A 71,556-nucleotide genomic window follows, 5' to 3' on the forward strand; every position below is an offset into this window, starting at 1 on the left:
TGTGACTTGAGGCGATTAAGCTTGCTAGATTTTCACAGCCTCAGAGAAAAGTAGCTGTATGGTAAATGTATTGTTACGCTGCTTTAGGTCCCCTGAGCCAAAGTGACGGCCCCATAGGATGTTTTATTTAACTAGAAGGAAAGGGGGCTTCTATCAGGGAGACCACTGAGAAATCAGCAGCATGAGCACTCCATTTACAACATCAAAGAATATGCAGGATAGTTGAAATTCAAGCAGGGAAATAATGAAATAATGACCACACATGAAGCTGCTTTGTTTGAATGGAGCAACAAAAGCTACTGAGCAAATATCATGTAGGCCTACTCATTAAAGTCCATATCTCTCTTGCTTAGCTAGTTGAACAGGATCATGATACCCAGTTAAAAAAAAAGTTCCCAAAACGTAAAAGTCAAAGTCAACATAATTACTAACTCTTAACCTACTAGTCCTGCTGTCAAACCTTTTACTATACGGACCTCTATAGAGGTGTGTCGGTGATTATGGGATTGAATTTAGTTCTACTTTGTTTGTCCAATGTTTTCCAGAACAGGGTCATTAAAAATGACACAGCTCTTCTGGATCAATACACTGAGAGAAGGCAATTATTTTGAGTACCCTGTTGGAACAGCTTGCAAATCTTTAATTTACCCATTAAATCTAAGAAAAACAGAGCTGTTGAATGACATGTCGGGGCATGTTTCTGTTTCTACTGCATTACTATTGTGTGATCAGTAGGGGCAAAAGTAAATACTGCCACAGTGGCTGGGTTATCACTAAACCACAGAACAACAGTGCCATATCTGGAAAACAAAAACAGATCACCCCTGTTTTGGAAGTTTCATTTGGGTTATTAAAACAAAATTGATTCTATATAAATACTATCAATTTTGTCCCAAGGAGCCTCATGCAGGATACCAGATGTTGATGTGCTTTTTGTGCTGGACTGGCCAGCTGTTTGATCGTCACTTCTGTGTAGCGAGTGTGATAACATTGGTGGAAAAATATGCAACAGCAGCGTCTTTAATTATTACTTTTTCAAAAATCAAAGTATTCATATTTAACTAAGCATTCCTCATTTTACTGGTGATCCCATGGTGACTATCAAGCATTTCTCAAGAGTCAAGAGTACATAGATCTCAGTTTGGACACCACACTAACCAACAACCTGGAAATATTCCTGGAATGCCATAATTATAACTTAAAAAAAGATAAAGCTACAACCTAAAAAAAACAAGCAAATGAAATAGTCATGGCTGAAAAGAACTCAGAGAAGAGTTCTCTGTTTACACTTTACAATTGATACAAGGTGGTGTCAGGTTTAGTTAACGCAGGCTACATCATGATTTAACTGTAAACAAAGGTGGAGCCCAGCTGCCCAAAATTAAAACAAAGGTGTTAACTGTTGTAATAATTCCTGTGAAACCTGACTTATCCATTGGCAGGCTATGAGCTGATATTGGCTTATGTATCAGAATTTATGTTTTAGTTGGCAGATTTGCAATAACTAAATGTCACACATAAAATACTGGAATGAGTTAGAGGTAGTTTCAGTGACAGTGTCGCTGTTACACAGTGTGTCCACCAGAAGGCACTCTGAACAAGATAAGTTTAGCACATCATTTAATTATGCAAATATAAAATGTTTACTCTTTACAGTTGTGTGAGTTGAGGGAGCCTTAGTAAATGTAAGGCTTGTGTGAAAAAATAAAGAAGACCAACACATTTTTTTTTTACCATCATTTGTTCTCCCAATTATGAATATTTGTAACAGCTTTAAAAACTAAATTATCATTGCTGTAAAAAGTTTGTTGACATAAAAATAAAGATAACTATATCACTATATGGCTCTACAAACTGATCTATTTATGATACACTCTGTAAAACCACTTCACAGCTGGAATACATTATAGTATAGTATAAAGTATAAAGTAACTTAGCAGTGACATTTTTGACACTACAAAAATGTTAAAACGAGTTAAAAATATTAGGACTAATAAAATCTACTTTTTGATGTACGCGCGTTTGTAAAGATGCCCATGATCTTTCTGCATTTGCCCAAACAGCACAGCACAGCAGACCAGAACAAAAACTACATTTCCCAGGATGCAGTGCACAGCCTAGTTGAAAGGTCGACGACGTAAAAAAACGCATGCTGCCTGGAGCGGGGACAACAACAAACCACTGAAACAGCCAAACGTTTGCATTGCGTTCACATTTCTGATTGTTCCGCGTCGGCTCCCGTAGCTCGTTGTCTGCAGACATGTCTGGAAAGGCCAAAGACATCCTGAAGCTGGACCTGTATGGACTACTGGGCATTGAGATCACCGCCACACCGAAGGAGGTGTGTAGATGAGCTAGTTAGCTGGCCATAAAGCCGTCCTTTAACAGATGCATTACATGCTGCAGGAGGCTGGTGCAGCAGGCAGTTTACCCGACTGTTTGCTGAGGTAACGTTAAGGGAACAGCCTGTGTGTCTGCACCAGGAGAGGCTGTGTGACAGGTTTGAATGCAAGCAGGGTGCTATGTTAGCTGCTATCAAGGAGCTTGTAGAAGTGTGTGTGTGTGTGTGTGTGTGTGTGTGTGTGTGTGTGTGTGTGTGTGTGTGCGCGCGCGCGTGCGTGCATGTTAACTTGACACGTGAGTCTTTTTTTCTGTGAAGAGAAATATGCCAGATCCATTGAGTGAGACACAGGTAGCAGAAGACATGAACACCGGCTAAAGGCTGCATCACAACGGTGTGATGCAGCCAAAAGGCCACCAGGGGGCGACGCTGCATCAGGTTCATATTTTGTAAGCATGACATGAAAGGCCTTTTGATTACAGTGAATACAAATTCAAGGGCTGCAACCAATTTTGATCATCAAGCACCCTGCTTGTTATTTTTCTGAATAGATAATTTATAGGTTTGGTTTGTGAAATGTTAAATTAAGGAAAAAAATGACGTTCACAATTTTGCTCATTCAAAGAATACGCCATCAAATTGCTTGTTTTGTATGACCCATAGTCCAGAACCCAAAGATATTCAACTTACAATAATGTTAAACAGCAAATGGTCATAATAGAGAAGCCAGAAATATGGAGTGTTTCGGCATTTCTCTTTGACTATCACAATGGTTTCAATTATTAACCCTATTTTTCCGTTGATCAACCAATCATTAATAGACTAATTCTGTCAGCAGTAGTATCAATGCTAAACTCATTTATGGTGTTTAGTCTGCCAACTCAATGTATGTTATAATCTAAAGCTTAACCAACATATCTGATTACAAATATATCTGAATATGCTGTTATACTATGGGCAACCTATCTGAACAAATCAGGTTTGATTACCTCTGCACACTACAAACTGAATTTTGCCTTAATGAGATATTGTGCCCGCATGGATTTTGAATCCACTCCTCTATATTTTTTTATTTACCAATCCAAAGTGGTTTACCATTATGGCCTGAATCCTGCCTTTTCCCCACGACCCACTCTCATCACAGTTGCCAGCATCTAGACTCCACATCCCAATGGGAAATTTAAATAGCGGCCAAAATGAGGGAAGAATTTAATTTCTTAATTGGATTTCAAAGTCCTGTCCTCCCTGGAGGATTATCCTTGAGGAAGTTAGCGGTTGTGGCTTGGGTAGAATCAAGACTCCAAAATGCAGAAAGCTGGTTCTGTGAGGTCTGCTGATGTTCGAGAGCGATAGCGAGTCTTTGTGTGTGTGTGTGTGTGTGTGTGTGTGTGTGTGTGTGTGTGTGTGTGTGTGTGTGTGTGTGTGTGTGTGTGTGTGTGGGTGGTGCACAGAGTCTGGGGGAGTCTGGGGGGGCTCAAAAATCAATCAAGTGTGTGAAGACAGATGTCATCGGGTGGGCTGCTTATCCCGGTTATTTTACCCGCTGCTCCACCACCACTATCAGGCATGTTGTTTTGAGGAAGAAGCGCATCCCAGAGCCTGTTTATGTGGCTCAGCCACAGCTTGTATAACATTGTCCTGACGTAGGCGAGTTGCGTATTGCGTATCTCCTCCTGGTTCTGTTTAGCATCCTTTTCTGTTATCACTGCAGTTGAACTTCTTACAAGCTTGGCTGGCTGATAAATGCTGCAGGAACTGGCGTGTCGGATGCTATGATTTAATGACTGTAGATGACTTGGGGTTTGCTCTATCCTTGTGCTGCAGGAAGCTGATGCTGAAGGCTAGCCACCATTTAAAGAGTCATTCTCATGCATGTCAGCAGGGCTTGGGTAATAATTTGCTAAGTGTGTGTACCTACCCACAGATTGCTTGGTGAGACAATGGTAACAGCCAAGACCACACAAAATGTGTTTGAATCAGCTGCTTACATTGTGTCTGCTCGGTCAGGGCAGGTAGATTAGTGATGCAGCCTCGGGTCATCTGCTGTTTCAAGTCTTTCAACATCAGACAGCAGCGCCAAGCCGCCATATTTTCAATGCATTGATCTGTGTTCCACAGTTAATCAGAAAAACCTTTTCACATATGATGTAAACAAAAGACACAATCATACATTTGTTAGTTTTTTTTTTAGTTATGATTAGTTTGAAATCATTATTATAACGTCTTGAATCAAGATGTGAAAAATAACTTAAAAGTCAATATAGGGTCATACTGAATTAATGCCTAGTTTCACTGGAGGTTTGTTTTCGTCAGGTTCAAACGCACACAAACACACGGAAAGTCCATTACAGTGTCTCACTGTTTCTCTCCATTACATGCAATGTTTTCTTATTACTTGTGGTCACATCATCTTTGCCCCCTCTCTGCTCCTCCTCTTCCCATTTCCCCCGCTGTGCCTATTATTTTTTCCTCCAGCTGATAATGTCCCGTAAATAGCAGAGCGCTGTAATTAAGGAGGATGGGCCCATGGCAGATCAGGCAGGTAATCAGCCACACAGACTAGGGCCTGTGCTGGGGCCGCACTAGGACCAGTTTGTCAACTATAATTGGCAGCAAAGATTGTTGTAATGAGGACAAGATGTGGGCGTGCAGTTAAGGCTGTGGCGGGCAGGGATCGGGGGGGTATAGAGGGGTCTGTTTTTTCACTGGGCACTAACCATTAGGCTACTGTAGGCCTGCTGCTGCGTGATCAGTCTTTCCTTGATTTTTTGGTTCCTCCTGCAAACTGAAGCGTGGGAAATATTTGACATTTCTGCAATTCAGTTTGTCTTGAGAGAGGGAAAAAAATGAATGTGACAATCTTGAATAATTAGAATTGAAAGAGATGGAAGACACGACATAATTAAATACTAACATCTCTGCTCATATTAGGGCACTACGGACATCTTCTTGGTTCAGCCTAGGAGTTCCTATGGCTTTCTCTTTACAGAGCCAACCCCTAAAATGTCACGGTGAACTGCACAAATATAAAAAACGGTAGTAATTGACTAGTCCGGTAATAAGATGCCGCTCAATCTGAGCGCTTTTATCCACACATCTGCTAAACCTCTTCAAAAAGTTGGCCTGCTCTGGCTTCTAGTTTGTAGGACCAAAGGGGTTCATGGTCTTCCAGCATCAATTAGGGCTTGCGTGTTACGGCATTGATGGGAGTAATCATGTATTATTTAACAAAATGGCACTGGAGGCGCCGTAGAGACAAGACATCGTGAAGGATACAAGAGGGAGTGAGACGGAAAAGAGAGGAGGAGGAGGAGGAGGAGGAGATGGAGAGAAGAGGAGGTTAGGTAATTAACTGAAATGTAGAAAAGTGTGTGTTAACTAGAGCTTTCACTGACTGAACTCTGTGACACAGAAGTGATGAAGTGCAACATCGCCGCTCTCCACCAGAACAGCATCAATGATGACAGGCTGTACTTGTCAAACAGCTCAGCTGGCCAGACTTTAGTCCTGACGATGTCAAACATCTGCTGTGGTTCCAGCAGATGTGGCGATGTGTTTATCTTGTCAGCTGGCTTCAGGTGATGATGAACATGAGAAGTAGAGTGAGTGTGAACTGAGGACACAGCATTAGCTCATGAAGGACTACAGCAGGGGTTCTGCATGGTGGAGCGCATTTCTTTATAATCACACAGACTAACTTCACAGCTGCACACTGAAATATTACACAGAAATATTAATACATTTTTCCACCAGTATGATCAACTATTGGTTTGATCCTTTTGGAACTTTCTTTCACGCATTACAGGGAGCACCGATATGCAGGTTTTGTCACATTTTTTTCATTATTGTTGTGAGAAGTCATTACCACGCTGACAATAACATAACGCAGACTTGTACACTGTTACGGAGCGTACAACTCTAGCTAAGTTTTGTGGATATTATGATAATTGATTTTAGTTTCATGGATTTCATTATAATTAAACATATGGACGTTTATGGAAACAAATTGCTGCTTGGAGTGTTCGTGAAAGAACATTCCTGAACTCCATAGCCTGAATTTGGAAATGGTCAGCAAAAATCTTTACACAAAATTGTAGTCGAAGAACTACACCTGTTTAGCACACTGGTATAGACCTTTAGATCAGACTCTGTTTTACTATGTGTTGTAAAAGCACTGATAAGGCAGGGAGTTCTCACAACTGTTATCATTGCCAACCCATTACTCCTAATGCATTCCTTTCATATCGGTCTTTTGTACCTTTTGCTTCCTCTTGGTCCCAGAGAGGAACAGCATTTCTTTGAACTGGAACCTTGTACACTCATGAATGAAGATATATTTGAACTTGAGCTTGAGTTTTCATTTCCTTTCTTGTACTTGCCTCGCTAAAAATCTTTGGGGGAATTTGAACAAAGCCATGAGACTGTGATGGACAGCCCAGAGAAAAGAAACGGGAGAAAGAGACATGGAAGGCTAAAAAGGGGAAGTAAGCTTCGGCCAACAGTAAGAACACTCTACGTGTTTGGCTGCAGTCCCCAGACCCATGTGTCAGTGTCGATCTGTAGGACGGCTCTGTTTGCCAAGCAGCAAGACTGAATATCTCTCAGTGATGTCTAGCCTCTCAAAGCCCTCTCCATGAACCAAGTTCTCATTTACTGGAAAAAAAAAATCCTGATGTTGAAAAAGAGAGAGAAGAATGGACTTGTGACATTTAGGAGCTATCTGAGCCACGAAAACTCCAGAGGTTTCACTGGAGGCTCGTTGCTGTCATGAAATCACATCTTAGATCTTGTACCACGGACAATAGGCATCCGGCCTAATGTGCCTGAGTTGACTGTCTTGGAGACTCACTGGAGTTGCTAAAAATGTCTTGGACACTGATAGATTACACTATTATGCTTTGTTCCCTCAGGGTTGAGTTTTGTCCGTCCCCCCCCCAGTAAAGTCAGTATGTTTTGGCGTGCATTCTAGAGATAAAAATGGTGCAGAACAACACACAGGGAAACACTGCATATGCCAGAGGACCAGGCCTCCAATGCAAACGTTTCCCAGACATGAAAAAAAAGGAGCTCCCAAATTCTCACATTCTGTGGCCCGTAGCATACTGGCAGGAGATTGATCTGTGAGAAGGTGGTGGTGGTGGTGGTGGTGGTGGTGTGGGGCATGTGAAAACATGCAGAATGTTGGCATGGCCGATTAAGACTGGTGAGAAAGCGTATGTCAGTGTGTGTGCTGGTGTTTGAGCTTGGTTTTCAGGGGGGGGTGTATGTGCATGAGTCCTTAGCGTGCAATGCATATGAGCGTGCATATTTGAGGTTGTGTGCAGCGGCGCACTGTACAGCCCCCTCTGGTCTCCACGGAAAGTTTCCCCTGCTTCCGTTCTGCAGAGATCTAATGAAAACCACCTTGTCATTAACTGGTCCCTAGAAGGACCAATGAATGGTTAACATTCCAAGCAGTGACCCGGAGTTAAAAAAATCAGCTATAACTAAAGCCTCATATGACATTACTATACTCAAAAGTATTGTTTGCTTTTTTTCCACTTTGGTTCCCCCCCCCTAAAGGTTTTGGCTACCTGCCTAAGAGATTAATGGCCGCCTTCTCAGATGTGTTATAGACAATGGCACTCTGTTTGTGAATGTTATTGTAACAATTTTTTTTAAGTTTGAATAAAGGTGGACTAAATTCTAGGCTACAACTCCGGACACATTTATCTTGCACTCTGGCAATGGGCCTGAGAATAGTTTGGAGTCCTTGTGCGGGTAATTCACAGTGGAGTTTGTGCCGAGGTGGTTAGCTTCCATTAGCAACACGTCAAAAGGACACAAAGCAGAGGATCAGCTCAGGTGTTGATTTGATCCGCACAATACAATCCGTTTTATGTAACGCAGACCACGTTTCACCCCCAGCGCCTTCGTGTCAGACTGTTACCATTTGTGTCATTATTTCAATGGGAACATTGTTTTTTTTATTCAGAGTTAAGTTTTCTGGGCCAAGGACGACAGGATAAAGAAAATTGGTACTGAGAGTAAGAATTTAACGTTCACATGGCCAAGATCTGTGCTTAAGTAGATGATTCGTTCTCTTTGGATCCTAATCAACATTTCCACTCTACATGACTCTGGGGGTTCTTCTGTTTTTCTCGTAGATCAAGAAAGCTTATCGACAGAAAGCCTTGACATGCCATCCAGACAAGAATCCAGACAACCCAAAAGCAGGTGAGTGAGCCTGTCGGTGTGTTTATCTGCATTTGTCCAGCTTCACCTTCTCTCCATTCGGAGCCACTGACCTCTGTCAGTCTCCCAGTAGAACTGGAACAAGATTTATTATTTGCTTGTGCAATTTCTGCATTGTTTTCTGAAGAATTGGCGTCAATCGTCTGTCTGAGCGGCCATCAAGCTCCAAAACCAAAAAAAATGAATGCTCTAGGGTAGCGCTCTCAGCAAGTGGTACCCTGCCAGACGGCCTAGCCACAGGACTTTGTAGGAAGTGTCAGCAGAGCCTGTCTCTCCTGCTGGCTTTTGTAGCCAGACAGGACCAGCCAAACACCAGCAGCACCACTACCATCAACACCAGCCTTCCCACACTCCTTCTCTCTTTGGCTTGAGTCCTTGTGCTGCCTGTCGCCAACCAGCATGTCGGCATGCAAAAAAAAAGAAAAAAGGCACCTTGGACAAAAGACTGGTCACGAGGCATGATTTTCAAGTGAGGTTAATGTGGTTTCTGGAGACAATTCCTAATTATGTCAAAAAAACCAAAAAAAAAACCTGGGAAATTGGTGGGTTGAGAGGGATAATGCAAAAGCAGGGGGTCGGTTTCCCAGAAATGGAAAATAAGTGGTTTGGAGGGCCTCAACACTTGAACCCGCACATGGCCAGACTCTGTCCCTATCGCACGAAAGCGGAGCAAGTCTTGGGATTTGCCGGAAAGTTGTATGTAAGAGGTGACTTGGAGGTCATGAATCCCCCAAATATTTCCTCACTTTCCTCAAACCCCCCCCCATGTTGTGACACTCTGAGTTGCCTGGTGGGAGTGGCAGGTCTCTCCCTCCAGTTGGATATCATTCCAGCCCCATTATATGCATGTAGGTAACCTGACTGGCTCCACTGGCAGCCTGATCTCCAGAGCCTCCTGTTAGTGTGCACTGCCAGTCCCCACAGGGAGTAACAGTATCGGTCCGTTAGGCCTCCCATCAGTGAATGATTAAGCGTGTCTAGAATAGTGCAGTAGTTTGGCGGAGAGTGAGATTTTGGTCTCCCTCAGACCTTTTGTGTGCGTGCGTGCGTGCGTGCGTGCGTGCGTGCGTGCGTGCGTGCGTGCGTGCGTGCGTGCGTGTGCGTGCGTGCGTGCTAAATGACAGCAAGGAAGGTGGAGTCATGCGCGGTGATTGCGGCAGTGGCCCCTCGAGGTGCACTAATGGAAGATAGACGGAGAGGCCAAGGGTCTGTGTCGGAATGCACGTCTGTGTCATTGGAGAAAACAGTTTTCGTGATACTTACAGCTCCATTTTAAAATGTCTTCGGGTTGAAGATATCATGTTAAGCCCCAATCTAGATGCAATGTTCTCTTCACTTTCCTCATGGCACATCACCTTCTTTTGTATGTCTTGTGTGTAACAATTGACAGTTTATTGTAAAATGTGTAAAAACATTGGTTTCCTGAAGCTAAAAGCAAGTGTTTCTACGTGCATCCAGTAGCAAAATGTTCATTGTTTTCTCTTTATCTCGTCCCTTTTCTTTTCTAGTGGAGCTCTTCCACCAGTTGTCCCAGGCTCTCGAGGTGTTAACTGATGCTGCTGCCAAGGTTAGTGCCACTCGTGCCTCTCAACAAGTCGGAGCTGCTGATACACGCTCACACAGGGACATGTTTCACCATGGTGTCTAATACTGTTTTCAGGCTGCCTATGACAAGATCTGCGCTGCCAAGAAACAAGCAGAAGAAAGAAACAGGAAGTTAGATGATAAGAGAAAGAAAATTAAGCTTGGTGAGTCCCTTTCCTACAGCATCTCTAGGCTCTTGATTTACTGTTTTTATGCACGCTAGTTTTTTTTATTGGGATTGTAGAAGGTTATATTCAATATTTTTTTTGTCATACATATTCCAGGTTTAACAAAACACTGGCTAATACATTTGGACATATTTTGAAAGCATGGATTGTCCAGCAGGAAATTAAACAAGAGCAGCTTTTCGGAAACAATCAATTTATTTAGCACAGTTTTGTCTGTTTTCACACTTGTGTGTGTGTGTGTGTTTTTTGACAGACTTGGAGACCAGAGAGCAAAGAGCAGAAGCTGAGAGCCAGGACGAGGTGCAAATCACTAGAACACTTGAAGAAGAGGTAAGAGAATTTATAGAAACCATATGGGAGATGATAATGCACCAAACATCGCCTGGAGAAGATGGCAAAAACTCAAAATAAAGAATTTCACAGTAGTACAGGCCTGCAGCAATGTACTAGGAACAAGGTATTCCAGAGCATCCAGGAAACTCTGAAGCACACCCAGGTGTTTTTATTCTGTTTTTCGTCAAATCCGTTCTGATTTGGTTGAAATCTTCCAAAGACTTGGGTCAGGAACAAAGGCTGAGAGAGGCTTTTTTTTTTTTTTTACTGCCGTATCACAATTTTCAGTAAACCCATTAGGTGATATTGCATGACTTGGTGCACTTTGTTCAGAGAGCCAATGATAAATAAAAATGGTGTGAATGCTTCCAAGGTGAGTCATGGCCTGTGCTCAATGTGCTAAATGCATATAAATCCGTGGCCATGTGCCTTGGGGGAGTAACCAGTAGGTGGCACTGTTCCATTTTCTTTCTCATCTCAAAGTGTTATTGCCTCAACTTAGAAATAAGATTGTCTGCACTTTCCTGGAAACACAGAATAGTAGACAGGGTGTCTTGGAATGGGAGAGTCATATCGGGGATGAATTACATCAGTGGTTGACGAAGAATAAAGATTAATCATTTGCTGTCACTCAAAACTAGTATATCTGTTTGAGCACATTGTTTATTGCATGCGTCTGTTTCTACCAGATAACCCGTTTGAGAGAGGAGGGATCCCGGCAGCTTGAGGAGGAACAGAGGCTCATCCGAGAGCAGATCCAGAGAGAGAGAGAAGCTCAGCAGCATCAAACAGGAGACAGACGTACGTCTACTTCCAAGATTTGACCTAGCCCCAGTCTGCTCCAGTCCAGGTTAACGAAAACCAGTTCAGCGCAGTCCTGTTCTGCTTGGATAAATCCAGTCCGATCCAGTGAACTCCTCTTACAATCCTGAGAAGCCTCAGCTGAGTGAAACCTCTATGTTTCCAAAACCATCATACTGTCAGTCAAAACCACAGCAGTCACCAGGTTCCCTGTTGTTCGCCAAATATTATTCACATGAAAAGAAAAAAAAACACATTAAAAATAACTGAATGTATTTTTGAATTCATATTTTGCACTTTGAAGAGGTCTATTTTAGTTTCTTGGCAGTGCGTGGCCTGGTAACTGAGCAATGCACGGCACCACGTACACACATAGTTTTTCCATCAAACTTTTAACCGCCTGATAATGCTTTTGCTCTAAAGCTTCAGTGTCTCCATTTCGACATGAAAAAAAAAGTAGGATTCTTGTAAAATAAGACTATAGAAGTGTGTGTATTTAAGGGAAGTACTGATTCTTGGCCCTGGACTTTGATCCATTTTTGTGGCTGGACAATTACTCATGCATAGTCAGCACGTCTTTTGAATCTCCCCCATTTGCACGCAGTCAGGCCTCCCCACCCCTCCACTGGATCAGTGCTCTGTCTCTTGTCTCAGTGGATCATCAGACTGTACAAAGAGTCTTACATCTACCATATTACAGCAGAAAATTGCCGTCCATCTGCTTCAGTTGACTGCTATCTTAAGTGCTGCATTTCTTTCCTCAACAAAACAATTGTTTCCTTGTCTTTCCACTCCACTATCTTATTCCCCCTCTCTTTTTTTTTTATCAGATTCAGGATTGGAGAGATGTTCCAAGAGCAATGTGACCCCCAAATTGAAGGTAAGGCTTGCGGCTTGCGGCTTCTAATCAGAGGCCTAGACGGAGAGGTCAGGATGAGGGGTTGCGGTTCTTGGAAAGTAACGCAGGGAGATGGAAAAAGAGGAACAGCTCCATCTGAGTGAAAGTGCAAGCAAAAACCTCAACTGGGATTTTGATAGACCCTAGGACCCTTTGTAATTCATTATTTGGAGACCACATACGCTGTCTCACCACTGAGCACACAGGCTGTTCTAACGGCCATTCCTCCAGAGTAGGCCTGACGTCCTCAGGAGACCTGTAACGATGCCAAGAGAGAGCTTATTATATTTCCTCCTGGAAAGTGCCTAGCCTGTGCATATTAACGGACACTGGGGATGTTAGCTAATGTGTTTAGACATTAAATCTGGTTTTAAAAATTTGATAGCCATCTAGTGCAGCAGTGTATTACCCCGACATTTGTGTATTCAGTTGGAAAAACAAACAGGAGTCTTAAGACTGACGTTATCACTGGTCATAGATCTATATCAGACACTGTTGGCTCTTGTCATGTTGACAGTCAAAGATAAAATTACAATTCTGTGTTTTAATTGCATACAATTTTTTCTATAATTGTATTTCTTATGTAGTCTCCAGACTCAGATTGAGAACAATATTTTTCTTGTCCGGTAAAAGTAATATATCTTTAGCCTGACTTATTTGTTCAATATTGCAACTTTTAGAGGTTAAACCTTATTATTTTTAGATTGAACAAATCTCTGGGACTAATAAACAATTGAGGCCCCCCCGAGTAAATAAAATAATTTGATACATGATCTTGTTGTCTTTTGCGGAGTCTGTTTCATTGGAGCCGGCTTTAGCAGACTTTATTTTTTTCATTGTTGTGTCTGGTGTTGTGATTTATTCTGTGGAGCTAGAGGTCATCCTGTATTCTTTGGTGCAGGACTCTGTGTGTTAATTCTTACCATCCTAGCTGTCCGGCCGTCACCATTGGTATGAATGGAAATTGACTGCAGGTCTCACAGGTGGTGCCTGGGTGATGTTCCAAGAGTTTAACAATGTCTCTCTACCGTAGCTCCAGTCTGTCCTGATGGTTATGGTAATCTGTGCGTCACCACAGCCAAGATGTTCTTACCATACTTGGCATACTTTGCTTCCTCAACGGAGTCTAATCAATTGTGCTCTAATGATTGGACATTATCATGCACTTTTGTGATTGTTGAAAGTCCTCATGACTAATATAGACCCTCTCCTTTCTGTCTTCTTTCTCATTCTAGTTAAAGTGGAAGTGTAAAAAAGATGACGAGACGAATGGAGGCTACTCTCAAGACATTCTTTTCACACTTCTACAAAAGGTACACATCCTAAACATCAAATAAGTACTTCCACAATGCTACAGCAAACACTTAACTTACTTGCCTTTTTAGGATTCCTGTTTTTTAACACAACAGAGTATCATTTAGGAAACATTTTGAAATGATTAATATAAGAAATAAACCTCGAGGCTACAAAGGTAACTACCTCTTTATTATATCTGTATAAGGACATCGTAGGCAGTGTTTTAAATTAATGAGCAAGACTGCTTTCCTTGTGATGAAGTATAAATGTGAGGAACTTAATCAACTGGATTAATCAAAAACAGACATTCTCATCAAAGGATTAAATATATACATTTTTCACAATTAAATGTTCTGGAAATTCAATATATAAGGATAAACATTGCTATCAAAATACAAAATTCCATAAATTGTATAACGATAGAATTTGATCTCCTTGTCCCAAAGCAGAGCTCCGCTGTAACACACTTGACATCATGTGGTGTATGTGTATGTGGTGTGTATTGAGGTCTGCATGACATCAGCGCTGTAGATTGTTTTATTCTTCCACTTAAACAAGGCCCATTAAGTTTTGTTGCAGTGAAAGTGCTGAGGGCAATGTTGTAGTGCCCTTTTAAAGCCATGCACGCCATTGTTTGTGCCCCTCTTACCAGGTGATTAAGCAGTGCCGAGGGAGGCATTAGGAAATGTGCTCTTCTCATGCAACCCAGTACCACCTTATGCCATGATTCGTCACAAGGGCTTTTGGTTGGGCATAGGTTGGCCTGAAATGAGGATAGGGCAAGTGTCAGTGACGTAAAGCTGGCCGGAAAAAGCCGTGTGAATTGCTCCTCTGCACGAACGCAATCAATATGGCTCCAGGCAGGAGGGCTGTGACATCATAAACACTGTGGAGAAAAAAAGCGTTGTTCCTTTTTTAAAATTCTTAAGGAAAGGGAGTACATTTAAGGGAAATATTGTGTTTGAGATGGCAAGATCCAGTGAGTGACAAGTTAATGTTATGGTCAAATCAAAATAGCCACCGCTGTGTGGGAAAGTATGTGATGTGTATATTTTTGCATACGTACGTGTGCAGACTTGTGTACTTTGGCCGCTTAAAAATAATTTGTCGCTTAAGGGAGGAAAAAAAACTTGTTAAAACATTTATATTCTATGAAACCGAGGCCTTTTGAGAGTCTCTTTTGTCACTGTTGGCTTGCTCCTGAATGTCTTACGTAGATATTGGCATTCCTGGACTTTCCCGTTCCCAGAAAGCTACATTTTCACAGGATGAGATTCTCTGAGGCCACGTCCATCCTCCTACTGTCTCACAAGCCCCTGCAGAAGGCAGGGAGAGGTTTTGGACAAAAAGCCTAAGTTATAAATGATACAAACCCAGAGGGAATATAAAAGAACCTTTGCTCTGCTAATGGCTGTCTCAGTAGGGATCAGGTTTTTGTCTCCCTCGCTAAGATGGATTTCTAGTCCTCCTCCTCTTCTCTCCATCTCTCGGACAGAGATCTGGGAATGTCTGAGATGCTCTTTGCCCGGCTCCCCTTTTCGGCCAACCTTTCCTCTCTGTTTTGATTTATGGCAGGGAGTTGGATGTGAGACACGTACTAATTTCAGCTTTCATCCAAAAATATTGTTTATCAAATGCAATTGCGCAAGGAATAGCTAAACTTATCCAAAATTGCCTCTTGACTCTGTTGAGAAGCCACAGGGTTCACTTTTGTACATGATGTTCATTGCAGTATTACTAGCTCAGTCCCAAACACACAAACCATATCATTAGAGATTAGGGTTTAATAACCCAACACACATTGAATCCTAACTTTTATTCCAGAAGTCTTTTTATAATCACCCTGTGCTTTCAGTTCTTCAGTCTGCATATGCTTTGGGTTTTCATGCTTATGGGTTGTGCTGTGAAAGGAAATACTAATTTGAATGTTCTGCATCTCTCCTCTTCCTCCATTTGACTTTTCTTTTATTCTCCCATTTCTTACCTCTAGTACGGGGATGTTTCGAATGTGATCGTATCGAGTAAGAAGAGAGGAAGCGCTGTGGTTGAATTTGCAACTGTGAGAGCAGCTGTAAGTACCCAACTCTTCCCCGGTCAGTGTCCTCATTCTCTTTGTTCAATACTAGAAATCTTCTTCAAAACAGACATTTTCATGCAGCCACATTTGTTTACAGCTTACTCTCCTCAAAGTCTCCGGTTACCCGCCAAGTTCTGTTATTCCTAAGAATGACACCTGTCATAGATTTCCCAGCCTTAGGACAGTTTCTGCAACCTAGACTTATGTTTTAGTCATTCTGTAGTGTAGAGTTCTCCGTGCTGATGGGAACCATTGGACGGAAGAACTTGAGCCACTTCATTGTTCCACACTGTCTGGATCCTCAGGCCCATTGTCTTGATGGTGTACTATTTTGTTGTGGTTTCCTCCCCACAACGTGTGGTTTCCCTCCAGAGAATGTCTGCCAGTCTAAAGGGAACTGGGCACAGGTTCTGTGGTCTCTGCCTGCCCATCTCCAGGTCCCAGTCTTGCTCTGGGAGTTGGCCCAGTTACAATCCACCGTTGTCCTTGTCTACATGTGTTTTTCATATGTATATAATACCCAGGTGTAAGAAGGATACAACACAATTTCTTACTGCTTTCAGAACAAGGAGAGTGTTTTTATTTTGTCTTAAAAAAAATACCTTTTAGAGAAATCAAACCGAAGATCCACTCGTATACTTTTTTTGTGTTTTTAGGAGCTGGCAGCTAAAAATGAAAGTGGCCTGAGTAAAAACCCCTTGAAGATTTCGTGGCTCGAAGGACAGCCTGAGGTTATAGCTCCATCATCTCAACCTGGCCAGTTCATATCTTCACAGGTACCAGTATAACCACGCATTCTCTCTCTCCCACTCATAAAGCATGTCGCTCCTATGTTACAAAATCTTCCCATGGACACAGCTTCCAACAAAAATACTATTGCCTAAACTCTGTCCCACGAAGAAAAGTATGTAAACCTTCTGAGGTTATATTTTTGTATCAGTGGTGTGAGTATTACCCCAGTGCTTGCACTCCCCTCGCGTGGTCCAGAACAATGTGTTTGGTTAAAATGGGCCTCAGTTTATTTGATTTGGAGAGGTGAGGCGCTGGCCTGGGACTGGCCCGAAGCCCCTGGTCGGCCACTCATTAACAGGCCTGACCTGGGAGACCCCAGGAATGCTGCTTCCCATGGCAACCCAGAAGAAGCAGTGTGCAATAATGGTAGTCTGGCACGTGAGACCAACCAAATGTCTACATTGGTGCCAAGTGAGCCTTTGACTCTATATTGCTATTGATATAACATAATTAAAAAATATATATTTTTTTAGATTTTAAATTTGCTGCACCAACCGAAAATGCTTCATTGTGAAAAACATGTTCCCTCTGATCTGTAGGTGTTGCCTCTTGTAAGGTGAAAATCACAGTAGTCCGTACTGCGATCTCGACTCTTTTAATTGATTTTGCATGGCTTATATTTTGTCTTCAGCTGCCAGGCCACATTCAGACACCAGAGGCACATTAACTCTTTTCCTGTCGAAGGATAATCTCATTTCAGCTGTATCCACTGAGAATCTACAATGTTTTTCTTCGTTGTCATTAGATTAGTATGAAGTCATGTTTTTTTTACCCACTGTGTCCATTTCACCTCTCCACTGTTGTGATCTTTACCTGTCAGGGATTTCAGCTCAGTAGACTCTCTCTGTCAAGTTATTTGTGTCTCCAGAGCTGCTGCTGAACTGGGTTTCACCCCTCAACTCAGTGCGCAGTCTCAGACCCCCGTGTCAAGGCTAGCATGTGAGACTCAGCCTGCACACTGGGACTTGTCACACTAATCTCTTTAAATGTTATTATGGTAACCCGGGTTGCCTTACAGATATCCAAAGCTGATTGTTTCTTTTTTTTTTTGTCCTGCATTTTTGTCCGAGTGATTTTCGCATTAGCCCTCAGCGAGAATACTTCTTGCTAAAGAGGCCTCAGATGACATAATGGGTGAATCGGTGTAGATATTAGTAATGTTGTTCCACATCTGGCCTGGACATAGGGGGCATTTGAGAAAGAGAGATAGAGGTAATAAGAAGCCAGAGCCTTGGAGGTCCTTCTCCCCGGACTCTGAAATCTGAAAATCGGATTACTCCCCTATTGTCCGTCCCTCCATTGCAACCCCACACCAGACAGCTGCAATCACATAGGAGCAGCTTGGGCAATGACTTGCTTAACCTCATCAGTCCAAACATAGTGCTCAGGGAGTCAGGGTCTCACTACAGGGAGCTCGGAGAGGCAGACGTATGACTTCAGCCTCAGTGTCAGTTCCAGTTTACTGGGGGGGACAAATTCACCTTAAGACCCCATGCAGGGTCCAGAGACCTGACTTTTGATTCACATCTCACCTTCCAGACTGTCTTGGTTAAGGAATCACTATCTAACCATTTGTTCTGTTTTTGCCAGACGTAAGATTTTTGTCTCCGGAGAGATGTATTACGGTCATCAATCACTGTGTCTTAATTTATGGTTTATTGCGCAGTTTAACATACCATGTTATTTAACACGAACCTATCATGAAGGATTTGAATTTGAGCGTTCTACCCCTGCTTCTCCCATCTCGAGCTGTAGATTCATCATAGGCTGGTCACGACACAAACCAGATGCAGCAGATCAGCTATTCTGGGATTGTTTTTCCAGCCCGCTGGTTTGCTAGTGCTGGAAAAGTGCACTCTCATCTAAAATAGCCCCTGAGTCTGGAAGAGATGCATTGTTTGTGGCCATGCTTTTGGCACAGTCAACCCTGGTCAGACCCCTCTCTGATTGGAGATAAGGGACTGTAGTTTAGTGAGACCAGCAGGCTTCTGTATTTTGCTGTGATCAGACCCAAAATGAGGAAATTATATTGCTATTATTATTGGTTCCTGATATTTATATTGTGTACCAGGTTTGAATGGCTATAGAAAATAGTAATGATAATAAATAATAACACATTTTTATTTAATAGTGCCTTTCATGGCAATCAAGGTCACATTATATCACTTAAGATCAGTAATAAAACACATTAAGTAACAAAGTGCAGCAATGAGTTAACCCTCTGAGGCCGACATTACCTTCTTTAAGAGGCTGTAGCGGGATCAGTTTTAAAGCAAGAGACAGGTGGCTGAGTAATGATTCAATACAATGTATCAATATTCTATTGATCTCATGATATGAAACACAAAAGTGTTGTCTTTTTAGTTTGTTTTGCTTTTAAAGACTGCATTACAGTAAAGACATGTCATTTCCTGAGTTTACCAGACTGTCATTTGATTTGCCCTACCATTTATGTCATAATTTCCACATTACTAACAATGACTCATCAAAAAACAATATTGTTGCAATATCGATATTGAGGTATTTGGTCAAAATGATTGTGATATTTGATTTTATCCATATCGCCCAGCCCTATTGTAGTATAATATAAGGTGCAGTTCGTTCATTGAAAGTGAGAAGGCTAGTTTAAAAGGATTGGTTTAAAGAACAGTTTTGAGGTCTGTTATGGAGTCCAGTATGTCAGAAGGAAGTGAGTAGTAAAGTTTGGATGCAGCATAGGAGAAGGCCCTGGCACCCATTGTAATGAGGTTAATGGCTTGTGGTGCAAGAACAGCTGATGAAGACAGCAAGGAGAGGGAGGGGGTGTAAGTCGAGCGAGACAGGCAGTGCACCTCATAATAAATGAGTTTGGAGTCGTTGGTGATAAATCGTTTGTGTAAAATGGGACCCTCAAGGAACAGAAGACCAGACAGTTTATAGAAAAGATACACAAATTAAGAGTAGCTTGAAATGTGTAGACGCGTTTTCCTTTTTTCTCATTTGGCACGGAATGAAATGTCAGCTGTGGTTATGTTGTGGTCAGAACTTCATGATTATTATGTTACGCCCAATTCATCATACATATCATGAGAGGGGATAGCTGTTACGGGTTGGCTTGGCCCTCATCGTCTAGAGCTTGATAATACATCCATTATCGGTATCATAAAATCCCTTTTTTTGTGTGTGAAACACTGCAGTATATTTCAATAGCATCAGGTTGTACTGGGAGACACAATTACAGTAGACAGACACATCTCTTATTTGCCAAAACAATATTTTTAGTTTTTTTAGTTATCACTGACAAAATAAATAACTCACAAGAGCTACTCCTCAGTGAGATGACAGGGTTTCTTGGTATTCTGTATGACAGCAAGTTTAGACTTTTGGAGGGAGAGAAGTGGTACCAGATGTGATTGGGATACTTCACAGCTCGGTCAGTTTGTGCTGCGCAGACGAGATCATTTGTCCTCAATTACGGGCTCTTTCTTCTCACATCAGTCATGTGGCTGAACACTTGTTGAGCGTAAGTTCATGTGATTCTTCACACTGAGAGCTATTGTGTAGACGAGTCATAGCAGCCAATGAGCCTTGTCTACATGAGGTCTCTTATTCAGAAAAAGCACACAGGAAATGTTAATATTTGAAGATTATAATGAATGAGTAAGGAATATCATAAAACGTGTCAGCGGTTTTCTTTATCAATTATGGTTAAAGGAAATGAAATACCTTCTTTTTTTTTTTTTTTTTTTTTTACCCTTACTTATTAGCGCAATCATTCTTTCCACAGTGTCTGTCTGACATTTTCTCTTGCAAATATATGAAGTATTTATTGTTAAGGGTCACTGTAGCAGACAGTAGACCCTTTGTCCGATGTAAACTTTGTGTGACTGATAAGCTCTCTCTCCTGCTTATCTGGAAAAAGTAGCCTGTCAAGAAAAGTCTGACAAATTGCAGACACACCCTGGTTAGCTATTGAATGTCACTGCTTTATGATAGAGGTGTGCCTAACAACTCAGCAGTTGCTTCAAAGTCCAGTTTACTGTAATAAAGAGTTTGTGACTCCACATGAAATCCTGCTTTACATGCCTGTCTAATTTGGGCTTGTGTGTCTCCCCATTTTGAAATAATGTTGTGGTGGATAATCCAAGGCTTAACACTCTCTAGAAACTGTTAGGCAAGGCTAACTGCCTCCGCAGTGGCTTCTGAGTGATGAAAAAGCCAATTGTATGTCTGTCCATCAGGATGTGTAAACAGTCTCATACAAGCTCTATTAAAAAACAGACGAGAGCAGTTCTATCCACAAAACCACCAATCTTGGAATGTGAAAGATATTTTACTTTACTTCCCCAAAATACAAAACAGTATAATTTTTCAATGCAAAAAAAAAAAGCTTTCACAATGTGTTATTGTCGTAACATACACGAGAAAGATGGTCAGTGATATCTGATATATAATTGGAGATGGCGAAAACAGATATACACTGCAGGCGTATCCACAAACATTGCCGTTTCTGTTTGGACATACATAGAATTCTAAATCTATTGCTAGGAGTGGGACACATATTTTGCAGCATGACCCGTGGGGAACGTTGGAATGCGACTGGTTCTGGGTTTGCACCACAGCCTTTCCTGGCAACCCCCCACTAAGGCACAGACTGAGGTTCTGTCCTAGCTCTCTCTCCTCTCTAGACCTGGGCAAAGTGGACCTTGCTTATCTGCACAAATCTCGGTTTGACGATGCGTGCTCTCACGTACATGCAGTGCATGTATGTGTGCCAGTGCATGTGAGATTCAAGGGAGCTTTTTTTCACGTGTCTGGTGTCTGTTTGGTCAGAAGGTAGTGTTTAAACCCTCATCAGGACTTTCGCTGCAGTAATGGATGTCTCTGGTCCTCCTCCCTCGACACCCCCTGCATATGTGGAAGTATCACGTTACCCTTTACCACTTTCCTTCTCGTGCGCCACTCACCAGAGCATCAGACTCTGATTTGCAGCTAAGAAAACAGCCTGCTCCTGCTTTTACCTTTCTTTTTTATTTTTTTGTCTGAGGTCTTGGACCTGTGGCCTGGCTTGATCTGCAGCCCAACCTGCCACCACTGGCTGGCTTTTATTGGAAGCAGAGCTAAGTGTTTGTTTTCACTGCATTGTTGGGAATGAGAGATGGGGGGTACCTTGGTCTACCTTTGAGTGGGGCCTCTGGGATGCGTGCGGAGGATAAATTGCCCTCTGCACACAATAGATTGGCAAGCACGCCAAGAGCCAAGACATCACAGCTCGAGGACCTTGGACTCCAGCCGCAGCTTTTCTTTTCTTAAACACAACACTCCTAAGTCTTAACAGCCGTCTGCAGTGCTCTGTTTCGCTCCGTTGTTTGGGGGATTTCAATACCAAACTAGGGGAAGTGAAAGAAGGTGAAAATGACCATCTTAAATTATTAAATTATTAACTTACAATTTGTACCAACCTTTACCAGGGCTGAATCTAAGGAGAACATTAACTTTGTGTAGGGTTTTATTAAAAGAAAAAAAAAATCCAAGTTACCTTTTTTTTAAAATGAGAATATGCTGACTTTTTAACAAATGCTGTGGACCACAGTGTGCTTTAGACAAAATATCTGGTGCTCTTTTAAAGGTTAAGCTAAGTTTTCTGTGCCATCAGATCTAAAAAGTCACATGTTGACAGAAATAATAAAAAGGCTGAATTTTTCTTCCTTTCAATGTAGTTAACCAACATTGAAACGTAGGTGAGGAAAGATCTCCCCCAAGGGTTCTTTGTCTAAACTTGGTAGCCAGGGATCATAAAATCATATATCTCCTGCACTATTCCAAAAACAAACATAGCTTTAGGATATTAGTTTGTCCATTAAATCAGGCGTATTCCAAACGTGTAGTAAAGCCTTCCTGTAATGCCTGGCTACTGGCATTTGTCCATCACCTGGAGAACATCATCCAGGATTGAGGGTCCCAGATCAAGGCTGAATGCAAAGCCACTGTCCTCCTCCATATGCTCTCCTACAGTTTTGTCACAGGTCTCTCTGGAGTCGTCCTCCTTGTCTGAATTCAGGCTTCCCCGTCCAACGCGGTGAGCCAGATTGGGAGCCACATTATTCCCACTTTGGTACCCATCCGCCTTTTCCATCGCTGCTTCCCCTTCCTCACTGTCCAGCAGCGGCAAAGAGTTGCATTTCATCCTCTTCTTGGACTTGTTGTGCAGGTGCCGCGCAGGCCAGTCGGGGCTCTGGGAGCCCTCGGCCTCATCCAGGTTCAGGCGAGGGGGCTTTGGCGGTGCAGAGCAGGCCAGGAAGAGGTTCTGCTCACTCTGGGAGCTCTGTAGAAGCAGATTGCGGCCCATCTTTAAGAAGGACAGGTCTCCGAAGCTGTCCGTGTGGGCATCGTTGCCAATATGTGAGATGTGGCGGAAATCAGCCAGAGGAAGGCTAATCATGTTGACAGACAACACCTCCCTGCGTTTGGTGGTCCTGCTGAGCCAACGACCAGAGGACGGCTTTCTGTGCAACGATGTTCTAAGTGGCATTTGGCAGATCTGGTTGAGATATACCTAAATGTTTTTATTTTTATCCGTTTTATATATCCTCAGTCTTTGTATCCTTTTGTATTTCCTCCTTTGTTTTGCCAGTGAAACCTCAGGAAGTGGTGAAGCTTATGAACATAATTCCATCTGCATAAAACAAAAGAAATGAGGAATTATAGTTAAGCCAATCCACGTCTCATACCAAGTTCACAATGCTACATCATAAATCCCTTTTTGATAATCATTTCCAAATTCCAGCTTCCCTCACACCATGCTACAATATGGAGCAGGTCTGTGCTTGCACTCGTAATTGAGCAACAGATGCAGATATGGTACTGAATCAGTCAGATGTGAATCGGCAGCAATTGTTAAGAGATTGCACCTGCTCCACTTGATTTTGATTTAATGAAATTCAATATTATTTGGCAACACAGGGACGTTCCAACAATGCTTTGAAGCTTTAATTTTCTAAATATTTACTTTTCAAATCCCATTTATTTTCCCAGGCAGACATGGTGTGCAGTCTATCCTCTAAAGAAAGTATCAGCCTACTTATGATTGCCAGTAACAAAAGCAACAACAATTCCGACTCCCAAATGGTAATTGTTGCTCTGCATGTAAGTGAATTATATCTCGTCACATTTTGTTTTATGAGAACATGAGGTTTTACCGTAACTTCCTTCAGAAATCACGATAACTTGACTTTGTAACATGTGTTTCTGATTTTCTGAAGAATACAAAAAGCTGGGATGAAGTCAGTTTATTTTGCTGTAGTTGTGAGAGTAATGCAGTGAGTCTGGATGTGGAAGAAGAGTAAGATACTTTTATTCCCTAAATAACACTGTAGGCATTACATTTCAAATTAAGTTATCTGTTTTGTAGTTTAGTTACAGGACTTCATATTACGAATTTTTTCATCCACCAGCAAAACTTTAGAGGAAACATTCTTGATCAAAATGAAACGATAAAATAATACTTAAAATCTTACTTAAAAAAAAAAGAAAGAAATTTTGCGTTCCGTGACCTGTAATCATTTTATTGAGTAAAACAGAACTCTGGCATGCCGATTAGATAATCTGGCCAGTGTCTGTGATTTTACGGTCTCCCAAACAGCTTTGCCCACATTAGATCTGTGTTCGTGACTTGAAACACTCACTCTGTAAATTTGTAAGCCACTACAGCAAACAGGTTTTGTTGGCCCGTAAAGGTTTTATCGGCACTTTATTAGCAGCGGGAGATTGGATAGCGTGGACACAACAGCATTCCTTTCCAAACATGTCAGATTGGCCGAGGAGCCGTTTTAGGATTTCAGCCATGAGATTCATGTTCAGGAAACACTTTGTGGCCAAGTATAAATTAAAGAAGCCTATTAAAACAGATTGGCCAAGAAACAATTTTTGAATGATCTTTCTCAGCACTGCCATAAACAATCCATCTTTGAGACCGATGAGGAATACGACTGGTGAAAATTTAACAACTAGTTACAAGAAATTGGTTTCAAGATTTTACCTTTTCATGCAGTTGTCCTATTGTCTATAGGATTAAAAAAAAGGAAATGGGATAGATAAAGACTGATTAGTTCTTACCTGTCTTGCTGAGCAGATACAGGATGTTTGAAGTCCAACCATGCACACACGTCTCTTTCAGGAAACTAGGCAGCGTCTACCTGCACACCCTGACAAACTCCTTCTTGACATGATGGGGCTTGTTCAACTGTTACATTGAACATCCTTGAGAGAGAGAGAGAGACACAGAGTGAGGGACTTTCCATTCTGTCACAACCAAGTCAACTTTTACATCAAATTGTGGCATTTAACCGCCAAATGTCGCTTACCATTGTCCTATGCTGTTGCTTAGGTGAGTGTTTTCAGTCCAGGGACATTGGATCCTTCTTTCTTTTTTTTTGTTGCTAATCCTTCCCAGTATAAACTCTGTTTTGCATTGCAGAGCTCTCAAGGTGTGTCTCTTATGAAAGTCTTCTTTGCCTAAGAGATAAGCCAGGTGAGGTCAGAGTACAAGAGCGTTAAGACAGCCAGGCGGAAGCTTCTCTTCAATCGGTTTTCTCACGTTATGTTTGCAGTCATCCCACCTTAGCCATCAGATGATATCATCCTGGTTGCGGTGTATGTTGGCCATTTAGTCATAAGTGTTAAAATGAGTCCTGCTGGTTGGTTGGCTGCACCCATTACCTGTGGGAGAGTGGGTGCAAAACAGGAGCTGCTGATTTAATTCCTGTGATATTGAAACATGGGTGAAAATAAGGCGCACAACTAATTTCAAGGGATTGAGAGAGAGGTTGGGTTTGAATAGTGAGTGAACAGTTAGTGTACAGCAGGTTGTGTTTGAGTGTGTGTGTCATAGATTGTGCCTAAAAGGAAGTCATAGTCAGTGAGCAAACAGGTCAGCCCCTCAGAGGAGGGGGTTAACTGATCTCTAATCTCCATGTCATTGTCCCTGTGCTCTGCTGATTTCCTGATTTCCTGCCTGCTGTTGGCTTCTCTAAAGCCCCCGGAGTGGAGCCCACTCTACGGGCCCTTCTGCCTGACTGGAGGCCTATAGCTTCTCTATGCAACCAAAGCACACCCTCACAAACAGACATGTATGTACAGGCAGGCCGGGTTACGCAAGAAAGATAACTTTGCGTTTCTACTTCTCACGCCTCCAGCATGTTGTCTTTGCCTTTGGAATGCTATGTCAACACAGGAATGGAAATTGTGTTAGAGCAACAAACCTTTTTTTAACTGTTCTATGGAATTTTGTTTGTGTTTTAAAAATGGCAGGGTTAAAGCATTTTGTTGTGCTCTCACAGGCAGTAATTTATACTTGTGCTGATCATGCCCTTTTGGTTGTCTTATGGTTTGGAGGGATTCTCTTTTGAACTATATACAACCTGTGCCCCTTTTGTTTTAAAGTCTTATAATGAACATTGCGTTCCAGCAGAAACAAAGACACGGCTGTGGATCCCTTTGTTCTGAGTCTCAATGCTCCTCCTTGTTCAATAAACTTGAACATGCAGGATATGAATGAAAAGGACAAATCATATATTTCACTGCTCCTACACTCCTTTCATATTGATCCAATAAACAAAAGGCGTGCCGCCTGATCCTCTCTTGTTCTCCCGCTCTGCACTCCAGGGCCAGAGCAGCCGGCAAGACCAGACACAATTACTCACGCAAATGAAATTATCATAACATTTACTCAAGACTGAAACAGAACACATTTGAACATTTCTCTTCTGAGAAACCCCCTCCTTCTTCCACCTTCAGCCACAGCTACACAACTGCTTTAATGATGACTATCAGGGTGAAGTGCTATAGTTATCTGCTGTATTGGAATGACCTCACAAGACCTTCTGTCTGACCAGAGTTCAGCTCACTCTGTAAGTTTGGTTGTCGTGCTATGTAGCCTCGGGGCTGATGCGTTAAACCCTGGCTGGATTTCTGTATAAGCTTCTTTTCTACGGCCTGACCATAGCGGGCAGTGTGGTTTGATGCAGCTATGTTGGGCCTGAAATCTGGGATGCTGCGTGTTTTTGTTGTTGCAGGATAAAAAGTGTTTCCAGATATTGCTTTGACTGGCGCTAGAAGCCCAAACTGAGGCTTTGGTGGATATTCTTCTTGTCCTTTGTTGTGTGTTCTCCAGCTTCCGCTGTATCGAGGCCCTCAGACTGTCAGCATTTAGACGAGATGTACTGCAAAACCGGATTCTTTTCTATGAATTTTTCATTTTTTCGTTTACGACAAACAGGACATACTGTGCTTTGAAAAAAAATTCTTATTGTAGGACATCCATGAGTCACCAAGAGTATGAAAACAATGAGACTGGACAGTCAACTCCTTGCTTAAAATTGAGCAGGCCTGTTTCTAAAGCAGTTTCCAGGAGCTATTCTTTGTAACATGCTTAAACCAATTCTACTGAGAACATCCAAATTTGCATTTAACGTCATCCTAACCATTGTCATGACTGTTTGTCTGCGAAGTTTACGACACGATGACAGGCCTTTTGAATGCGCTCCAACAGAAACTTGGCAGACTATAAAGACGAAATGCAGTCACTCAGTTACATGACTGCCTCATGACAGAGATCTGACACCATTCAAAGTCCAGGTGTTAAAGCATTGAAAACCAAGTGCAGACTCATTACCACATGACAAAGCCTACAGTAGCCTCTAATCAACAAGGTAAGGTCACGTCAGCACCAACACACTCAGAGTTGAATAGGCTAGATGACTAATGAAGAAACATTTCTGATGAGGTAATGTATGTTGATACCCGATACTATAATAACCTGACACATCTTGATTATTTATGTGTGTTTTAGACATCAAGGTGTTGTGATGCCTGTTTTTGCATTTTAGCACCATCATACGTTATTAACTCTTTACAAATGAGCTCCATTGTTCTACAGTGGACTTAAAGCAAGAAGTCTCAACATATGTTAGTCTATCAGAGGGGAAATCTATTGGGCTATTGATGTAAACTACATAATATATGGAGCAGCCATGTCTTGTGCTCAAACCTGGTCCCCCTGTTTAACAAAGGCAGAATTTCCCTCTCCAGAAAGTTTGCGTTATTAAATAGACAAATCTTGTGCTCATGTTGATCTCTATTTTACGCCCACAGACTAATAAAATGTCTTCTGTGTTTAGAGCTCTCCATTTAGTTTTTGCAGGATTGAGTGAAAAAAAAAAAAAAAAAAAAGTACATATGCATAACTCATAACACACCGTTTCGTTCCAGCTAATGTGGGCGGTCGGTGATGGCTGGGAATGTACTGCTCTGTCTCCTGGCTCTGACTCATTAGTAATTATAAAATCATGGTTGGGATATATAGATTTCTTTGAAGGCTGGAGATGTGATGTAAACAGTATACAGCAGGATACATCCCACTAGCTGTTTGTTCTGCAGCTTAAAGAGTTAAGGACCCATGTTAATATGGACACATTCGTACATACGTTCAGAAAGAACAAACATTTTATGTTTTATATTTGGAACCCTGACTTAATGTTGAGTTAATGCCTGAGTTCTTTTTGACATCTCCAAGGTTCAGACTGCATTCTTACCAGTCCTGTGGCCACATTTGTTTTAACGGGAAATCGGTTGCAATCAGAGGGCTTTTCCCGGAAGGCCAGGATGTGAAAGACATAATTTTGCTTTTACAACGATGTATTGTTGGATATTAAAGAGGCCAAACCCCCACATCCCCCTATTCTAGGATCCCTGAGCTCATCCATCATAAAGAGAAATGCCAGGGCACCAGGAGTTCAGGTCTCTGCTGCCATTTCTCTTTTCACTGTTTGTTTCCTTAACTTTAACAGTTTCCAATGGCGCTCTCCGTCTCCGTCCAACAGGCTTCTTTTCTGTCCAATACCGTGACCACGTACAATCACATGCATACACGTCCACACACACACACACACACACACACACACACACACACACACACACACACACACACACACACACACACACACACCCCATACACCCACTTCCATGGTACCTCACATCCACTTCTGCATTTTTTCCCTTCACATTTACCTTTAAATGCTTTTGGCTGAATCTACAGTCCACACGCAACCATTCAGGCAGTGTACTACATTTTATTCAGGAGAGACACGTGAATGAAGAAAAGATCATTGTAGAAAAAAATAATTGTTTAATATAACAAATGATCTGTGATAACAAGACCTTGACAGTCTGTGGTGCTTAGATTCTTTGGGGAAATTTGTAATTGAGGGCCATCAGCCCTGAGCAGCAGCAAGATAAATCTCGAGTGGAGTCCAGACACTAGTGGTGGTGGTAGCTGCTGATTCTGCTGTGACTGGTAGGCTAATGAGGCTGACAAGTCTGCAAAGACAGAGCGATGATTGGGAGGCGGAGGGGAGTGAGTTACTTAATGGACGTACGTAGGCAGAGAGTGAATTGTTTAAAAAAACAACAAAAAAAAACAGCAGTGAGATGATAGGCTGACCATATAGGTGTGTCGCTGTGCTGCTGGATAGACCAGCTGATGAGAACAGATGATAACACAATGACAGCCAGGACATTATGAGTGAGCACCGATGAGAGGAGTGAATGGCAGGATGTATGAGATATAAACGCGAGAGCTTCCTGTGCACCCGATGATGTGAAAGGTTTAGAAAGCAGCTTTGTCTCTAGGTTTTTGTCCCTGCTGTGGCTCGACTTTGTGATTTAGATTTTTTTAAATAGCTGGATTTAACATACAAATAAACATTTTTCCCATTGTCCTTTTTGAAGGATGTCTGTAAATTCTGCAGCTTGTACACATAATAATTGTCACAGTCCGGGACCTCTAGTTTAATTCATCAAGACTTTCTGTTCAGACAAAATGACTCGCACATTAGTTGGCCTTCATTGTCAAATAAAAGGAGGTCTTGTCTTGGAGTCCCATTCAAAAAGCCAGATGTTTGCAGTTCATGTGCATTTGAAGGGGTTAAATACAGGAAGTAGATTTGGGCCTTAATCTCTATGTAGTGCTTGTCCTTCACTAACAAAAACGGTATAATAGAGCAGACCTTCAGGGTTTTATGTCTGCTGAGTCTTATAATGAATGATGATTAATCCTCCACCATTTACAAAGTCTGAGTTTTCTCTGCAGAGGAATTTCACCTTGGCTCCAGTGTTGCGTGGTGCAGTGCCCCTGGCTGTTTGTTTGAGTTAGCAGGAGGGCTACCCCCCCCACACACACACCCACACACACACACACACACAAATGATTTCTAAATAAGTGTTCGCCTCTCATAAATCACCTACTCCACAGGTCTGTGACACACGCATAGAAACACACACCACGCCACCACACACGCTCCGGATAAATAGTTCCTTGATTAACTTCACCAGAGTGCATTAGAGGCAGAAATGTCAGCCTGGACCACAGAGCAGGCCTGTTAAAGAGACGCCATTTTTTTCCTCTTGGCAGCAAAGTCTCTCCTTGGCTCTGTGACCAATCTAGTTAGAGATATGATGGCTGGTGGTGTTAATGAGTAATCCAATTATCAAATACACATTGGTAACCTATCAGGCTGCAATGTGAAGAGACTATAAGCTTGAAATGGTATAGAATAGAAGTATATCAACTAAAGGTGTTTTAAGAGTCACTAAAGGGTAATTTTTAGTTACTGAAGTAATAAAATCAGCCAAGAGGCATTGTTAAACCAAATGTTCTTAGCGAGTTAACAACTTCAAGCTTAAGTACTTTGATGGATTCCTTGTTTATCGGGTTGCTGCACAAGTGCGTCTCTCTGCCATATGGCCCTCTCTGTGTGCTTCTCCCCTTGTGGTCCTTTACATTCACACTTATATTTTGCACATAGGGCTGATGCTCCTGGCCAGGCTTAGACATAGTATCACTACAATTAACTTACATTTCAAGGTAAATGGTCAACTGCATTGTTACTAACAACACATTCGAAAATATCCCAAGTTTATATTATCCGATTTTGAGAGGAAAAAGTACAGGAAACAAAAATCAGCAGAGAGGCAGAATGAAGTCTTGCTTTTTTTTTGTTCTTGCTTCTTGTGTGTCCTCTTTATGAGTTGCAATGAAGTGGTGTGGTTTTCCATTTAGACGCACTAATGGAACACAGTAAAAAAGGACAGCGACGTCAGCTGTAGTAATCTTTATGTGTATGCAACAAATTAAATAGAACACCGGAATAACTGAGAGGAGAAACATTATGGATGTAGGGCCCGATAACACACTGGATGGTTGGACGAGTAAATTATGTGAAGAATATGCTATGGCCTCAACATACACAACCCAATAGAAATTTTTTTTGGAGAATTTTGGCCTGATCTCCACCACTATTTGTCTGCATATGTGTTTGTGTTCTGACATGCTTTAGAGTTAGAAATGACCTCTTTTGCTTGTGATAGTTTAAAAGAAAAAAGTTATTTTATTTTTTCCATTTTATAGAGATAGTTGCATCTCTAAGTAGAGTCTAAACTCGTCCTTCTCTGTTGCATACACACATACTCGCATATTTCCTCACGTCTTCATTCACTCGTGCTCACACGTGTACATTCTCACACAAACACACATGGAGGAATGGTGTAATGTGCAGCTGATCTGACAACTTTAGCCGGGGGAGCACAGTAGCCACCTGCGCAGCGAGATGCCTCCTGCAGTGTTTGTGTGAGTGTGTGTGTGTGTGAGTGTGTGTGTGTGTGTGTGTGTGTGTGTGTGTGTGTGTGTGTGTGTGTGTGTGTGTGTGTGTGTGTGTGTGTGTGTGTGAGAGACACTGCCTGACTCACAGTGCTGGTGGTATTCATGATGTCATTACTGGCCTGGGGTGTGCTGGTTGGAGGCCTGGCCATGTGCTGATGTCACATAGCTAAAGCTCAGCTTGTGTGTGTCTGTGTGTCTGTCTGTGTGTCTGTCTGTGTGTCTGTCTGTCTGTGTGTTTTACTACCATCCTACCTCTGCGCTGGCTTTGTAGGGAGGCCCATTGTTTGTGTTCTGTGGTTTCCTACTCACCCTGGGCCCCAGAGTTACTGCAACACAAACACACACACACACACACGCATGCATACGTACACAAGCAAGTGTTTAGTTACAGAGTGATGCACTGGCTAAACATGTACATTGTAAGTTAACACTCCAGGCAAGGAAACATCCCTCATGCCGGGAAGGAATGCATCACACTTCCCATAACACACCTGTTAATGCTCAGAGTCCCCCCTGCATCATTAGCTTGGTACAGTCCGTCCTTTGACCACACCGGGCAGAGAAGAGGTCAGGCCAATTCTGACTTGAACTTTCTCCTTGCACTTCAATGTAGTGGCCAGAAGAGGGCAGGGTAGAGTGGAGGAATATTTGCTGAGAAAGAGGGAGCACTTTTTATCCAGCTTGCTTGTGTTTTGTTTAATTTGAAGATGCGAGAGTTGTTTATTTACCTAATGGCATTTGCGTGATATTTCAGAGTTACGTGTCAGACAAGGGCTTGAGCTCACATTACTGGAATGATAATAGCTTTCCTCAATCCAGGGGTTGAGGAGGAGGAGGAGGAGGAGGGAGGTGCGGGGGGGTAACTTCCCCTCACCGACCCTCTCTTCTCTTCTTCCTTCATACTAACCCCTTTTTCTCTTAGCGCATGGATGCTGGAGTCCCCGTGATGTTTTCCAGATGCTCGGTGAGCGCATTGACCAAAATCTACCTCTCCTCCTCAGATCGCTCTCACTCGCCCCTCTCCCCCATACTCACGCTCGCTCGCTTTCTCCTGCAGCTCACTGTCTTGTTAAAGAGACACTTCCTTGGCCCAGCAGACTTCCTGGATACAATCCTATAAAACAATGGCTTAATCTGTGGACACACACCCCCACCAAGCTTCAAAATTGGATGACGGTCACTGAGCGTGCATGATGAGTGTGTTATGGCATCATCCTAGGTGCATATTTTTAAAAACAGCATCCCCACGCTTCTTTAGAGGATGCGTGTGGCATTTGTGACCCGTGTTTGTCCGTGTGTGTAAGACGTCTGGACCGTGTTCCACCCTGCTTGATTAGCCAGTGGCTGCCCTCTCCGATTCCCCCCCCACAGTAAGAGACTGTGGCCGTCGTCCTCTAAGCCGGAGCCCTTCAAAGAAATCACACACTCGCAGTGAGAGGCCACCGACTGCCAAGCTTAATCCCGGCCCTCATTTTGGGGTTTAATGACCTCAGGCAGCGGAATTACCCTGTCACAGTTGCTCTGCGGGCTGCTGTCTCATACATTTTCACTGTGCTGTCGTGCTGATGGTAACTGAGATGAGGGAATCTGTAGGAGTCCCCCTCTCCTCCGCTGTGCGCCCACAGGCCCTGTCGTGAAAGCAAACATTCAGCGGACGGTGACAGTGGTGTCATTTGCTCCGTCTGCCGCCCGAGTCGATGTTGTCATGATGTAAAACACAGGCATGTTTGACTTTTCTGTGATCCCTTTCCAGTGTAATGGCTCACTAGAAATGTTCCTTGAATATTGATTAAAGGGCCACTAATTTCAAACATCTAGTTGATCTGTTGAATATTTTTTTCAGAAAATATTGAAAAATGCTCCTGTAAATGTCTTCAATTGGTTGTCGACCAACAATGCAAAACCCAAAGTTCTTCAGTTGCACAGTAGAACATTTTCTGCTGCTCAATTTGTCTATTAGGGTACCAATTGTTTGTAAATCTTTAAAAGAAAGTCTGAATTCCTGGGCTCAAATACTTACAATAGAGCCTTATTTTGTCCGTATTAACACTTATAATATGTGCGTTCAGATAACAGTGACATCTTCCATGTTATTATAACCTCTCTGTGTCACCTTGTTTGACATTGTATGTTTGTCTATCTCTTTCACTTACAGGGCGCCCTGTCCAATGAACGCGACTATGAGAGTGTGGTGATGATGAAGATGAGGCAGGCCGCTGAGCGTCAAAAGCTCATAGAACAAATGAAGAGAGAAGATGATGACGAGGCTGCCAGCTCATAGCACAGCACCCACCTCGGTACCAGCCTGCACCTATTAAATAAATACCTGTTTAGGCTTTAGTTTCATAAAGCCTCTTATTTGGTTTATTGATTTTTTTTGTATGCAATACAATGTGTGGCAAAATAAATCTTTTTATTAACTAAAAAAAGAATCTGTGGTTTTAATCAGTCTTTCCATTTTATTAAGAATGTAGGATGACTGAGGGAGATACAGAGTAGAGAAGAAGTGAGGTCTCCTGCAGTGCGGACAGAGAGGTATGAGTCCTAATACTAAGGCAGCAGGGATGAATCATTACTGCACACTATCTAGTGTAACCATATTGTGTCAATGTGTGGATTCCAATTATATTTTATTATTCTATTAATAATCTATTAATCAATTTTATATTCTTATTATTGATCAATATTTTATTTCAAGATTGAATTTTTTGTTCGAAATAAATAGTACATGGTTGCATCAAATCTAAAATATGAATTCATTAGATTAAATTTTCACATTGTCTTATTCGTTTTTCTAATACCAACCCAGAGAACTGGTAAATCAGTTGTTGAATGATTCTAGGCCCAGTGAGTATGTAGTCTTTATTTGTCGTGTTGTGAACGAGACAGAGGAGATATGTAATGATCTATGATAATGATGTAATTTGCATCTGTCTGATTGGACATGACATCTCATTACCTCCTTATTGTAGCCAAGTGCAGAGTGTAATCTTTCCTTTCTGTTGTCTGCATACAAGTTCAGTAACTGTTGTTTCAATACAAACTGCAGGCCGTGCGATATGAAAACGTGGATGTTAAACCAGTAATCAGGCTTTATTTCATCGTAGTAGTGTTCAAAATAATGTAGATGAGGGGTCGTCAATCTGGGGTCAAATCTATCCAAGGGTCAAAAGATTATTAATGTGATGGTATGGAACGATAAGGGAAAACTTATTTTTTGTTGAAAATGTGTTCTTCCTTGTGAAATACTAGATACCAAATCTTCAGTTCTCTGAAAACCCCTAAAATGAAACAATGTAACACAGATTCAAACATTCCACAGGAATCGTACACCTGTGATTAGGGGATAGCAGGAAGGAATGGCTTCATTTTAAGGAACCACAAGCCAAAAGCCCCTGATAGAGAAAAGACCATTTTAGTAAGTAAATATTGTCCCTTGAAAAAAAATAAATTAAGTTTTGACTTTATTTATCCCAATGGAAATTGTTGTGCAAAAATGCTTACCTACACATTTTTACTTAAAGGAATGGATCAACATTTTGTGAAATACACTTATTCACTTTCTTGCTGAGAGTTAGATGAGAAGACCAATACCACTCTTTTGTCTGTTTGTTCAGCAGGAAATTAAAGCAATGAGATGGTAAATTAGCTAAGCTTTAAGACAGATGACATGGGTTAACAGCTAGCTTTGTCCACCAATTAAAACGATACATCCACAATCCCAGCACTTTTTAAAGATCGCTAATTAATACATTTGGTTTAGTTTGTTTAATCTGTTGGGAACCACGTTGCGGTTTGACGGAGTAATGTGCTGAACTATTTCTTGGCAGGGAGAAGTGACTTTCTGGAGTCTCGTTGTCACCGTGAGGTTGCCATGCAACTACCGGAGACTCCAGGAAGTTACTGCTCCTGGCCAAGATATCGTCTGGCACATAACCCCTCATACAACCGCATCTTTCTCCGGTTTAAGATTGAACGGACGGACATTAGAGTAGTAGAAATCTTCTCATCTAACTCTGAGCAAAGAAAAAATGCTTTCTGAACGACTTCTACCAAGTGATAAGTGGCACTCTAAGCAGTAATTAAACTTCCATTTTGCTTTTGCACATGATTTTGCAGGAATAGAGCGAGCCAAGACTTTGCAGCAATAGGTGTGCTTGTTTTTGGGGTAACCTACCCCCATCTGTCTTTTCATTTTATACACTTCACTCAAGCCTTGGTCCTGACGGATCATGTCACATGCCTTGGACCATCTTAAATTTAAAAACATGCCTCTTCCTTCAAAAACAACAAACACATTTCTCTAAGTTAGGCTATTATTCTAAGCTGTTTCCCAATAGGCTTATGTAACAGATGCCTAGAAGATACTCTGCATTGTTTATTTACGCTCTCTGAAGTGACACGCTACCGCTCTGTGACCCACATTAAGTCAGACATTACAGTGCCAAACTGTTGCGGTCACTGTTTTTGTTTTGTAGCAAGGTCTTCAGCCTGTGGAACATCTATCCATCCAAATAGTCTCATGTTCCTGTCCCTCGGGGGACTATGGTGTAATGCTGCGTCTGTGTTTGTGGGCCCGTGTTTCTCTTGTCATTGTGTTAGTTAGGAGCCACATGGCAGCTTTGCACCATCCAACCCAGTCATGCATCTCTCCACCACTCCTGCACTGCACTGCCTCGCCGTTTCTCTGTTACACAATGTCCAGCTGTGGAGCAGAGTGGTGTGGTGGGAGACATCTGCTCCTTTCCTCCTGAAAAATCCCCTCATCACATGGTTTTGTTTATGCATAGGCTTTTTCATATCCCGGCAATGTAAAAAGAAAAAGCCCAGGAACACACAAACTCTATCCAAATGACAACAGAGGAAATACAATTACAAGAAACACATTCACCACCAACCCTGCCTTGATCCCACAGTGGCTTGTGCTGAATGCCAACCAGGATGGGAGGATGAGCCTGTTTAATGCTCTGTCCCATCAACAATTACGGTACAGCCTTGGAATCTTCGTAGTATCTTCTTCCGCCCCGTTTTCCTCATTATGTTCGAGTCAAAAACTGTCACTTCTTTAAATGCAAACGCCATGTGGAATCTCTGTGTTCACAGGACTGGGGAAGCACCAGCAACTTTTGATCTTTAGTGCGGAGGTTGAAGCTAAGTCATGTGTGAAGCAGCAGGGCCGGCAAGAGTTTGGCTGTGAGCTGGCTGGCAAAGTTTCTGGTTTGTGGGTTAGTGATCCGGGCTGGCCCCAGACATGTGCTCGCAGACCTGGGGCTGTACTGAAACCACCCAGTGTTTTTTGGCTCTCAAAGGCTGACTGCTGCTCTCTGTGTGCGTGCGGTGCTAGTGCCTCATCTTGGGGCGTGCAGCATCCCTGTAAGGTGCCACAGGGCTCCGGGGCCTCATAAATAAAAGCGTGTTAATCATCTTTTCACATGTAATGTTTGTCCGTTTAGTGAATTATCAAACAGATGTATCCTTTGCAGCAGGATTTCAAACTGTTTTCTCATAAGTACACAATCAATCCACATCATTAGATCATTTAATCATAAGCATATGATACACTTGCAAAAACATCTTTACAAAGTGCTTCAAGTACAAATATTTCTATATGACGTATTGTAGGTGTTTTGCTAAGGAGGCAATTTAGAGACATGCCTTTAAGTTTTACTGGCAAATTATATCTTAACAGGTAAACTGGCTCTAACTCTCAACTCTGTCACTTGGTCAACACTAGTAAATAGCAAACAGTATGGGTAAAGGGTCTTGTAAAAATTCCCTGGAATGTATTTTGGTATTCCCTTGAAATTGGTGACCTATTGAAGGTAATCTGAAACTTTACGTCAGGGATAATCTCAACTCTAGGACTTTATTTTTATTTGACAAAGGGCTGATTCGGTAGTTGTCAAAGGTTGACAAAGTTCTTCAGCATGATTCATTAATCCTTTTAAAGGCTTCTAGAAGCATTTCGATACAGTCAATCCGCGCTCCATCACCCTGTCTCCTTGTGGAGGCACCACACCAGCGTCTGTCCCACCCCCGTCATCGTCAGCACGCGGAAGCCCATCTTCTCCAGCTTGTCCAACACCAGGCGAGGTGGATCGTCCACATGGTACTCGGAACTAAATGAGCATAAACACACAGTCGTTCAACTTTCCACATATGTGGGATTTCTCGGCGTTTCAGTAAACTTTGCTTGGAAAGTAGAATGCTGTTAATTGTTCTGGTGCTTGTTCACTTCCTTCCACACCTTGGTTCATTTCCCAGCAGCATTTGAATCAGATTGCCAATGACAACACTTCCCTGATCTGTATCCCATCAGCTTGAACGGTTTATTCTAAATCTGCAAAGCAGCAGCCTTTCCTGAACCACATTGGGCTGTTGTTTTTTTTCTCCGTCCATGTGACCTGATCTCAGCTCTGTTGTCAATATGTACACGTTAACTGCCAAAATGAAAGAAACACCAGTGTTAAGTGCCTAAATATTGAAACATGGCCCGATGTGACCACATTCATAGTATACCTGGGAGCTGATGCTGCATCAGAGCGGTGTTATTATAGTTTACTTCTCTCTGTTTGTTAGATTGTGTCATTAAAATGGGCAAATCAGGAAGGAAATTCTTCATCCTTTCATAAATGTGATTCTTTGTGCTGACGCCCTGAGCCGAACAATAGCGTCAAATCTCTCCGTTTACTCTTTATCTTCAGATATTTCCCACTCTTAACTAATTACCTGTCCCATCTACTTAATGTAACCCCCTTAAATAACTGACCGTCCCCATTTGCAATACTCACAAATTGTTCCCCAGCACGGTTATTTTCCTTGCTCCCAGGTAATTCATGACGAATGGATCCGAATATTCATCCCCCACATTTGTTGGACCAGTCTCCTGTAAGAAGTAATTAAGTACATTAACTATACAAGCTTAAGATTAATCGATTGATGTGAATGCTTTGATAAAACAATATATGTTATGTGTGCAGCACTGGCTGCCTATCACTTGGCTCCACCTGCAGCCCTCTGGCAGGTGGAGATCATAATCTCTAATAAGTAGACAGACTAAAAATAGATCATCAGATACTCAGGCTATAGAATTAGGTTGCTCCAGTAGCAACAAAATGAACATGCTCAACAAGAGGCCGACATCTGAGGAACATGTGTTTTTGATTAAGGGCACCCTGGCAAAAAAAACCCACACACACACACACACACACACACACACACACACACACACACACACACACATTGCTTGCTCCGCTTGTAGCCTTGACTGTTTGTTATTTCCAGCATGCAGAATATTACAGCACAATGCACAACTTGTAATTCTGCAATTGGCACCACCTGATTTGATTGCAAGCGTGCGCTACGTTTGCTGTGGTAAATAAACAAATCCCTCGAGTCTCCGAGACGAGTCAGTGACGGGATGCGAGATACACACCAGTCGGATCTGCGTGCTGACGAACATGTAAGGCATCCCTGCTCCCTGGATGACGGGCCGCTATGTCCTCTGGGGGAACGAGACGGAGGAGGCTTGTTCTTCCACTGACGCGTCGGTCCCCTCTCTCCTGGTTGCGCTCCTGTCCGTAAAGCTCGGCGCGGAATGCGTAAAACACCCACCGAGACGGACCAATGGCAGCTCTGCTCTCAAGCATCTGTCCGCAGCGTTGCTTGCTCAGTGCTCCACAGCGTTGCTCAATTTGATCACTTTGTTTTGTTGACATGAGATATGTTGGCCGGTGTGCACGCTCATGCCTTTTAATGCTGGATTCTCGTTATTCGTAATTCTATGCCATCAGTGCAGAGGTCCCTTGTAAAAAAAATCTCCATCATTCTGTGGCTGAGAAAAGTAGATCTGTTGTCTAGTGTTTTAACATGCTTTGTTGTTGTTGTTAAGTCCTTTAAGCAAGGTTCAGAAGGCTTGAGAGGACACAATCAGGGGCGCCGCTAGGGATTTTGGGCCCCATGAAAAGAATCTTTACAGGGCCCCCAACACAGCGGCAAAATTTTTTGATGCTATTTTACATACAATTATGTCATTTTACGTAAATAGAGGGGGGGAAGGGGGGGCCCTGCAGGGGTTGATGCTTCCAAAACAAATAAAGGAATTGTTACCAGGACATGGAAAATAAAACATGTGTGATTATATGTTAGTTAATAACTTAGTGTCATTATTTTTTCTGTATTATAATTTCATCATCATTAGGGGCCTCTCTGGGCCCCCCTCCATCATGGGCCCCTAGAATCCGTCTCCTTTACCCCCCCTTTTCGGCGCCCCTGGACACAATGACAGTACAGCCAACTGCACGAAGTGTTTTCCTTTTATTACAGGCCTTGCTTTTTTTTTTGCAAAGACATATACATTACATTACATTACAGTCATTTAGCAGACGCTTTTATCCAAAGCGACTTACAGGAAGTGTATTCAACATAGGTATTCAAGAGAACTACTAGTCACCAGAAGTCATAAGTGCATCTCCTTTCTTAAACAAGCATCTTAAAGCATAAGCCAGAGCAAAAGTATAGTGCAGAGGCAAATTACTACGAAATATACATTTTTCGAAACATTAAAATGTTGCTCACGCTACCCCGTAAATTCACAAGGATTCAGTTTACGCAATGTATTTGCTAAGAAAAAAACCCTCACGCTGTCTGGTTTTTTTAATTTCCTCCTCAGCGCAACAGTAATACTTTTGGATCAGCCTTGTGACTGAAGGGGGGAGGGGGGGAGTGGAAGGCATGAACCCAAGGCAAACAACAATGGCAAGGACTTTGATAAAATCAGCAATATGAGTGTAATGTCCCACTGATGCCAGAGGAGCCCGACGGACATTCAGCAGGGACTTGCATGTCAGGCTCAGTGGGGAGGGTCATTGTATAGCCTGATCGCAGCTTGATGTCGTGATGGTAGGCAGACATGAATCTGAGCAAACCAGGGCTCATTCAGAAGGACCCTTTACCACAATCGGTGTTAAACACATATCCTCGCCCAACTGGTTCACCATTAGATGCTTTTAGTCGAGATTTGATCATATATTGTGTCTACATTTGACACAGCTCTGCATTGTGAGAACGCATAGATGCTGTTTACAGTCGAATGTGTCTGCCACGACAGAGTCATTACCGCCTGAAATTATCTAGAGCCTGTATTTTGTGGCCCCTTCACTCAGAGGGACACAGGTGCTTGGTGAAGATTGCTGAGAAGATTGCCACCTACTGGATTCCAAGATAACTGTCATCCAGTCTGTGTGGCTTGCCTTATTGATTTTTCCCTTCACATCTTTCACATTGATGAAAAAGGTCACATACTGAACATTCAAATTGATAAAAAACTGTCACACTGCTTTTTTCTTTGTGAAACAGCCACATGTTGATCGACAAGTTATTGTTTTTGTCTTTCAATAGTCTAAGAAATGAATGAGCTCCCATCTGAATCCTTCGTGGTGTGAAAATCGAAAGGGGTTTTCCTCTGGAATGTCGCTTTTATCCTGTTTTATCTGTCCCCGCTAACCTGAGACCTACTCCAGCAAAGAAAAACAGGAAAGCAGCAGGGTCGTCGCCAAGGCCCCAAAAATAAACCAGAGACCCCCCTCTTGCCGAAAGAACACTCTCTCCAAACATTGTTCATACCCGAGCCACTTCCTGGACTCCAGCGGTGTCTTCCTGCGCCGGTTCATCTGCTGCTAGTTATTGGAGTGCGGGGTCACCTCCTCTGTGACCTGCAGTGACAGTGGAGCACATCCCTAGTGGGTCCACAGGAAGCAGTTTGATCTTTTGATGAGGCCTTTGCCTTCACCTTCTCGGCTAAAGTGTGATGGCCTGTTGCCGCAACGCTTCGGTCAAATGAGCTACTAGTGTATAAAGAATCTTGTGCAACTTAAGAAATAAAACCTCATGGGGTTTAAAATGTATTTTTTCTCAACACTGTTGACAAAAAAAATGTAAATACCAGAAGTAAACACCATAGCAGCTGTTCTTTCTTATACAGATGCCTTAAAAATAGACAAAAGAAGCAATATCCACTGTATTTGCTGCACAATATTTCATATTCTATTATATAATTATCGAAATGAAAGCACTAACTAGAGCTTTTCCTGCAACAGGTTAAGGATTGAATAAAATACCCTTCTATAATGTACCCTGTAATGTAGGTTGTTACCTAAAAGATTAGAGTGAAAAACAATTATTTAATTCCGTACAGGAAAATCTATTTAACATGTGGTATTCAAAATAGAAACACAAATCATTGTCAGATCAACACAGTGTATAAATCCCAAGGACTCAGGTATCCCAAACACAACATCAAGCTCTCTATGATGAATGTGTCTGACGGATTTACTCTCTGTGAATGTGTGTGGGTGAAGACCTGCACAGGATAGCTGCGCTGCTAAAGCAATCGCTTTATATCGCTTAGTGGGGACTGAATGGGAATGAATTATACAGCAGGCGGTGTGTGATTTACTACAGGTGTGTGTTGGAGTAATATTCCATTATTCAGGGGAGAGAGATTTAAACTGTGGGAGAGCAGAGACAACAGGCAGCTCTCTGATAGATTGGGTGTTAGAGCTACACTCTGTATAGGTTTACATCTGCTTAATTGTGATGAATCACTGTATTGTCGGGGCCATGCATTTCTTCTTGAGACGTTTGCATTCATACTTCTGTGCAGTGCAGTTCCCCTCTGCAGCGCTTCACAGTCCCTCTCCTGAAAGTAGATACATCGCTGACCTCCTTTCCTTTGCTGTTTTCCAGATTGCACCCAGCAGCTTACATAAAGCGTCTCCTAGCTGCAGAGATATTACACAGCAGCCTCAGCATGGTTCAACGCTCCACTCTTTGTCTCTTCTTTTCACCCCACCTCACCTCTCTTCCTACTTTTTCATGCTGCGCTCACTGATAGATGATACTGCTGGCTTTAGGAATTACGCAACCTAACATAGCTGTACGCACATCGCTTTGAAACATGTCAGGGGCTGTCAGCAGGTTAACATTTTGTTGAGAAAAACCAGGATGCGGTTTCAGTGGTTGTGCAAACTGGAAGGGTTTGTTTAGGGAGACTTTCTCTCAGTGATTAAGAATAATGTCATCAGAGGTTTGGAACGACACGTTGTTCCAGAGTGTGTCTTTTTCTCTCATCACCTCGATTCAGATCTTGATTTTGTGCTATGAGCACGTCTCTACGGGCAGCCACAACTGGGATCGATTGGACTATTAGTAACAGGAAACAAGTTGATGCGTAATAAACACAGAGGAACAGAGAAGAGATTCAAGACGGCTTGAACATATCAATATAGCATAGTTTGTTGGTCAGCATTCCTAATCCTCATCTGTGTTGCATACCAGTGCGTTTGACCACAGTAATGTTCATTTAGTAGACAAGACTTTTTCTGGATGTTTTAGTTGGACAGAGAGAAAAAAAGACAGAAAGATTGTTCTTTTTGTTAAATGTGAATTATTTTGACCTGGGAGTCATTTCAGGTCTTTGAGAAAGCTAAAGGAACAAATGTTTAAGATCCTTTGGGGTTTATTAGCAAATCCGGGGCTGTAAACGTATGACTTATAACTTTTCTGTTTAGACATCAGGCATTGAGCCTAACTTATTATTAAAATGTACAAACTCTGGTTGCGATTAGCTTTTTTTTCGGCTAACTAAAAATCGAAACCATCCCTTCTTAAAGACCCCAGTCTCAGTTTTATTTCCTGCTATTACCAGATCATAAAAATGTTTATTGCCAACTCTCCCCCAAAGTCAACCATTTGTTTGAATATCATGAAATTACCTAAAAACTAAGAGAGAACTAGTTGAACAATGTTGATACTTGTAAACATTTATAGTCTTGAAGGTATATACATTTTTTTTGAATTAAATGTAGTAGATTTTACAGTAGTTAAATACACCTTTTCCTGAAGAATCACTTTGATATACAGTATAGCTTCTGTCTGAGGTGTAACTGTGATTATGTCGAAGAAATTAGTGTAATCAGTGTTCACTGAGATTTGCATCGATAAAAAGAGAGTTAAAGCTTTAATTCTATTTCAAAATTGTAATGTGATTGCTTCACAAGCATGTTAACATCATAAAACAATATCTCATTGCATTGTCAAGTCCTTAATTGAATAGTGCTGACAGTTTATTAACCATCACAGCATGTCAGTACGTCTGTAAAGTAATATAGAAGGACAGGGAGATGGATAATGGTACAGAACGAGAGAGAGAGGAATGACAGCATAGATGCATACCGCTAGGACTGAGTCACACCATGATTCCCATCAGGCCTGTGGTTATTTTCATGTTTTTTATTATATGTTGCAGCATGTGGTTGTTGTTTATGAACAAGTCCGGCAGAGGTAATCTGCTCAGTGTATCACCACAGCCTCACTTCCACGATGAATGGCTGCTCCTAGAAAAAAAAACACTACGACAATGAGCTTGGCAGGAACGAAAGGACAGCTTGACTTTGTTTAACACGAAACAACCACAGCCAGACTGCACAATAGCTGCCCTGGCAGTCAACCTATATCATACAGGGAGCTCTAGGATGTTGATTTAAGATGAAACATGTCTCTGCAGCTATATTGTTGTTCAATGTGTGTCTGTGTTATGAGGATATTTTTTGTCTTTTTTCGTCACCCATTTTCTGTGAATGACTTCTGGTGATCACTTGTGTCCATGGTAACTTTGCTATCTGATGCTAAACTCGACCTAATGTGAGGGCTGAAGTGTTTGTGATTTATTAGCACTGTTAAATCCTTAACGAGCGTGCGTCAGCTACAGAAGCAGACATGACATTGTCCAATTCAAAGCCCCAACGTGATTTTCCATTAATAAATCAGGAGATCCTTGAAATGAAGAGCCTGACTGTCTGCTAAACATCCGGTCGGAAAAGAACTGTATGAACAGAATATCCAGATGCAAAGCGGTTCTTTGATATTGCAACTCACAGCCAACAGCATACTCACGTGAAAGAGGAAAACTTCAATAGTCGTGGCCTTCAATTGCCCTGACAAAAAAGGGTATGACGGCGAGAGTCAATTATGTGACAGTGATGTCATGGTAGTACTGGCTCTGATCAAGACCATATGTCTTATGGGGTTCCCTTGCTATTCTACGTGCCCTGCATCCTTCACATCGCAAACTGGGTGTTCAGGCTGAGAGTGATTGGGAGTTCAGGTGACACATACAAATCATGTGCAGTGTTGCAAAGCCCCAGACGTATCAGTAAAAACAAGTTTTATTAAAAACAAACCATTGCCGCAATCATGCAGAACACCACTTCAACGCAAGACGACAGTAAATTACCATCTGGCAGTGTGATTTTATTGTCTTGTTATGACAGATAACAAGTAAATTCGGGTCTGAAGGGAACGCATCCGGAATCTGACCATTTAACACGATTTCTGGGTTTTGAGGTACGTTTAGATCGGCTAGGCTATCGTGAGTAACTCAGTGGAGAGTGGAAATGTTATGGTTTTACAAGATGATAGATGGAGCTGAGGGAAGAAAGTCACATTCTTAGATGTAGTGTGGTTGGGATGGTTGCTGTGTTCCCAGACCAATAGCTCACTGACACTTATCTAATTCATAATTTGCTGCTTCAACCAAAGCATGGGGGTCACATGGGAGACATGGACACCCACACTGCTACACACGCACACAATTATATGTGCTATTTATGTTTGCATTTTCACCCCATTTCTCAGTCTGTCTCTATCTCCCTCTGAATTAAACTGAGTGGGAGGTTGAGTAATGAGGCTTAACATATAATCCAGACCTCCCTTTCTTATCTTTGCTTGTCCTCTTCTTCGTTTTTCACTCCTCCTACCGCTAGCAGCTTCTAGGAAAAGTCTGGTTTATCTACAACAGTCCTCTTTTCATCTTAAACCAAATTGCATTCCACATAAATCATATCCTCTTTATCTCCTATCAGCACTCAAGTTGGCGGGCCACTTTAGGATGCCAGGATGACCCAGATGGAGCTTTGTTTTCCTGTGTTGCTCATACACGTACATGGGAGTTAGGAGTTACAAGCTTGGAGCTTTTGCAGAATTATGGCTCAAATTTTGCCTCAAGTCAAGAGCAGTAAATTAGATCGTTGGAACATCTTGAGCAATGGAAGTTTCCTCGATTTGGCTTCCCAGAGCTGTAAAATGATCAGAAAAATGGGACATTTATCACATTACTTAGAAAAAGTCAGGGAAACACCGCTCTTTGTCAAAAAACATAATTTCCCTGCTAGCTGGATGACTTACATACATGGAGAGAGAGAGTGTTATTCATTATGAAAAACAGCATAATATTACTTTCCAAAAGGGATAATTAAGTATGTTTAACTTTTTTCACATTTTAATCCTCCGCAAGCATTTAAAACCAGATTTTTACCAGCTGCGATACTATGTGGCTGGAATTGTTTTCACCTTGTGAGTCTGTTTGTATGTCATCATGGCAAAATGTGGCATCACAACCAATTGTGTAGTGGTTATTGATGAGGTCGGTTCACTGCTAGGTGGATGTGGTCCAAGCAAGGCCGTGGAAGAAGGGGGTTGGAAGCAGAGAAGCGGCTATTGTCTCCCCATTAAACGTCCCTGGCCTGATTTGGCATCGCTGCTGGTGAGATCTCATCGTGAGAAGGTCTCTAGTTGTAGAAAACTTTAACTCAGGACTCTGCGAATATTAACTAACACCATTATGAAGAAGCTAAATCTTCACAATTAATACGAAATCCTAATATCGTTGATAATAATCATGCTGACACCACTCGGCTGTTGGGTAACCCATGCTGACACATATATAAGGTCTTCCCGTTTGGTTTTTACATATTACCATCATATTTCATATCATCAAAAGTTGATCACTCACAAAAAAAACCCACCAACACACAGTAGACCGCAGGGCTTTGAGTACTGAATAGCAACAAGTGGTTTTAAGCTATTGATATGCACTGTTATATTGAATTTGCAGCATAATGAGGGAAACTGTGCATAATCACAAGGGGGGTATTCATCGGACATGAATATAACCTTAGTTAGGAAGTGCAGCTGTTTAACATTGCATGGATGTTTTTTCTACGCCCATACATTGGGGATCACAGAGGTGAAAGGTCAGAAAATTCTACAGGGAACTTCCCACGTTGGATTTTCAGTGGAACGCAGTGTGATATACGCAGTGAGATTCTGATTACTCATGTCAAGTTAACAGGCCACGCTGTGAAGTTTTCGTTCGTTTGATTACGAGGTTTTTTGGTACGTGGAATGCAAAAAAAAAAAAAAATTGACATGTTATAAACAGTTTAAAGTAAAATCAGCTTGTATATGATTGATCAGTGACAAAGTGACACAATAGAACAAAAGGAGAAAACTGAAAAGAAAAGCTATTAAATTAAAGTATAACTGTACTGCCATCTTACTGCAGTCAGTGGCTGCATTTCTGTTAAATATTTTGAGATTGAATCCTGAATCGATCCACAATATACTCATCTGTAGAACTCTGTTGTTATCAGTTTTCCAAGTGCTGCAGTTCTGAGACAGGATCCTAAAACAATTGACAAAGATTTGTGGAAGATGACCTCAGAAAGATTAGTGGGAGGCATTATTCTTTTTCGTGCTGAGTGCTCCTGTGGAGTTCCAGGAAAGACGATCTTGTCTGGGAGCTGTTGTTCTGTTGACTCAAAGCCACAGAGGCTCCCCTTTCCCCCCTCCACCTCCTTCCCTATCTCCTTCATTCCAACCCTCCTCTCCTCCAGCTCTGCCTTTCCAGTCCTCTGCATGCATCCATCCATCTGCAGTTTTGAATCCCCCCGCCTCCTGTCACGGCCCTCATGGGCTGCTTCCCATATTCCCCTTCGTCTCGGTGCGCACTCCAAATGCACCAGCCTGGGGTGAGTGGCTGCTTTTTATTCCATGTCAGAGCCGTCCCAACTGGGCCTCAGCCTAATGATTCATTTCCTCAAGATACAGTGAGAGAATCACTTTCAGAGTTTAGAGCAAGCAATCGATGCAGCATGAATCTCATATGCCCTCACACAAACCAACACAGCCTCTCTGTGTGTGACTGGTCGTATGCATGTTGTGCGCCTCTTTTTGTGTTCTTTATTTCACAGGCAGCTACTCCACCAAGCCACAAACTTGATTAAAAATGGTTTTGGCCAAATGAACATATGGATATCAGATGTTGTGTCCTCTTTCTCATTGTACCGCCTTTCTATCTCACAAATTTGGGCACGTACACAACTGTCAAAACACTCTGCCACTCATACATTCATACGAACACACAGGGACGTTCACTAAATATCCACTTTGGCTCGTCCAACCTGACACACACACACACACATACACATTTACACACAGCCTGCTCTCTGTCACGTAGCATCTCCCTATGGGTTCCTGGACCTCCCTGCAGCTCAAGCTGTGTGACTTGGCCGTACAAACCATGGCGCGGAAAACACAGCGCCCAGGAGGTTATCGAGTGTGTATGTGAGAACGAGGGGAACAGGCAGTATTAGACACACTGCTTGCTCTGCCCAGTACACGGTGTATTTTCACATGAGGGCGAGCGCATTTGTGTTTGCAGCATGTTTGTGCATGTTAAGCACCATTTAACAGGTGGCTCCGTATCGCCGCTCAACCAGACCCAGGTCCCCTCCGCAGAGGAAACTACTCCTACAAGTCCCAGGTTCCCCTCCTGGCTTTTTTCATTTCTGCACTCTAATGGCATTTATCTCGCCTTGTCCCGTCCAAGCCTCCATATACTTTACTTGAACTCCCCCCTCTCCCTGCCATGGCTTCCACTTTGCCCCCTCGGTCTGTTTGTCTTGGCCGCTCGCCTGGATCTGTACACGTTCTGTCCCCCAGTCATCCCGGTCATCTGGACTATTTTCCTTCATGCATGTTTAGTGTTCCCCTGAAGTTTCTCCGTTTACTCCCCCCCTCCCCACGTCTTCCTTGTACCACTCCATTTAACTCCATTCTCTGGCGGCCAGGCAAAGGAATGAGCCAGAAATTTAAAAAAATAAAAACATGCCACATGGAAAGCTTTATCTGTTTCCTCCCAACACTCATCTGAAAGAGATGTCACAAGCTTATCCAGAAAATTGGGTAAGAGTTGCTGCTCCCCTTCCCACAGCAGTGAGGCTTAGGCAAAGCTATTTTCTTAAGATATGGTTCTGTTTTGTTATGCCTCAAAATACCCTATACAACACAAGCTAATGTCAGATAATCACATAGAATATTTTCATCGCAAACTATCTGACCACATCAGATGGCATGTAGCGGCTGAGAGCGGTATCCAAGGCATTTTGAATTTTAGTCCAAATGCAAAGAAAATGCCAGCAAAAGCCTTCTTGGACGTGCTGCCAGACTCTTGAAAACCAAACATATTTCTCCTGCTGGTTCACATTCTTATATTACCAAGGTGAGGACCTGCCAAAGTCGAATATCCCTCAAGATTTTTTTTTATTTCCTTCACCCTTTTCAAGTGAGTTACTTCCCTATCCTGTTCCACAAACCCACGTCTACTCAATCAACTGTTTTGGCTGTGCAGATTCATGCTGGCATCAAGCTGCTCTTGTGTTTAGCTGTTTCTACAACCAGTGATGAATGTCCTCGGCCTTTATGGAATTCCATCAATCCAGCTCAGTCATTTCCTCAGTGTGAGAGCACCGTTTCCCATGTGTGTTGTAGTTGGCATGCTGAGCAACAAGGTCTGCTTACATCTAATTAGCACTCTGACAAATTAACAATGCTTTTGCATAAATGAGCACAATTCCCAGAAATGTGTTGAGCTATGGATGGTGCTGGCTTTCTTTATTCTGTATTCTCTTCCTGGCTGTTATTTTGATTCATTTTTTCAGCATGCTATTCAGTAAATCCTCCATTTCTAGTGCATTCTGAAGAAAGAAACAATGTCACAAAACATTGCGTTTATTATCTATGCTAGAAGTCAGATGTCAACAAGAAGGCTGGTCATTGTACCTCAATACTTTTTAACCTTGTGGAAGCGAACTGAAAATGAATCTGTTAAACTTGTTTTATTGAGCACTGGTCTCTTAATGCCCTCTTAACTGTCTGTTTAAGGTCATGAGGTAACAAGGGTGAGTCACAGAGATGCCTTTTGCTCTCTCTCCAGTTCTTCTGTACTACATCACTCCCAATTAGCCTCTAATCTTTTCTAAATATTCTAAATTGACACAAGTCTAAATACTGGACTGTAAGAAAAATAAACAATCTGTGAAAATACCTCCCTAGGCAATTGAGGCCCTATTTTTTAAATAGTTTAGATTTGATGTTGAGTCTACAGTATTTGTCATCACTATGTTGTCCACATGGTTTGTAGTAATGATTCATTCTTTTGTTCGTTGTATTTACAATGTCTGGAGAGAACTTAAAGTTGAACTTCATGCGTGTGTGTAAGGGAACACGATTGAGTGTTTCATAAAAGCTAAAAATCATCAAATCCTGCCTACCACAGGATAATGGTTCACATCACTGTCATGCTATTTAAACCACTGTATGACCACACAAGCGTTATGAGTAGGGACATGGTCACACAAGTCACCACAGCCATTAGGAAAAAAGATGCATTATGGGATGAAAGCTAGGGACCGATGTGTAGCTCTCTTGGGGATGATTGCAATATGTATATTCAGTTGAAAAGTTTGCATCTGAGCTTCTAAGCACTAAATTCTATTGTATGTTCTATTTGATTACTGAGTTGAACCATTAATGGCCAGTTCTGTGACAGTGATGTCATAGTAACATTAGTGTGATCACATCCCCACTTAATGTAGTTGCTGTGCACTACCAAGAGCTAGATATATAACAAATAGGTAGGCTTGTTTCCTTTGCAACATATTCAACTGTGCTTAATGCCAGGCAGGTATCATCAACTTTATGAAGTTCAGCGATCAGCCAACGTAATTTAACATTCAATCCATTGTTATTATAAATATATTGATAAGTGCAGCATCAGTATTTACTTATTAGGAAATCAGAACCCTTTCAGGTTGGGCACTAAACCCAACGTTGGGAAATAACTAATTATTCATTTTGGGTGGCAATAGATCGCTGTGTTTCTCCTGTCATGCGTTGCTGAGTTCAAAACCTGTGTTGGTTGTGCGGTAGTGCACCACACTGCATTTTCCCATGTCATCCGATTAAAATGATGGAACTGGATATGACTGAGCAGCAGCGTTAAGTATACTTTTCCTGCAAAATCCTTCCTTATCTCACTCAAAAGCTCGAACACTGCACCAGAATCTGTACTGCCTTTTATGACTCGTCATAAATCAGTCAGTGATATACTGCATGTTAAACTCTTCCCCTGTAGTATGTTATGAAATGAGGAGTAGGTGTCATGTCAGCTCTGGGCCAAACCAAATGGGTGCCATGGGATGTGAGCGATGGAATTTAAAGTTTTTTTATGTTGCGCCGTGTGTAGCGAGGAGTGTTTTCTCAGCTGGTCCACTCAGGAGGACTCAGGCAGCCGTCCCTTTGCCATCAAATGTCCACATGTTTGTACTGGACTTAAAATACAGATGTGTCCATTACGTCAGTGAACATTTACGCTTAGATACAGTCAAGTTGGACTTCCCAAATAATGATGACCTACCACAAACACAAAGACAGATGTCAAATACGCATGCATGTCCGTTTGCTGGTACCGGTTTGATACGTAATCGCTTTTAAATCTTTTATTAGAAAACTTACTCAGTGGATGTTAAAGTCTGTAAAATTTGCAGACATAAAAAGACATGATGCTGAACTAATTATAGGCTAGAGTTGGTTAAGATCATTTTAAGGCAAAGGTGATGAACCGTAAGGCTTGCAGGACATCCGTAATTCTCCTTACAACAAATACTTAGACCATAGTGACATTTATGTGTTGTTTTTCTTCTTTTCCAATCTGTGCGGCGATCACATTCCCAAAAAAGAATATAACCTCTAAAATTAGAAAGTCTTATTTTGAAAAGGGGCCATTCAGGGATTAGGGAATTTGGAACAGAGTTATAATTAGACTCGGGTTAGGGTTAGAGTTAGGGCAAGGATTACTGTAGAGCATGTCATTGATACGGTTACGATTAGTGGCTGGGGTTACAGCACGAGCATGAGTCCATTACATGTCCCCACAACTGAGTTTGGGTGTACATGTCTATCTCCAAGTGTATGTGCACGCCAATATTTGTATCTGTCTTTTTTTTATATGGCCAAGTCCAGATACTCTACAACCCATATTATACCCTACTTCCAAGCTTAGGAAAAAAAAAATGCAACTAGTGGTCTGCTCCTGTGTACATAGCAACATATCTCAGGGAACACAAACTGCCTCTCAAATGGACAGGATGTCAGGATAATTTATTGTCATTATGCAACACAGGGATGTTATCTATAGACATATGATATATCTATAAACATACATTTTCTTGCTAAGTAAAGTAAATCTCCCTCAGAGCCATAACGGGGGAAAAGGAGGGAGGGGAGGGGGCACAGCAGAGTGTAGTTGTTGGCTGCAGCTCCTGGCAGCTGTTTGACCACTGTGATGCGGAGGGAATTGTGTTGCTGAGACGGGAGGGAGAGAAGGCGAGAGAGAGCATAATGTCTTATTTTTGCTGGCAGAGGAGAGAAGTGCTACCTTGGAGGCGGTTCTGCAGAGGCCCATACATCTTTGGTTCCTGGCACCCGAGCCAGCAGGGGGTGGGAGTGCGCGTGGGAGGAGTAAAAAGTGGGGAGAGAGAGAGAGCGAAAGGGCCAGGGGCGGGGGGTGGGGGGTGGGGGGGGGTGGTGTTGTGATGAGGGGTCTATGCTGCTGGGGGAGTCAGCCAAAGTCCAGGACTCGCTTAATGGGTTCTCCTCTGCTATGTGATCCTAGTTTGGAGAATTAGAGCAGACAACCCGACTCCTGTCTCGCCAATTCTGCCTACTGGGAAGGGGCTTGGCATGTGGACGGTGGTGGTGGTGGTGGTGGTGAGATGAGGGGTTATGGATGCTTCTTTTTTTTTTCTGGTGTCTCCTAGTCACAGGTCAGTCACTAGTGGACAAAACCAAAGCCACCTACGTGCGTGTGGAGCAATCTGAGTCACTGGCTGTCGTTCAGACCAGAGCTTTCCCTTCCTCTGAGCCATCAAATGGCACTTTTCTAATTCAAGCTGTACAACTGGGTGAAACTGCACTTTCAGCCAGATGAGAGCACATCGAGTCAGTTTCCTGTTGCTGGGAAACAGAGCTACACCGTTCATCATACGCAAAGACGCGCACACATGGTGATGCAGTTTTGATCATAAATTTCCTGTCAATTGTTTCCACTCTTGGTCAAGCTGCTTTTTAGACTCCAGTCTGAATGTGCTGGGGTGTAAGGATTCTTTCTGTCACCAGACGCCTTTCTTTATTTTCCTCATCCTTTTCCGTGTTCTAGTTCACATAATGCGAGCAATGAGAGGTAAATCATAATTAATCAGCATACACGTTATTATGATTCTAAATCAAGTCGTTTATCTTCATCTAAAGAAATAAGAATCTAATTGTTTTTAGGGCAAGTGGCTTAAATATGTTATTGTATTTGAAAGCTGAGCTGCAGCCTCGTGTGAGAGGTCCCACAGACACAATGGTTCAAACAGAGGTAGCTCACTGCAGATGTGTTAACTCCTTTTCTGCCTGAACAGCATTATGTAATCACCAGGAGCTTCTGAACTGATAAATATGAGTTTAGTTATTCAAACTGTTCCGATTTATGGTTTTGTTTTATTGTACACATGAAAGCTATAACAATATCCAAAACATTTTACCACCCTACCTCTTTAAAAGGCTTGGCTTGGGATTCTTATTGGGGTAAACAAGTTGAGCAAGCTAAAAAAAAAATATTTCCAAGTATGGCAGGCAAAGAAGAGAGCTGCGTGCTCAACGGCATGCACCTGAAAGTCTCCCCTGCTCTCTGTCTGAGGTTCTGGCATGGGCACCGCTGTCTTACATAACGCCATGAGATCATCCACCAAAGATTTTATGCTGTAACTCATATTTGTTGTCATCAGTTGCATTGCATGGCTTTACACTCCAGTGAACTTAGTATCCTTTCAAGTGGGAGCTGGAGATGATGTACCGGTATGCAGCAAAGCAGAAATATTGCCATAACTTTGACATCTAATTTATCTCTGGAATACTGAGTGGATACGATGCACAAACACTCTGAACACGACCGGCTCCCCGTTTTTCCCCTACGTGGGATCGAGTTTGGAGAGGAACCGCCAGCCAAGTCCTCTAATGCTGGCAGGCTGAGTAAACGGTGTCTCCGGAACCTTGTGTTAGCCCCAGCATTTCCATAAGCACCCTTCATCCCCGCTCTGTTATTCTTCATGATCCGCACCTCCGCTCCAGCTCAAGATGTGTTCCAGGACCTCTCGCTCTGTCCTGAGTAGCCCCCTGCACCCACTAAGATGCCTGTATACAGCGTGGAGCCCCACATAAAGGGTTAACCGGATGTATTGTCCTGCAAACAGTTGAAAGCTAGTGTGATGAAACTAGGAGAGTCACCCACACCCACACATTTGACATCCTGTCGACATCTGTTTTCTAGGAATTGTTGGATGCCTGTCTAACCGATTGGTTGTGCCTGTGTGTGTCCCAAAAGGACAGGCTGTGAAAAGAAATAAGAACATTGTTATTTTTTTCAAGGAGTTTAATCAACAAACAAAACGTAATCCTTGTCTTCTTTTAAAATGCACTTTACTGCAATAAAAAGTAAATTAAATAAATGGACTTTGGGGATCCAACAGTTCCCTGAGAATTATCTGACTAATGGCATGAATATTCCAAAACTGTACTACGTTACGCTATGCTTCAGTGTCTTTCCACGCTAATTTCAGCCAATTAGAGTTAATATATCTGCCGTTTTCAACAGCTTTGTGCTCGTTTAAACGTACAAACGCTTAGGTCAATGAAGCGGGCTTTAGCTTTATCAAGCATTGGCTTTAGAATAGCTACAACGACATCACAAAACAGAGAGAAAACAGACAGAAGATGTTTCTGTCTGTTTGTTTTTTAAATGTAATTAGATTGGATGGAGTAGAATTAACTTCTTAAGGCGCAGCATTGACTGGCTTACTGCCACCACGCTATTAGACGTTGCTATGCATCATGACCCAACTAATCCATGATGAAATTCCTTGCCAACTTGCCTATTTTACCAGCCAAAAAGTCAGTGGTGCGTTCTTCTTGGTCTTTGCGAACCACTTGGGGAAACTGTGGTTTGGTCTCATTGCATTTTTAAGTCTTTATTCTTTTTGTTACAATGGAACTCGTTTTATTTGACATAAATGTATTAATTCTTGGATATAGTTGGATATATTGGAAACGTGGTAGTATTTGTAGTAGACACATAAGGGTACTTTGTGTCAAAATTGAGAGTTGCATTACAGAGATAGTTATGGGTGCTGAGAAAAATGTTTTCTCTGCCTCCCCTATGATTTCTACAACAATACAACCTATAAATAGTGCTCTTTATAGAGTGCTGTAGGAATGAGTAGCAAACAAATTAACATATTTGCACTTACATTTCACTCGTGTCAAAGACAATGAGTTTTTTGGAATGAGTTTTGGTCAGATTCCGCAAATGAGGTCTGTGGTTAACACAAACTTAGGTGATTTTAAGGTTTTGTTCTATGTTATAAAATACGTCAGTGGATCCAGTTTTGAAGCTTTTAAGGTTGCTAAAAAGTGGCTAAATAAGTCACCACTCTGACTTTGTATGTTCCTGCCCTGCTGTCACCCTCTTCCTCTGTCCCTGTGTTTCTTGAAAAAGCTGGTGCAAATATGAGATTGTCAGTAACTTTCCTCCTTACCTCCTCCAAGTTACCTGTGTCTGCCCTTTCTCCAAGGGCAGACACAGGTAACTTGCTTCTCTCTTTTTGCCTCTACCTCTGTTCCCTGAGCACAGTGGGCGGTGCCGGACCAAATGGAGTGACAACTCCCTGAACATGCGGGACAGTAGCTGACTTTATTTGCGACTCACGTCCCTGGACGAGCATTAAGCTGGCGTGAGTGTTGTCATGATTTGTTGTGAGATATGCCTTGGCATAGTGATAGCGTGAGACAGAGTCTGAAAATGTGTATGTCACGTCAGACGCGTGAGAGTTGGCAACCTTGCTACTTTACATGAAATTACCATAGAAGCTGTTTTGAGTACTTTGCCAGGAATATCCCTGTGTGCTTGCGGACAGAATTTGTCAACGCGATAGCATCACAACCGTGCAAGATGCAGTCATGAAACTTTACAGGTGTGTAGTTGAGATCAACATGAAGGCAGAGGTTGAAGATGGGTGTGGTGTGAGCTAGCTCGCCTGAGGTCAGAGGGTAGGAAGTGGGGAAAGGGCTATTGCCCCCCTGTCTTTATGCCAGTGACCCAATTTTGCATTGCAACCGGTGTGACCACATTGTAAGATGGTCTCTAGTTATAATCGATTTTAATCAGTTTAATTGATTAGTTGTTGCAGCCCTTATTTGGCCCATCAACACGTACATGATCAACAAATTCAGAGAGTACTGAGCAGGGTAAGACACATGGACCTGCTTAAATACTGCTGTGCTGGTACCCTGTGTGCTGTCGTGAAGCGTGAGTGCTTAATAAAGCATATGGTACACATCGTCATAGCATGTCTATGTGTACGAGCGTGTCCACATGAACAGAATTTAACTCCAGATACTGACTGCGACAGATCTTTTTTTTTTTTATCAGGCCTTTGTAAAAAACAATTCTACAACAAAAAGAACCATAGACAAAAGCGATACTAACTTTAAATGTAAAGGAATAATTCCTAAAAATGTTGAAATGCTTCATCGTAATATATATATATATTTTTTCTCAGTGAAAGTAAAACCCCGTTGACTATGTGAACTAGTCATTTAGGATAACAGGAACTGAAATATGACATCCCACACGGAAAACAAGCCAACATGCTCCAAGCATCCAAGTCTTTACAGAGCAAAGTATTTTCAGCAGAGTGGTCAGCTCCAGCAAACTGTTCCTCTCTATGTGAGTGGGGAAACTCTGACAGGCAATCAGAGCCCACTACAAAAGGAGAATGTAAAAACAACAGAAAATGAATCCCTATGAACGCAAATAGCTTACTGCTAAATTGTTTTGGTTTGGCGCAGAGCGTTGCCAAGAAGAGGGCTTGAAGTGGGATGGCGTGAAAGCGAAAGATGGAAGGACAAGGGTTCTGCCGCAGTGGAGGGCAGAATTATGGGTAGCTTGTTTAACATAGCAACAATGAGTAGTTTTTTTTGTCAGGGAGATGGTTACAAGATATTTCATATCCCAATACATCAGCTAGAATGTCAGATACAAACACTATTGTAGAAAACTGAGGCAGATTATGACAGATAATAGTCATTACTCTTTCTTCATTCATAATGATGATTACACAAAGAACGTTCCGCCAGACTTCTCAGTAATTTCTCTGAAACAGTGAATATGAAAGACCGCATCTCGATTAGCCTTGATGTCAATGACGGTAATATGTTGCTCTCTTATTCCTACCAGTGATTATAAAATATTACATATTCATTGTGGATTCAGATGATTACCCTCCACACTGTGCAAAGGCCACTGTTTCAGACCACAGACACAGACTCTCGGATTGGTACTGATGCAGGATGTTCAGACTAAGATTAACCATGTATAGTCTGTTGTACACAACTTGGCCAAAAGTATACGGACACCATTTTTATACTTCCTGCGTACATTTGCTCCTGGGCTGTTTTTGATGGGTTGATATTTGTGAGTTTGTTCAAATGAATGGAAATCTTAATGCTATTTCATTTAATACTTTGGGCAATTGTGGCTTCAAACCATATAAATATATAAAATATAAAAAAGTATATAAAAAGTGTACGTCACCGATTGGTTTGTGGACTAAAGTTTTGAAGATTTACACATTTTGGCCGTTGTCATCTTGTTTTTCTTTCCAACCAGAAGTGACACAAGATGCTGAAGCTAAGAACAACTGAACGCTGAATAAGGCATTGTTTGGCAACCGAAATGTTAAAATTAACTTTAATGAACTGAACACACATTGTGGAAGGGTTAAAGTTGTAAAACAAAAACAAACGACAAATCCCTCACAACCCAAATCCAAAACCATTGGGTTGAATTGATGACTGTGTAACAGGGGTTATTGCCCATCATTAGCTGCCAGGGTCAAGAATCTTTTTATTACGTTTTATGCCTGTATGTGAGAAAGTGCACTGTAGAAAGTGAGAATGTTTGAGGTGTTAGTTCAACTTTTCCCAAGATTATTTTCCCACTAATCTTTTTTGTTTTGAACATAAAATTCATAGCTATCATTACTTTTCAAAAAAAGTTTAAAAGTCGCACTGATCTGCACGTCTTCTTGTTATCGTAAGTCTCTCTCCCACTCATGCATGGGATATCACTCTGTTGAGTGTTTCCAACGTTCTCATGTTACTTGAAAAAATACACAGAGCAATAATCTGATTAATATCCTCCCTTTTTAAAACAAAGCAGATATGTCTGCGTCTCAGAGATACTTGTATGTCCCTCTCGAAGATCTTCCAGTCTGGATTACACAAGAGTGGTGTCAGTGGTTTGTTATCGTCTGAGCAAACACCCTTATCTCTGACACTGCACAAGATTGATGGCCTCCTGAAGGTGCTGGATTTATGGGGGCTTACCAGATACTCACTCCGAAGATAGATGAGATCCTGAGCTATTTGTAGGATGCATACTATAGTAGTCTATTTTGCTCTTTAGGTTGCCAAATAAAGAGGTGTTTTTGTGTTTGCTTGAGTTAAAAGTTGCCAAGTCCCGATGTTCTTGACAATAAAGTAAGGAAGTGCAGCTCTTTAGAAAGTGAAGAATCTGAATTATGCTTATACAGTCCGATAGTGACATCACCTCTCCGCAGTGCACAAAGGAACATTGGATATCCGTACGCGACCTCAGCCGCTATATCAGCGTGTCTCAGTGATGGACGAGGGCAGACTGCAAGAGAAGAGACACAAACGTCTCCAGCACCGTAGACCCCACACCCTTATTGACTCACTACACGCTATGTATTTTAACGCTATGCCATTTAACGCTATGCCATTTAACATAAATCATAAGGGACAGGGTTGCTCATGTTTCCATACCAACCAATAATGACCACTTAAACACAGTTAATATGAGCGACTGTCAGATCCTGGTGTACACTCCCATCCATGAACAAAAACCACATGCTAGCCGTGTTCTCATACTGACCATCCCGGATCACTTCCTCCTGCACTTCCTGAAAATAATTGTTTGTTATATGGAAAGAAATATGGCGAATGGAACCACACATTGTATTGCTTTATATCAAAGGTCCTCTCCTTGCAATCGCTCCAAAACACTGTCCCGGCACAGACAAAACATCAAGCCCTTACCGTCCCGCCCTATAATAATGAGTTAAGTAATTGTGTATTGAAAAGGATCACTTCACATGTCTTTATTATGGTTGCGTTTTTCCAAAACTCAAAGTGAAGGATCACTAATTGTAGCACTCCATGTCAGTAATTTGTTAAAACACAGAGTCTATAGCATGACACCAAACTTAAAGGTGGCATGACTTGATTATAATGTCAACTGGAACATTGTTATAACCCCTGCTCAGTGTTTATGTCAATGACTTAATTCCACAGGGGGCTTCAAAAGAGGGGAAACATTTATTGAGCTAAGAAATGGAACATCACACATCTACAGTGGAATATATTACACTGAATCAGATTGCAAATTACAGTTATTTCCATTTTGTTTTTGGACACAATGGAGTTCTTTGCACATTGCAATTTGCTCTGATGACAGGATGACATTATTTTAAAACATGTAGCGTCAGTGTAGGAAAGGAGGGGATGACTAAAGTGTCAAGGGCAAAAGATGACATTTCCCTTTTGGGGTCAAATTACCGCAGAGAGAGTGTTTCTATAAACTGGAGCAAAATATCTTATGAAAATCATGCTGTATAAATAAGCTACTGTAAATAGACAGAAGCAATTCAACACAGCTTATTATTCATACAATGTGGTATGCCAAATAAATCTTGTTGGAAATGTCACCTTTGTCGGTCCAATGTGTTCTCTGGGAAAAAGTTCATAGTTACTTAGCATTAGTCTCTTTTTTCCCCCCACACTAGCTGTAAATTCTTGTTATTCAAAGAAAAATGTTTACTGGAACACTTTTTTTTTGGCAGCAGAATGATTAATGATCTCCTTTGATGTTTGATGCTGTGGGTCAGAACGAAGAGTCACAGATTTACAGTCACATTATTTGTCTGCAACATTTTGGATTTTGAATGTTGCTGTGGTCAGCGTGTTGGTTTTGAGGGCGGCGCGATAGGAAAGTCTGGCTGAATACGAGCAAGAGGCCGCTTTCAGCTCAGACAAAATATTCTCCTGACTTGCAGCAGATGATGGCAGGGGAAAATATTTTCTGGAGAATTGCATTTGTCTGCTTCCAAGTAATTCTACCTTTACTTTGTGTCATCTACCAGACAGTGACCGCAGTTTGCGTTTCAAACCTCTAGCAGAGGAGGTTTTTTTTTGATAGAGTGCTGAGCTGTATCTGCTGGAAGCGGAGGGAACCTTGTGGGAGGTCGCTCTGTGGCTCCGTGTACGTGCAGAATGTGAATAAGCTCAGCCTGTACACTTTTTCTGTTTTCCTTTAAGGAGTGAAACTCCGCAGGTCGAAGGCTGCGGGGCATGTGGAGCGGAGAGTGGGTGACTCGGGGTGAAAGGAAGTCTTTCAGCTGGACACATTTCAAGGATGTTATGGGAAGCAGTGATGGAAACGGGGGAGTTTAGGCGGCCCATTCCTCCCCTCTAGGGTCCTTGCTGTGTCAGAGCAAGGAGAGAGGGAGAGAGAGTCTGTTGGAGTACAGAATGTCTTCAGCCTGCTCTGTATTAACCTCAGTGAAAACAAGCCTCCCTCAGAGTTCAGCCACAGCTGCTTCTGCAAATATGCAGGTAGACAAGGACCAGGCACTGAGGAAATGCTCCCATGTGGCATGGAAGGGGAGATAAAAAGAAGAGGGGGGATGAGATAAGCTGCTAACCCACATCTAAACTAATATTTATGTACCATACGTACAGCAAAAATCCCAAAATAAAGAAAGTTAGTTAGGAGGAAGAATTTTCAGAAGGTTGTCGACTATGTTTGTCGGTGTAGATAGATATCATATCATATCATATCATAATGTTATTATACTGAAGGTGATATATAATGGAAAGCGTATTCACAATGGCAGACACTTGCAAACACAGGAGGGTCATGTCAGGTTGAATGCCAGAAAGCAGCATTTGAAAGCCATGAAAAATGACTTTGTCATGTGAGTTTGTGTGTAACAACTGACATTTGTGGAAAAAGTACACAGATCTTACTTAAATATAACAATGTAAAAAACACCAATGTAAAAATACTCAATAACATGAAAGCCTTTTATTCAAAATGTTACCTATAAGTACAGTCGTATCATCAGCATAAAGCGCTTAAAGTATCAAAAATAAAGTAAAAAATATTGCTTACTGGCATGCCACCTAATGTGACCCCCTCTGTAACAGTGTTTATATGGTAATTTAGTAAACTCAAAGTGATTACTTAATTTGCCTTCTCCCTAATGCCAAAATAGGCACGTCTTAGATCGCTAGTCTTTATTATTATTGCTTATGATGTCAGTTAAAGGGAAAAAAAGAATGAATTGAGTTCATTAATAAATGGGAGATAACACTGCTGGCTTAATCTGAATGTGTTATTTTGGGTAAAAGGACAGCAGTCAAAAGGACAGCAGTCAAAAGGACAGCAGTCAAAAGTACAGCAGTCAAAAGTACAGCGCGCTCCCTGTTGAATATTGACGAGTGAACCTTGTAGCTTCTTACTCTTGCCTCTACTGATGTACTGAGGCACAGCCTGCTTGTAAGGGGTGGAGAACAAGAGCATGCAGGGCCTGTAACCCATTTTAATCTTTCACAACAACACTGAAACCAGATATCAGGATCTATTATTATCTCTTTGACCTCTCTGCAGTTCTCAACACTGTGACTGCTCCGTCAAAAATCTCACCAATTCAGTTAGAAATCAATACAAAATGTTTATTGTGCATTGTAGATTACATATTGCATTACACTGGGTTCATTATGAAACCATTATTTAGCAATTCAACACAGCTTATTATTCATACAATGTGGTATGCCAAATAAATCATGATGTATTATGCAGTAAAGGAAGGAGACAGTATAACCAAGAGGCTATTTGACACACCGTTAGTTATATGTGACATGAGTTATTTTCAGAATACAACAGTATTATGAATGATTTAAGATTACATGATTCAAGAGGACTTGCACGCTTTATTTGTATTAAGTTTTAATATGAAAAACTTCAATACATAGGAAGATAAATGAGTGTCTGGGTGAATAACTGCTCAGTTGAGACCACACAGCTGGCACATGGTTTCTCCCCATCAGCGAGAAAAACAAAATGCTTAAAGTGAAACTGATTCATCACCACCAGTTTATATTGCAACTTAGGGCAACTCCACTAAATACCCTCATATAAATAACAATACATTCTTTACGTTTATCATGAATTGTGGTTTAGGGCAAACACATCAAAACTTTCATTACAATTTTTTCTTTTGCTAACATGATGTGGCATAGCCATTGCAGATATATTTAGATTTTCAGTCAATCACAGTTTTTCATAGCTGAGGAGTAAAATTGCTGTTGGGCCCAGATATGACTCACAAGTTTGCCAATGCCATTAACAATGTGCAAGCTTGTTATACATTAACTACGAGAAATGTTGAAAAAAAGTGAAATATATTGTCTGTGTCACAATTTTAAATGTCAGCAGAAGTAAGAAAGCTTATATTTTGCATATTTTAGGATAATTTAAGCTTATTGCAAAAAGTCCTTTGCAATACAAAACATAGATATTTTTTTGAAGGTTTTGAACACATACCTTATATTGCATTGCTGTTCTTTAATTGGAGAACCAGTTTAACAACTGTTCTATTTGCCTTCCAGTAATTCTCCCCTGAGTTTGGCAGAAATCTTGTAATGTAAAGGCTTCAGTGTCAAACCATAGGAGCAGTTCAAAGACAGGTCCTCATTGGCACATTTCTCAAAGGTACACTGGTGGAGTAGAATTGCGAAGAACAAAAATATCTCAACTTTGGCAATCTGGTCCCCAATACATCTTCTCTTCCCTGCTGAGAAGATCATAACATTGTTGGTGATGTCCTTATCTAGGGAGCCCTCCTCATCCAGGAAGCGAGAGGGGTCAAACATATGTGGATCCTTCCACTTCAAGGGGTCGTGATTGACGGACCACTGATTGATGAAGACAACTGTGTCTTTGGGGATGTGGACACCTTCAATGGTGACATCGGAGGTGGTGGAGTGGGGGATGGTGACGGGGACGAAGCTGGTGAAGCGCATGGTCTCGTAGATGAAGGCGTCCAGGTAGGCCAGACTGCTTCTGTCCTCAATAGATGGAAGCCTGTTTCGCCCCACCACTTTGTCAATGAGCTCATGGAGTTTGGTTTGTATCTCCGGGTGTTTAGCCAGCAGAAGAACAATCCAGTGAAGACATGTGGAGATGGTATCCAGACCTGCACCAATCAGATCGGACACTGTCCCCTCTGTGTGGCCTCTGGTGAGCCCGTTGTCACCATCAGCATTGTCAATCACGGCAATAATGGCATCGCTCATATCCCTCGTTACTGCTGGATCAAATGTCTCTCTGTGCTCCTCCACCTTGTTCTGGACAAACCCAAAGAACTCTGTATTCAGGTCTTTAAAGTTCTTGAACATGCTGCGGACTGGATTGGGGAAAGACTGAAGCCATGGCATCACATCTACCAAGCTGCCAGCCCCTACTGTCTCTCCAAACTTATCTACCCTCTCTAACAGGGCTCTAAACTCAACATCATCATGTCCATAACGCTTTCCAAAGCACAAGGCACAAATCACATTGGCTGCAGCTACTACCAGCTCATGAGCAGGGTTGAAATACTGGCCGTGAGCACTGAGTTTAAGGAAAATCTCAACTAGCTCTGTGGCTTCAGCAACAATTTGCTGCTCAAAGGCCTTTTTGGTTTGGCTGTTAGCAGATGAGAATGCTCTGATCGTTGATTGAGCAATTTTCCTGTGCATCTTCCACTGTTTGCTGTAATTAGTAAATGTCAAACTTTTACCCCCTGAGACAGCCTGGAAAGAGACAAAGTTTGGTCTGCCTGCAAACTCTGTGCTGTGCTGTATGAGAGCCTCCCGTATCGCCCTGTCTCCATTCAGAACCACAATATTGCTGCAGCCCAGCTGTATCTGGTACACATTGCCGTATTTTTTGGCTAGCCTGGCGAAGGTGATGTGAGGCATCTGGCCCAGCTGCATGGCGTTGCCCACAACCGGCCAAGCGAAGGGCCCTGGCAGTCTTCTCTTAAGCCTGAGGTTTCTGACCCACAGACAGGCTTCCAGACAGAAGAGAAAAACAAAGGAGGCGACTAGAGCAGGCTGGACCTGTCCACTCCATTCCCTGATGATGCTGCTGCCCTTCACACCAAACTCTGTGTCTATTTGAGCCATTGTGTTATCCGGTAGTTTGTCTATTATCCACTGCGTCCAACAAAAAGGCAATGTTCTCTAAAAACGGAACACTTTCCTGTGGTTCCTCTTTGCGCAGTTTTACATTAATTAAAAATACAAATTCCTAATGTTTTGTTTACCTATATTATTAATGGACAGACAAAATAGCCAAGATAAAACTACTACAAGCAGCACTCAGATGCTGTCTCACCCATCTGCCACAGAAGCTAGTGAGAAGGGCTTGATCAGGTTCAAGCCTTAACACTTTCTTATATGTATCTCCATGGTGGGAGGGGTCAGCGACTCAGGTTTTTTTATTATCTCTCCCCTCCCACTTTGACCACAGCCTGCAGACCTTAGTCCTATTCTCACTCAGGCCTCCTTCCGGCAGGGTCTATTGTAGAATGACGGAAAAGGAGAGCAGCTAACTAATAGACTCTGTTGCCAAAATCTACAGATTTACAGCTGTATTGCCAGAAAAAATAACTAGAGATTACCATGAATTTTAACTCATGTGTGGCCTGAGAGGTATTTGTTACGAAATATATTATATTAAGTTGTAAATGTTGAAAATGTTGAAAAATAAAGAACTTTAGCAATGTGATGGAATTGATTGATGTATGGTACTGGTAGAGCATAGTATAAGTAATGGGCAATAAGCTGGAGTTGATTGTTTTCCCCGCTGGGGTTAGATTACTTTGCTGTTTGCACTTTCCTATGGACTTTCCGTGGCCATTTTAAACATGATTTGGTTTCTGTTATTTACAGCCAAGCTGTTAATTATAACCATACAGGGAAAAAGGCTCTGGGATATCACCAGGAAAGCTGAGGACTTCAGATACAAACTCTGAACAGATACAAACAGCATGATTTATTATGCTCCATAAAAACATATATACAACATTATTGCTGGCATAATATCTCTTTAAACAAAAGTCACCAAGATAATGTAGCTGTTAGGGTTGTGGCTGCATAAAAATAGTTTTGAAGACAATGTAGTTTAGCTGTAAATCTGCTTATGTGGGTGCCTTTGCAACAAAAGGAAGGAGTTAAAAATAGCATCAGCTTTGGTTTTATTGTATTCAGCTCCGAATTGAGTATTCCAGAGGTTTGTATTTTTGTAACAATGAGTAATGACAGACAGATCTAAACAGCGGTGGTGTCTAATATCACATTGTTGGCACATATCTGACAGAGCCAACACTAGCTAAAAAATGCTTTGAGACTGAGAATGTACTTCTAGTTATACATGTACGTCTTGATCAGAAAGTTTAAAGGAGTATTGTGAGATGTTGTGACAATTAAACAAGACATATTGACGATTGACAATTCACTTTATTCATTTCATATATAGCTTATTGTTCCACTTTTCCATCATATAAAGCAACATATTGATAGCATAACATCCTCTATGAGGACTGCTTAAACATTCAATGCAGAGAAACACATCCATTGGGCATTGTAACATCCAGTCCTGAATGCAGAGGCTTAAAGAAGACCAGTGACATCCATGTAGCTTTGAAAAGTGGGAATGCCTCATAAGTGAACGAAATTTGTTGCACGTGTGGTTTTGTTGTACTGGTGAGACTTGTGTGTCTAGATCGGGGTAGCTGCAGTGCTTATACAGTAAATCTGAACCCTGGGTGCATGAAGTTTGTGAAGCGTTCATGGTTCATGGCAGTGTCTCTTCTTCATCCTAAAGACTGGGATGGATGTCCCTTGATGAAAGACTTCCTCCTTCACAAACATGCCAGCCAATTTCCTTCACTTTGATCAGCATTCTTTGTTTAATGTGTTCATAAGCTTTGAGTACAGTAGATAGTGAAATACATTAAACTCCATTACATTGATTGTCACACCTGAAATCTAAAGTTATAAAAAAATATTTTGTTACTGCTTTACGTGGCAAAGGTTAAATATATTCTTACATATTACAAAGGAGAACAAGAAGTCATCAAGTGACTTTATAACATTCACGAGCATTTCATATACAGTTATATCAGTTTAAATTGACATTGAAGGGATGTAGCTATTTCCTGCAAACACATCATACATGTACATGCGCAATAGTGGATTTTAAACAAGCACTCAACTCAGAATTATGAACAGAATCTGATCAAGTACGGAATAATTTGTGAAGCAGAAATTGAATACCTATGCACTGATTCCACAACGTTTAATACAACCTGTAGCTAGTATTTCATCTTTGACATCATATTCTCAGCCCTGCACCAACAATAATTCAAATACAGACCGTGTTAAAATTGCCATTAAATATCATTATTAAATATGAAAATCATACAACAGTAGGATTTAGTGCAGGTATTGTGATACTCACTGTATAATGTCATTGGTGGAAAAGTGTTTGCTGGCCTTGAGTCACAGTATTGGGACACTCTGTTCATGCTGGGGAAACTATGCCAAGCAGCTTTCCCCTGAGCTTGGCGCTGACACAGAATCGGAGGGGCTTCAGCGTGAGCCCATACGAGCAGTCAAGAGTGAGGGGCTCAGAGGGGTCGCTCTCAAAGCTGCACTGGTGCAGCAGAACCGCTGCGAATAAAAACACCTCAACCATGGCGATCTGGTTGCCGATGCAGCGTCTTTTACCTGTTGAAAAAATCATCACACCGCTGGTTATGCCCTTGTTGAGGGCACCGTTTTCATCAAGGAAGCGTGCGGGGTCAAAAATGTGAGGGTCCTTCCACTTCAGCGGGTCATGGTTGACGGACCACTGATTGATGAAGACAATTGTGTCTTTGGGGATGTGGAGACCCTCGATGGTGACGTCTGAGGTGGTGGAGTGTGGGATGGTGACGGGGACGAAGCTGGTGAAGCGCATGGTCTCGTAGATGAAGGCGTCCAGGTAGGCCAGACTGCTTCTGTCCTCAATTGATGGCAGTCTGTCTTGGCCTACTACTTTGTCTATAAGCTCATGCAGTTTGGCTTGCATGTCTGGGTATTTGGTCAAGAGCAGGAGGATCCACTGCATGATAGTTGATATTGTGTCTTGACCCGCTCCAATCAGATCTGTGACTGTTGCTTCCACAAACTCTTTGGTCAGTCCGCTGTCCTGTCTGTGCTCGATCACGTTGATGATGGCGTCACTCATGTCCCGGGTCACATCGGGGTTGAAGGACTCTCTGTGCTGCACCACTTTGTCTTTCACGAAGGCGAAAAACTCCTCGTTGAGGTTTTTGAAGTTTTCATAGACACTGCGAACTGGGTTAGGGAAGGACTGAAGCCAGGGCATGACGTCTACCAAGCTACCTGCCCCAACTGTCTCCCCAAACTTGTCCAACTTTTTCAACATGGTCCTGAACTCCAGGTCTTCATGTTCGTATCGCCTCCCAAAGCAGAGAGCGCACATGATGTTGGCAGCAGCTACTGCCAATTCATTAGCAGGGTCAAAATACTGTCCATCATTGCTGTGGCGCAAAAATACCTGCACCAGTTCCATTGCCTCGGCTGTAATGTGTTGCTCAAATGCTTTTTTGGTCTGACTGTTTGCAGAGGAAAAGGATCTGAGGCTGGACTGGGCTATTTTCCTGTGTGCTTTCCACTGTTTGCTGTAATTAGTAAATGTCATACTTTTACCCCCTGAGACAGCCTGGAAAGAGACAAAGTTTGGTCTGCCTGCAAACTCTGTGCTGTGCTGTATGAGAGCCTCCCGTATCGCCCTGTCTCCATTCAGAACCACAATATTGCTGCAGCCCAGCCGTATCTGGTACACATTGCCGTATTTTTTGGCTAGCCTGGCGAAGGTGATGTGAGGCATCTGGCCCAGCTGCATGGCGTTGCCCACCACCGGCCAAGCGAAGGGTCCCGGCAGTCTTCTCTTAAGCCTGAGGTTTCTGACCCACAGACAGGCTTCCAGACAGAAGAGAAAAACAAAGGAGGCGACCAGAGCAGGCTGGACCTGTCCACTCCATTCCCTGATGATGCTGCTGCCCTTCACACCAAACTCTGTGTCCAGTGCCATTGTGTCAAACGTCTTCCTCAAAAATGTTTTACCTTCAACACCTTCACCTTTCAAGAAAGTCTGTTCAGCTCAAGGTTTCGAAGCAATAAATCAAAATATCCATATCAGATGAGAAAAAAAAATATTTAAGATATCTCAATCATAAGCCGGTGAGGTCACAGAGCGAGATCCTGAATCAAATGATGCAAGAAGTGAGTAAAGGTGAGGTTTTTTAGTCTTTAGTCAGTCTTTTCTTGGAGATTTAAGGCTTTAGTGCCTGCTTTTTGCTCCACTCCAGCTTCTTATATGTTTTGCAGTTGGTGGGCAGGGCTCAGGGTAACTTTTTATACTCCTCCCATTGTGGTAGCCCTGCAGACCCCACTGTATCATCTCTGCGTTGTCGCTCGCTGTTGGAGGCGCGCACTTGATAGAGCGCTGCAGAGAGAGAGAGAGAGAGAGAGAGAGAGAGAGAGAGAGAGAGAGAGAGAGAGAGAGAAAAAGAGTCAGCAACTGGTGACCGATTCAGTAGGAAACGTGTCGAGCCAATTTGTTTTACTAATTGGACGACTGGCAGAGTTTGCATGCTACAAAGTTTATCTTTCTGTCATGATTTATTTTCTAGCTGCAGAGGATTCAGCGGGCGCACTTTGGCTTGAAAAGAAACCTGTTTGCATACGGTTTGTCTGACTCTTGACTAAGTTTAGAATAACATTTAAGTTGTACAAGATCTGTTTAAGCGTAATTATATGTTCAGTTACCTGACATAATATACTTATTCAATAAATTAGGCTGTATTTAGATCTGCTTAAAAAGCATGCTTAAGCGTCCTCTGGGAATTTAACCAGATGTAATCTATTTGCAGTAACGTGTCTTTAATGATTCGCTTAAATATGTGTTTAGTATGTGGCGATCAATTAGAGCGATTTCAAAAAAGCCGATCAGTGTTTTACTTCTGAGTCTTTGTCAAATTATTCTGAAGTTAGTTTGTCAGTTTGTCAGAAAAAAAAGTTGAGAGAAAGTAACGCACCACACAGCCCGACTCCAGACACCGGACGTTTCATTTTATACGTAAAGCTTTATACCAAAAAAAAAAAAAATAAAAATAAACACGCTCATTCATTTCCAATCATTAAATTAACAGGGAATATAACGCACTGATTTAAATGAAAAACATTATATATTAGAGAAAAAAACCCCCACTTCAGATTTAAAAGAAGATCACATAAACTTCAAGATACATTTTATCTCAATGACCCGTATGGAAATATCTCAGTCATATATTTCATTCTTCTGTCTTTAAACCAGACCCATTTTTTTTTACTTCGGCATCTGACAGTGGCAGATTCATTTCACTGAAATCTTAATTTAGCACAAGACTAAATGGTGTGGACAAACCAATAAATATTGATAATTAAAATTTCTACATTGTCTTGTATTTTTTTTTTTCTAGCTGATGAACTGCTGTTTTGTTTGACACTCCAGGTTACATCATACCACAACAAAATCCAAGCGCAACCTTTCACATTAATTATCCTTTTGAGTTCCACTACATTCCCATGAAATATGGGGGATTCAGAAAGGAAAAAAAGAAAATTCACATTAAACTGATCTAAAATCTGAATCCTGGTCATGTTTAACTTTTTTTCTATGTTTTTACAGTTGCACATTAACATTAGCTAAAGAGTCTTGTCCCTAAATGTTTTGTCAGAGGGACAGACAGAGAGATTTGGACTTTATGTTTGTATGGAGGTGCTGACCTTATCGAAGCAAAGTGCTTAGTCAGAGGGACATAAACTCCACTGCCACACAAGCACAGTCAGTCATTATCATCAAGAAATGAGGAGGAGGAGGGGTTGGGGAAAGTGGGAGAATGATGACAAACGTTTTTTAAATGTGTTTTACAATAATTATTGACACTGAGCTATGTACCCATTATGAAAACAAATGATAAAGTCAAAAGGAGGCAGACAAGGAGGCAGGAGAAGGTATCATTATATGCAGCCCACATATCTCATACTCATATAGAACATTAACCCTCTCCTGTCTGTATAATTCAACATTAAGTTTTATTTGTGACAGTGGATTATTTACAACCTTTAGATTAATTAACTGGATCTTCAAAGCAATCATTTCAGTGCTTTAATAGATATAGCAATAAGTTTGTGTATTAAGTTACGCTTTTACAATCCGACCACTCTCACAAACTTATGTATAGCTGATTTTAAAAAAAAAGAAATAACAGATCTTTTAGGCACAGCATGCTCAAATTGTGAAGACAAACAGAGAGGCCACAATAACAGTAACTTAAGTGTAACTACATTATGTGTTATGCTTCATTATTTCACAATAATGGTCCTTAAACAGCCTTTTGTAGATGGCGAGAGTTTTGCTGGTTCAGAGCTCGGCTTGAGAGCTGTTTGTCTTGAGAAATGCGGTGTGGCTGAGCACCAAAGCCTCCAGAATGATTCCTCGGTTAACCAGAGACATAGCAATGTCTTCGAATACACTGGCTGCACTGGGATGACTGTTTCTTCTCTCCTTTATTCCTATAGGGGGAACCCCCCCTCCCCCCTACCTCCACCAACACCACCACTGCCTCCTCCTCGACTGAGTCTGCTCCTCATACACATGTGGCCACTCGCATCCCCATCACGCTAATTAGAGCCAGGTTTGTGGCTGAGGAAGGGGGTGGTTGGGTGGCGGGAGAAGGGGGAGTGGGGGTTAGGGTTTGTGTGTGCGTGCGTGGGAGGGTTGGAGGCCCGGGGTTGGAAACGGGGGTGGGTGGGGGTGTGTGTCGTGTGTGCGTTTTGCGTGTGGCTGCTGTGTTTGCCTGTGATTACCCCTTGTAACCTGGCTGTGAAAGGTTTGCCCTGACCCTGCGTTGACTCTGGCTAAGGGGGAGTTTTTGGAGGGACTGGGGGGGGGGCGTAGGAGGGGATAGGGTCGCTGCATGTCATGTGCTGGCGGGTGGGCGCTAGCTGTTTCGGAGACAGGGCCAATGGTAGACCAGGCTGCCCCGGCTCTGGAGCTAATCATTGTTTACTAGTCTCATTTCCACTTCTCAGTGAGCTACTGTCACGCACAGCACCAACAGGGAGGAAGGAAGAGGGAAGAGGGGGGTAGGGGTTTCGGGGTGTGAGGGGGCAGGCGAGAGGAAAGCCAGGGGTCCAAAAGGCAGTTGGGGAGCTGGTGGGATTTGGGAAAGGGAAGAGCAGAGAGAACGCAGGAATTTGAAGAAAAAAATAAAATAATAATTCTTGAGTGAACGAAGGTGAGCCAAGACTAAAAAAGCTGCTGCCCAAAACAACCCAACAAACCAATAAACAGACCAACAAAAACATCTTCTAGGCAAGAGCCATCTCAGGCAGCCAGGAGGTAACCACCGGACATTGCTAGTTAGAGATGGTGATGTTTGAAACGAGGATGCTTTGGATTGCCAAGTGGCTTACAATACGAGGAAAGAGAAATACTTGGAAAAAGAGTCACTGTCTGACATGATTGTTGTTTTTGTGTAAATAGCCTGAGAAAAGACACGCAGGGGCACAGTTGACCTCAGTGGGGTGATACCAAATGGACTAGTGGTTAAAGTGGTAAAAATAGGCAGTATTTTTACATAGACGCACAAAAAGTTCTGCACTTAAGCATTAGAGGTCATCGTTTCACCTGGTGTGGATTATATTAGAAGTTAAAAGGAGATAAATCAGGTGACCACAAATATTCCTCCCACTGCTAATGTTGTCCCGTATATGTTCTAGATGTGTGAATGG

At 42.1% G+C, this 71,556-nt stretch overlaps 5 protein-coding genes across 5 annotated transcripts; 1 reads left to right on the forward strand and 4 right to left on the reverse strand.

Moving 5' to 3' along the window:
* Positions 1–2,117: 2,117 nt before the first annotated feature.
* On the forward strand, positions 2,118–33,660 carry dnajc17 (DnaJ (Hsp40) homolog, subfamily C, member 17). The gene is made up of 11 exons (XM_054614123.1): positions 2,118–2,341; positions 8,488–8,557; positions 10,084–10,142; positions 10,236–10,323; positions 10,601–10,677; positions 11,370–11,481; positions 12,312–12,361; positions 13,615–13,692; positions 15,666–15,746; positions 16,409–16,528; positions 33,395–33,660. The coding sequence occupies exons 1-11, from the start codon at positions 2,261–2,263 to the stop codon at positions 33,518–33,520; spliced, it is 942 nt and encodes a 313-aa protein (XP_054470098.1). The 5' UTR covers positions 2,118–2,260; the 3' UTR covers positions 33,521–33,660.
* LOC129103132 (cdc42 effector protein 3) lies at positions 22,435–23,055 on the reverse strand. Its single transcript, XM_054613428.1, has one exon. It carries the CDS (start codon positions 23,053–23,055, stop codon positions 22,435–22,437), a length of 621 nt encoding a protein of 206 aa, XP_054469403.1.
* A 3,103-nt stretch (positions 33,661–36,763) lies between the features above and the next one.
* Positions 36,764–38,897, reverse strand: gchfr (GTP cyclohydrolase I feedback regulator). The gene is made up of 3 exons (XM_054614438.1): positions 38,675–38,897; positions 38,031–38,125; positions 36,764–37,358 (listed from the first exon to the last, which is right to left on the reverse strand). The coding sequence occupies exons 1-3, from the start codon at positions 38,708–38,710 to the stop codon at positions 37,229–37,231; spliced, it is 261 nt and encodes an 86-aa protein (XP_054470413.1). The 5' UTR covers positions 38,711–38,897; the 3' UTR covers positions 36,764–37,228.
* Positions 38,898–61,342: 22,445 nt separating this feature from the next.
* LOC129103140 (cytochrome P450 1B1-like) lies at positions 61,343–64,056 on the reverse strand. The gene has a single exon (XM_054613441.1). It carries the CDS (start codon positions 63,829–63,831, stop codon positions 62,257–62,259), a length of 1,575 nt encoding a protein of 524 aa, XP_054469416.1. The 5' UTR covers positions 63,832–64,056; the 3' UTR covers positions 61,343–62,256.
* Positions 64,057–65,146: 1,090 nt separating this feature from the next.
* On the reverse strand, positions 65,147–68,064 carry LOC129103202 (cytochrome P450 1B1-like). The gene has a single exon (XM_054613540.1). It carries the CDS (start codon positions 67,808–67,810, stop codon positions 66,233–66,235), a length of 1,578 nt encoding a protein of 525 aa, XP_054469515.1. The 5' UTR covers positions 67,811–68,064; the 3' UTR covers positions 65,147–66,232.
* Positions 68,065–71,556: the final 3,492 nt, after the last annotated feature.

This window comes from Anoplopoma fimbria, chromosome 15 (genome assembly GCF_027596085.1).
Source record: "Anoplopoma fimbria isolate UVic2021 breed Golden Eagle Sablefish chromosome 15, Afim_UVic_2022, whole genome shotgun sequence".
Classification (NCBI taxonomy): domain Eukaryota; kingdom Metazoa; phylum Chordata; class Actinopteri; order Perciformes; family Anoplopomatidae; genus Anoplopoma; species Anoplopoma fimbria.

Excerpts from the sequence above, each read along its gene's own strand:
- dnajc17 (XM_054614123.1), top strand. The coding sequence starts at position 2,261 with ATGTCTGGAAAGGCCAAAGACATCCTGAAGCTGGACCTGTATGGACTA. Across the intron at positions 2,342-8,487 it reads TCACCGCCACACCGAAGGAG|ATCAAGAAAGCTTATCGACA; the intron begins GTGTGTAGATGA and ends TTTTTCTCGTAG. Across the intron at positions 13,693-15,665 it reads TTTTCACACTTCTACAAAAG|TACGGGGATGTTTCGAATGT; the intron begins GTACACATCCTA and ends TCTTACCTCTAG.
- LOC129103132 (XM_054613428.1), bottom strand. The coding sequence starts at position 23,055 with ATGCCACTTAGAACATCGTTGCACAGAAAGCCGTCCTCTGGTCGTTGG.
- gchfr (XM_054614438.1), bottom strand. The coding sequence starts at position 38,710 with ATGCCTTACATGTTCGTCAGCACGCAGATCCGACTG. Across the intron at positions 38,126-38,674 it reads TCAGCACGCAGATCCGACTG|GAGACTGGTCCAACAAATGT; the intron begins GTGTGTATCTCG and ends TACTTCTTACAG. Across the intron at positions 37,359-38,030 it reads ACCGTGCTGGGGAACAATTT|TTCCGAGTACCATGTGGACG; the intron begins GTGAGTATTGCA and ends ATGCTCATTTAG.
- LOC129103140 (XM_054613441.1), bottom strand. The coding sequence starts at position 63,831 with ATGGCTCAAATAGACACAGAGTTTGGTGTGAAGGGCAGCAGCATCATC.
- LOC129103202 (XM_054613540.1), bottom strand. The coding sequence starts at position 67,810 with ATGGCACTGGACACAGAGTTTGGTGTGAAGGGCAGCAGCATCATCAGG.